Raw genomic sequence first — 72,089 nt, 5'->3', positions numbered from 1 at the left:
CAAACCCAACAACTGGAAATAGAACCCTTACTTATTATTCAGGATAATTACTTTTCTAGAATTTGTCAATTTTAAGGGGCTTATCTCTAAATTCTGGGATAGAGTAATTTCAGATTCCTATTCTAATACCTCTTTTCTCCTTTGTGGCTTATCTCTAGGATGTATTATCTTCTATTATATAGAAAGTCATGCTCTATTATACACAAATAGTCCTGATATGATCACATCTTGGAAATTCATCCATGAGCAGCATATCTGCTATTCAGAATTTTGGGTTAAATATCCCAAAGCTGATTATCCATGGTTACCCAGTTTGTTGGTCTCCTTTTCTGAATTAAGCTTCATCACTTTCTCTGTTCAAATACCTTCTTAATTTAAACACAAATTATTTACCGGGGAACTTATCTTTTGACAGAGCAAAACAGAACTTCCCATTATTTGTCATTGGATTCTATGTTTTTCTTATTCCTATCTATGTTTAATCATTCTCTAACAATATCAATGAGAACACCGATTTTAAAAATGTGAAATTTTTATTATAGCTATCTAGAAAATTCTGAGGCATAAAAATAAACATTAGATTCATTAGTTATAATTATAGTGCTTAGAAATGATTTCTATTATTGCATGTTAATATCTGCTTGAAGAGTTATTTCATCCACTGGACAGCAAAAAGATAAACTGGCCACTGACCCTAGGTCAGTTTCTATAATGCCACTTGGCTAAACTTACATATTTTTTTGTGTGTGTGTGGTACCAGGGATGGAACCCAAGGAAATTCTACCTCTCAGCAACACCCCCAGCTCTATTTTTTTATTCTTTCTATTTTTGAAACAGGGTTCACTCTGTTGCAAAGGTCCTCACTTAGTAGATGAGGCTCTCTGCAAACTGCGATCTTCTGATCTCAACCTCAGCTAAACATTTTTTAAAGGCATCAACCAGTATTGTCTGCTAATCAATGTCTGTATTTTTCCAATATGGACAAGAGGCTTTGAATTACCCTACATATATTCTATTGTTATAGTGACCACCAGAGAAGACCACTCAGACTTAGTTTAAGCTGAATAGAAGCCAGTGACTACACTGCAGGTTGTTTAGTCCTTAGTGAAGCCTTGAGCCATTACTCAGGGCTCTTTCTATGTGTAAAAACCACAAGCTCAGGAGTAAATAGTTGAGGTTCTCACAGATATGGACCATCCCCAACAGTTTCTCTCAGCCAGAAACAGCATTGTGCAGGAACTCAACAACCCATGTCTGTTTCCTTTTTTATCCACCTTTTGATTTGTTTTAAGGATAGAAAGTTCCTAACAGCCTGCCTCTGTTTTTCTGCAGGTGCAAACTACACAGGAGTTATAGAAGCCAAACAGGTAGATATGCATGACTGGCAAGATGCCTGGTAATGAACATTAGTTCTCAGGCTGACGAACATTAGTGCCTTGGAGTCACCTAGGGTAACATCATGGCCTAACTGAAACTAAGGCCTAGGCTCACTTTATCACACTATGACCCTCTTAGCATAACTAAAAAGTAAAAGAGAACTGGTTTGATTTCTAGCTTTATCCTTTACTGGTTGTGGAACCTTATAACTTTATTTAAATTATTTGTGGCTCTTATTTTTTAAATATGTGCAATAACAATACCTCACTTATTCTAAGAATTATTTTAGAGTATGTATGTAAATTCCGTAGCATAGTCCTTGTTTGATGAGAAATAGCAACATATTATGTGCCTTAATATTATACTTTTTAAATAGTTAACAAATACTAAGGCATTGATTTGATTTAACTTCATTGAAATGAGTGAGCAAAATGACTATGAGAGAAAAATACAAATATAATGAATGGCATATGAGTCTTTAAGAAACTCCAAATCAAAAGTGTTTTTATATTTTTCTAATACTTTTCTTTTATAATGCACTGTGGAAGCATTTGGTGTTTATTATTTTGATTCCACTTTCTCATCAGGGCAATGTTATTTTCTTTTTTTCAGAAGTGTATTCATATTGATGACATGTCCTCTATCCCATGAACATTCATCCAGCTAGCTGCTTTCAAAGGGTAAAGCCACATCTGCTGCCACACATGCCATTCAAGTTTTCAGGATGTAGCAGGTATAATTATACTACTTCTCCAACTGTAAACTAATTTAAGAGTTCTCACAGCTTCCAGAGTAAATGGTATTATAGGCACATACCAGTGCCTAGCTTCAGTCCTTTGCTGAAGGCTTCTTGTACTATTCTCTGTGCTCAGCTTGAATCCTCAAACCCAACCCAGGCATCCTGACAGAATGCAAAAGCAGATATAAAATAAGGAAACTGGTCCAGACATATCAGACCTGATCATTACAACTTCTGGCTTTTTATCTTGTACCCCTGTGCCCATGGCTGAAGAGGCTTGCTGTTTTTAGGACCTAGGAAGGAACAACTTCATATAAACGTAGTGAAGCTTCATGTTCCCCTAATCACTATTTTGTGGCAATATTATTTTTCAATGTCAACTCACTAGCTCCTCCTTCCCATCTCCCTTCCAATTCATGGCCACTTGGCACCATCACAAAAATCACTTCTTAGAGGAATTATTTAATTTTATTCAGTTTAATCATATGATAACAATCTGTGCACCTCTGCCTTGGCCGGAAGTCTTATCCTCGATGTTGTCACTGGGAAGCTAAACAGGATGTGAATAGCTCAGAACAGGCCTTCAATTCCAATGGTAACACCACCCAGGTCTCCTGGACTCTTAGTGGTAAGTGAACCTGATGGGTTAGTACTAGTTATTCAGGACAGCCTCTTCCCTGAAGCCAAGGCAGAGCAAAATATTCAATAATACATTTCTTATGTCCCCGACTACCAGTCTGAAAACAGAAAGAAGTTAAAACACTTTGTTCAATCATTTATTAAAATGAAAGTAGCACCCTGGGGCTACAGGAACAGGGGGAGCCATTGCCAGGTTCAATTTATATTTAGCTGTTGTGAATTGTACATGAAAAAGACCCTAGTGAGCAGTCCTACCCTGCTGATATTTTCACTAGGTGATTTACCTTTTGCTCCACTCTTTCTGGAAAACCCTCCAGTTATTTTGTGAGATAAACAATAGGTGCCTTTGCTTCAGTGATTTTTTGCTTGAGCTTAATGACCTGCCTCTACTGGATAAAGTTTCCTATCCTTGGAAAAAGAAAATGTTTTTACTAACGCTACTTTGTGCAGCAACTGCTTCTCAATGCTCATTTTTGGGATAATTTTAAGCGCTTTGGGATAATTTTAAGCGCTTATATCTTAAACTTTTGCCTCTCAGTGGACCACAAGTATCCCAATTTAAAAGGTTTTGGTAGAAGCCAGGACAGCATAGTAGAAGAACTCAAGGAATGCATACAGTATAATTCTGTATTTTGACTGTAGCCCTACCATCCACTGGCTTCATAATCATGACCTAGTTAGACTTATGTGACTTAGGACTCAGGATCTCTGCTTGAGAATGAGCAGCATCATTATACTCATGCTTGGAATAGGGGGGATTAAGTGATATGATCTAAATAAGAGTTGTATAAAACTGATGCAAGATACATGCAAATATTTGCCATTTTCCAAATGATTAGTAACTAGTCATTATCATTTTACTATCAGTAGTATAGTTTGAGGATTCTGCCAAAATAAAAATTAGAAATCTCAGTTTTCTTTCTACACAGTCTTTTTTTCTTGTTATTAATAAAGGGAAAGTGATCAAATATTGGCTGGTTTGCATGGACATATACGTAGCATGTATTTAATTTTGTCACTCAAGTATAGAATGTGCCTAGAAAATTAGACAAGTTATGAGTATAGGGTTCAATGGATTTTCATGAGAAGATATATTGGCATAAATGCCACCCACAGCATGGACTATATAGTGATCAACAACTCAGAGGCCCTTTCTAATCACTGAGATCTCTCTTTAAGGTCATCCACTAGTCTTACATATTCTAGCTTCCTTTATTTCTTTGCTGAGTTTTAAACTGTGCATAATCTGGAGCCATTATATACATTATATTGTTTCTGGTATTTTTGCTCAAATTGTAAGATTCTCCTGCCCCTTCTGTGCAAATGTATTGCTGAGTAGTATTCCTTTATATCACTTATTCATTCTAATGCCCATAGACAGTTGAATACTTGCTAGGCTTTAGCTATCTAATATAATATTTTACAAACATTTCTGTGTCTGGTGTTTGGTTATGCATGTGCTCCTATTCAGTAGACTTCATGACTAGGATAAAATAGGATGCATATTCAATCTCAGAAGAAACTGACAAACTTTTTAAAGTGAAATTATCAGTGTGCAGTTTCATGAGTACTATGTTAATGTTTCATACAAGTATTCACATTGGCATTATTAGTTGTTTTTATTTTAGCTGGTTCAGTGGATGTGTAAGGTTAGTTTATTGATTGTTTTAATATATATTTTTTTGTTGACTAAGTTAAATGTACCCTATATATGTGTTAGTAAGAATTGAACCCGGGGGCATTCTACCTCTGAGATATACCCCTAGCCCTATTTTAATTTTTATTTCAAAATAGGGTCTTGTTAAGTCGTTGAGGGTCTTGCTAAGTAACTGAGACTGAGCTCAAATCTGCAATCTGCCTGTCTTAGCTTCTAAAATACTGAGATTACAGGCCTGTACCACAATCCTTGGCTAAAAGTGTCTTTTGACATATTCATTGACATTTGAGTATTTTGTTTATTGAACTTACTATTTGAATGTTTTGCATATTTTTGGTTGCATTATTCATTTCTTGGTTTTGTTCTTATTTATCTTTGCTATGGCCCTCTTTTGATTTATATATTGTGTATATTTTACTATGATGTGGCTGACCTACAATCTAAGTGGTATTTTTTATGTATGAAGGTTCTTAGTTTTAACATAATCCAAATGATCAATCTTTTTATTTATATAAGTATTCTTGTGACCTACTTATGATGCTATTCCTTACTTCAAGGCTATGAAGACATTCTCCTATCATCTTTTAGAGTTACTATTTTTACTTTTTCACATTACATCTATATTTCACTGGAATTGATTTTTGTGTCTGTTGCAAGGGAGTAAATGTAATGTTTCCCATATGGATATCCAATTAACCTGTAGTATATTTTATATATTGCACAAACAGGCCTTACCCACTGCTTCATGGTGCTAGTTTTTGCATGTCAATTGTCTCTCTCTGGATGTACGAGTTTTTTTGAAATATGTCTACTCTCATATCAATACTACACAGTTTTAGTGGGTTATCTTATTAGAAGTTTTACTATCAAAATAGATATGTGTTATCACACTATTCTGTTTTTTGTTTTGTTTGGTGGTACTGGGGTTCCTGGAAGCCCTTCTACCTCCGGGCTACATTCCCAGACCTATTTTTACATTTTTATTGGGAAACAGGGTCTCCTAAGCCAGCGTGCGCTTAGACCTGTGCGATCCTCCTGTCTCTGCCTCCCAAGCACGGGGATTACAAGCATGCACCAGCACGCCTGGCTTTACATTATTCTTTATAAAGCTTATCTCGGCTATCTTTACTCTTCTTCATTTTTAACAAATTTAACTTTAAAGTGTATACAAACTTTAAAGCACTTGAAAAAGTAAACAAATAGTATAATGGTCTCACGTGTATTCATTACTTTACTTATGCTCTTATACATTTAAGACCAGTTTTTCTGTCTTCATTTCCCCATCTACTCTCCAGCACCACAAGATTATTTATATACAAACTCTATACACAATACAGTTTCTTCTGCAAATGATTTCATATGTATCTCTAGAAGAAAATGGATCCTTTTTACAGATAATTACAATAACATCTTATACCTAAAATTTCTGGAGGTGTAGCTCAGAGATAGAGTGCCCCTGAGTAATCCCCAGTAGTGAAAAAAAATCATTTCTAAGCTGAGTCCAGTGACACACACTTATAATTCCAGTACTTAGGAGATCAAGGCAGGAGGATCACAGATTTGAGGCAAGTGTGCTATGATTTAATGAGACCCTGTTTCAAACATTAAAAACAGAATAGGGCTGGATGTATAGCACATATGTTCCACAATTTTATTCATAAGAATATGGAACAATGGTTAAGTTGAGAAAATTATCAATTACATAATACTATTGTCTAAGTGACATTTCCTATAACAGTTTTATCACGTATCTCACTGATATTTTGCCTGGTCCAAGATCCAATACAGGATGATACATTGAATTTGACCATCAGGCTTCATCGTCTCTTTTAAACTGAAATAGAACCTACATCACCTTTGTATCATGATCTTAGTACTTTTAAAGAGAATTGAACAGTCTCAAGAACTATGAAAAGTCTGATATTTTACCCCTAGTGGCAAACTAACAAGCTAACTTGCCACCATTTTGTGGATCTAGACCAAAGATTCCTGAGTCAGAGACAAATAACTTTTTTATTCACAGTATGCAAAGAAGCATGAATTTCACATTTGTTAGTTTTTCATATCCTGTGAGACAATACAAGGGAACAATAGTGAATGCTGAAGAACATTTAAAAATGACTCTCACCTGAAGACTGTGAAGACACCCTCCTGCCATATTTTAGAGTTTCTTTTTAGTTTCTCTTATAACATCTATATTTCACTGGAACTTCAGGCTTATGATACCCAGATCTTTATCAATGGACTACAAGTGAAATTACTGTTTATACGTGAGAAAAACATTAGTCTTGTTATATTAGATAGTAAACAAAACTTCACACTGAATTTTGAGTGCAATACTATTGCTATCTTCAAGGGTCTTTGCTACACAACAAACCTTGAAAGGATAGTCCAAAACAAAACAGAAGATTGTACTCTCCTTGAAAAATGTGTAGAACCAAAAAATACACATAAAGATTTGTCATCCAAAAATATTTATCCCATCTCAGCTGGGTGCAGTGTCCCTCACCTGTAATCCCAGTATTTGGGAGTTTGAGAAAGGAATAGGCAGATTGAAGGACAACCCATGGTAACATAGCAAGACCTGTTTTGAAATAAAACAAGAAAAAAGAAGTCTGTGGGGTATAGTTCAGAGACATATTCCTGGGTCTAATCCTTTATAGATATATAGGTGGGTGTAAATGCATTCATGTCGATTATTAGATTGCATATAATTAACCTGGAAATATTACTCTCTTGATTTTTGTAGCTCTTCTTATATGTTAGTTTGATATCAACAAATATATAGATCTACCTGGGATCTACACCTCAGCATTTCATCCCTTTTTATTTTTATTTATTTATTTATTTGTTATTTTTTATTTCTACTTTGTATTTTTATTTTTTTTTAAGTAGGTTTTTGAGAGTCTCACTATCTTTCTGAAGCTGTCCCTAAACCATCCTCCATTGTATCTCCCAAGTACTGGGATTACAGGCATGTGCCACCACAACCAGTTTATGTCATTCTTTTTTTTTGTTGTTGTTCTTTATTGTTTTTTTCTTTTAGCAATCCTTCCCATGTGAATACCACTTTTCCAGACCCTCTAATTAATCCAGACAATAGATACTGAGATTTATGAATTTTGTCTCATACAGATTTTAATGAAGTCCCTCAGAAACACATCTCTAAGCAGTAGAATGAGGCCAGTCTGCAGTATTGACCTCAACTATGTCACACAGGTTGTAGACTGGCCATGCCTGCTGAACAAATCCCATGAAGCATTAGCGTCTACCTTACAGTCAGGTGGCCTGTTCTTTAAGGTTTTTCATTGACTTTCCCTCTTAATCCAAGACATTCATCATGACACAGTAAGATGTATTAGCAATTATATTTACTATTCTTTGGCCTGCAAAGAGGAAGTCTCATCCATTCTATCATCCATAATAGCCCTGGCCAGTGAGTTGAAGCTGACCTGCATGCCATTCCGGAATGTGACGTTTCCACTGATGACTTCATTTAATGTCAAGAGAAAATTTTATAGCATCTTTTCTAATTGCCTGCTTCTCATTGTAGAAAAAAATTTCCTGAGGCATGCACATAAGTAAAAAGTCTATTTAAACCTAGATATAAACTTTTTCTAAAAATCAATTTGCTGACAGTTATTCCACAAGTTTTTGTAAATGAACACAATTTTGCACCAATTCAATATGAAAAGTATGCATTGGTGTAAATGCATTCCTATCAATAATTAAATTGTATATAATTGACCTAAAATATTACTGTCTTGATTATATATATATATATATATATTCAAATAAATTACTGAAATAAAAAATATCAAATATGCTTGCTTATTTCTAGCCTTTTCCTTTTGTAAGGCAAGCTAGATCTTCTTTAACATAATCCAAAATAAGCATAGGAAACCCCAAAGAGAGATGGAATGCAAAAGACATTTTATTACTGTGAATTTGTAACCTTAACTTTAAAAATGCAATGTAAAATCAGAAAAAAGATATGAGTGTTAGTCATAGGTATATAAAGGCAAAGTTCAAGGTAATTCGGTAGCACATCAAGTAATAGTTTTAGGAACTTTATCTATTTTAGAGGTGAAATGTTAAAAAGATAGAGATTCATAAGGAAAGTTGTTATCCAGGCAAAGTATATAGGAGACACAGATTTTAAAAAAATAACAAAAAGTATACTCAGTGCTTGTTTTAAGCCTCCTTTTACAACTGATAAAACACTTTTCTGCATTACCAAGCCAGTTCCTCATCTTATGAATAAATCCATGAACACTCAACCAACTCTGTAAAACCTTTACATAGTTTAATACTTTTTTAAAAAACTTATTACTTGCAAGTATGTTATACCTGAATGAAAAAAATCACCACTCTAAATTTTCCACCCTCTGTCAGAGAAGCAATTTTACTTTAAGACACACAATTACTCTTTTATCCCTTAATAAACAAACAGAAAAAAAATCCATTTTATGTTTATTCATGTATTTCTGTAACTACTTAAAAAGCACACAGCCCTATCTGGCACAAAATCTACAAGCTTTAACAAAATAAATTAGCTTCTGTTCCTCTATAGACACAGGGAAAGACAAGAAAAGTGTGTCAGTCACAACTCTTTGTCCTATGTAAGGACTGATTGGATAGAGGAAGATTCAGAAAAAATACTCAACTCATGAGCACACATTATATATTTCCATTCAAATTACATGTATTTGTTTTATTTTTATTATTATTATTATTATTATTATTATTATTATTATTATTATTAATTGGCACTAAGGAGTATACCCAGGGACATTCTACTTCTGAAATAAACCCTCATACCAATCTTTTTAAAAATTTGAAACAGTCTTACTAGGTTGCTGAGAGTCTTGCTAATTTGAGGAGGCTTTCCTTGAACCTGGATCCTCCTATCTCAGCCTCCCAAGTACTGGGATTACAGGAAGGTACCACTATACCAGGCTTGTTTTAAGATTTCTTCAAGTAGTAAATATAAACATGTGTACTGATATGATTCAATGTTTCTGTCCATTTTTTACAACATGTTGCCTAACAACTCAAAAAGGTATAAAATCTAGAGACTTATATATTAAAATTATGCTTGCAACCAAGTATTTCTGTCAGACAGGACAGGTATTTTTACTAAGAGTGAGGGGATTAAATCAGTTTAATGATATATAACATTATCAGACTTAACCCACTTTTGTAAACCATTATTTGTAATTTAATTATTTACACATATAATTGTTAAATTTGTTATTTTTAAACATGTATTGGAAACAATGTGAATTAATTGGAACAATAAAATATAATGCATTTATTGAGTACACATTAATTTTTAATTAGAAATTAACCCATATCCTGAAATAAATACTATTCATGGTGCTACTATTATAAAATACATGTGTTTTTAAATCAATATTGTTTAAATATTTACTTTGACTAAGAAATATTACCCAAGCCAGATGTGGTGGTGCATGCTTGTAATCCCAGCATTTGAGAGGCTGAGATAGGAGGATCTGTGTTCAGACAGCCTCAGCTACTTAGGCCCTTTGCAACTCAGTGAGAACCTGTTTCAAAATAAAAAGTAAAAAATAAAAAATAAAGCTGGGGTTGTAACTCAGAGGTAGAATTTTCCTGGGGTTCACATTCAATACTGAGAGGGAGAGAGAGAGAGAGAGAGAGAGAGAGAGAGAGAGAGAGAGAGAGAGAGAGAGAGAGAGAGAGAGAAATGTTATTCAGATATTCTTCTTGTTTTTGTATGCCAATTAAAATTGTATTTCTTGTTTTGCTTAAAATGCTGAATTTTATTCCTTTCCACCTCTGCTGTGTTCACTTGATTTCAACTTTTGTTTTATTACTTTTTACTTATGGTCAAAAGAGTCAACAGTATAATCCCCAAAATATGAAGCTAATGATTATTTTAAAATGAATTAAAATACAAACAAATATATGAGTCATTTACTAACTTACATGAAGAAACTAAATCATTCCCCTAAAAAATTAACTATGAAAAGTCATACCAAATTAATTGTACCAAATTTTAAGAGAAAAAGTCTTCAATGTTATTTGCCCCTTTTCAAAAGAACATAGTTTTCATTTATTTATATAATACTATAGTATTTTAATATACACACATATACATTGAAAATATACTATACATCCTAATAATAGACATAAAATAAAATTCACATATAATTTGGTATAGTTTGATATGTGGAAGCATCATAAAATCATTGTCACACTCAAAATAAACTTCACTACCCAAAGTGTGATGGTACCCCTTTATAGTCCAGCTTTCCTACCTCTTTTCCCATCTCTAGATAGCCACTGATTTTTTTTTACTAGAGATTAGCTTGCACTTCTAGACTTTACATAAATGAAATAATAAAATGCATCTTCTTCCTTATTTGATTCCTTTCTTCCAGCATATTTACATTGGTCTGTGTGTATCAATAGTTCATTCTTTTGTGATGCTGAGTAGTACTTTATTAATATATACCAGTATTTATTTAGCCAGTTTGTTGAGAGATATTTAGGATGTTTACAGGTTTTGGCTATCACAAAATATATATGTTACAAAAATACAGCTTTTTATTTTCTTAGATAAATTTCTAAGATTGAGTGGATGAGAATGAATGAAATTAACTTTGTAAGAAACACCAAAATTCATTTCCAAAATCTTCTGATCATTTTACATGCTTAAAGCAGTGAGTAAGACATTTGGTTTCTCTTCATTCTTTCCAATATTTGGCGAGGTCAGACGTTTTTGTGCACTTTTATTGATGCATTTTAGTCTCACGTCATAATGAAGTTCAGAGTGATGGATACCTACATGCATATTGTACATGGGAAGCTCTCCGTGGGCTTCCAGCCCACTCCTTCCCCTTCCCCATAAATAGCATTGAGATTAGCATTGGGTAGTCACACACACACACACACACACACACACACACACACACACACACACACGTGTTTCTTATATACATGTATTTCTTATATATGTTGAAGAAGCATATGTATGTATATATGTATTTCTTCTTTTGTGAAGTGTCAAAATAAAATTGCCCATTTCTTGATTGGGGTATTTGCTTTTGTAGTGTTAAGTCTTTAAGTACTTTTTATATTCTAGATGTTAGTCTCTGAAGATATGTTTGTTCAATTCTTTTTTTTATAACTTATGTAAAGTACTTTCTTCATTAATTCTCCTTCCCCTCCACCATCACCTTCCCCTAAACACCCTCCATTGTTCCACTGGGGTTTCTCCTTCATTATTTAAAGTCCCTCCTGTATTATGATTAGTCCACATAATGCTTCTGCACATGGTAGAAATTATACGCCCCTCCACTTTCTGTGACTGGCTAACACAATATTCTCCAGGTCCATCTATTTTCATGCAAATAGCATAATTTTGCTCTTCTTTATTGCTAAGTAGAATTATATTGTGTGTATATCCCATATTCATCTGTCGATCAGTACCTAGCTTGATTCCAGAATTTGGCTTATTGTGTATTGTGCTGTTATAAACATGGATATGCATGTATCACTATAATATTCTGATATCAATCTCTTTAGAAAGATGCTTTAGAGTGGTAATGCTGGAACATATGCTAAATCCATTTCTAGTTTTCTGAGGAATCTCCACACTGACCTCCATACCAGCTATACTGACTTACAATCCCATCAACAGTGATGAGTTTTTATTTTCCACATTCTCACCAGCATTTATCGCTGTTGATTTTGCTATTTTAATTTGGGTTAGATGAAATCTCAGTGTAGTTTAATTCATATCTCTCTGATTGCTAAGGATGTTGGACATTATTTTCATGTATTGATTGGCCAGTTTTAGTTCTTCTTTTGTGAAGTCTCAAAATAGTTAAATTGCTCATTTTTGATTGCAGTATTTGTTTTTTGTACTATTAAGTCTTTTAAGTACATTTTTATATTCTAGATATTAGTCTTTGAAAAAATGTTTGTTCAATTCTTTTTGTGTAATATTTAGGTCAAGTAAATTATATTGAGCTTTGAAAGTTTTGAAAATAAGTTCTGGATGCAAGATTTTATTTAAATATAAATATATTTAAATATATTTAAATATATTTAAATATATTTAAATATAAATATATTTAATATATATTTATACATATAAATATATTTTATATATATTTATATATAAATAAATATATAAATAATATATACATATAAATAAATATATAAATAATATATTATATATATGGCTATAATATTATATATATATAATATATATGTGTATATATATGTATGTATATATATGTGTATATATATACATATATATACATATACATATATATATGTGTATATATGTATATATATATATATATGGCTATCCAATTGCTTCTTTCTGTCCATGTTTTGTCTTTTAATTCTCTTACCAGACTTTTTTCAAAGACAGAAATTCTTAATTTTGACACATAAAATGTAACTCCATTTTTCTTTTAAGTCATATTTTTGGTATTGTATTCAAGAAATCTTTTCAAACATGAGAACCAAAATATCTCTCAATATTCCTCTTAGAAGTTCTGTGTATTTAAATTTTAGGTCTATGATAAACTTTAAACTGATTTTTGTACATACTATCACTTATGATCCAGTTTCTTTTGTTCTTTTTTTCCTTTTTCCGCATAAGGATATCTAATTGCTCAAATACAATTTTTTGAAAAGACTATTCTTTTCCCACTGAACTATCTTTGTTCTTTTTTTTTTCAAAAACTAGCTTACCGCTTGTGTGTGTCTGTTCTTAGACTCCATTTCATCATGTTTTGCTTTGTCTCTATTCTGATGGCAATACTACATGTCTATATTACTGAACCTTTTTAATAGGACACAAAGTTTGTATTTAAATAGGTTTCTAAATTTTAGCTATGCCACTTAACCTAGCTGTGAGATTTTGAACAACATTTATTAAAAACAAAAATAATATAAAAACCTCTTGGAGGCTTAGTTTTATTTTTAAATTGTTATATTTTTCTGTACTGATGTGAAGTTCGTGACATAATTTAGAAGTACAAAATACTGTGGGAAAGGCAGATGTTAACCTTCATGTTCTGCTTACAGTTCAGAAATGTTTCTGTTACCTCTTATCTTTGCAGCATATGTATTGATGGAAAAAAGAGAGAAAGAGGGAGCTAGAGAAACTATTTTAATTTGGTTGCTCCCAGAAATGCCCTATAATTTAAAAATCTAAGATAAACAATGTAAGGTAAGGCAAACACAACTAAAGCACCTAAGGTGACTATTAAAATACTAGTAGTCTGAAGCTTCCTAAAGTCAGGCACTCAAGTCTTACATTGAAAATAGAGTGCATGATATCAAACAACATAATCCCAATGAAATCAAAACAAACCTACCATCCAACAGGCCATTCAGGTATTAGGATCATTCACAGTGAAAATAATTGTTCCTCAAATACATTGTTCCATGGAGGCCGCTTCAAGTATTCTTTTCTTTCTTTTCCATCAAGTCATAGGCGTAGGTCCTTAGCTCAATTCCTGCTTGTTGTCCTGTTTTGTAGTAAAATTATCATGTGGGAACCACTGATTTAACTTTACAAATTTGTGGAGTTCCATAGGTCAGTCCTTTTCAGATCTGAGTGTGCAGATGAAACACCTGAACATTTTTATGTCATTTTTAATTAATTCTTTTATTAGTGTGTTGCAATTACGCATCATAGTGTGGCTCAATGTGATAAAAACACATGCACAGTGGCCGGGCGTGGTGGTCCACACTTATAATCCCCCGCGCTTGGGAGGCTGAGACAGGAGGATCGCGCAGGTTCAAAGGCAGCCTCTGCCACTTAGTGAGACTCTCAGCAACTTAATGAGACCCTGTTTCCAAATAAAGTATAAAATAGGTCTGGGAGTATAGCCCAGAGGTAGAAAAACCCCTGGATTCCACCCTCAGCACCACGAAAAAAAAAAAAACACCAAAAAACAAAAAAAACAAACACACACATGCACCTGTGGACACAGCTTTTTTTCCACAAATATTAGTAAAATTGGATGTAATAAATGACTTCACTTCTTGGCACAGTATTATTTGAACTGTTGCTGTCCTCATCTTTCATATGCTTCTCCATATCTTCTTTCCCCATCTCCTTCCAGTATGCTATAGATCTCTTTCCACATTAAGGCTGCTTATGGTTTCTAATTTCTCTGTAGCTTCTGGATAGGGGAGAAAAATATACCCGTTGCCTTTCTGAGACCAGATGCGCTTACTTAGCACAATATTTTCTAGTTCCATTCATTTTGCTCAAATGATATAATTTTGTTCTTTGTGGCTGAGAAAATTTTGTTGTGTGTATATGCCATCTTATTCTTACCCATTCATTTGTTGACAGACACCTGAGTTTGTTCCATAATTTGGCTATTGTGAATTGTGCTGGTATAAGTAGAGACATGCATGTATGATGATAGTATTCTGACCTTTTGAGATATACTGAGGAGTGGTTTAGTTCAGTCATACAGTGGTTCCATTCCTAGACTTAGTCTTCTGAAGAGGCTCCAAATTAATCTCCATAGTGGTTGTACTAATTTACAATTCTTCCAAAAATGTATAAAAGTTCTTGTTTTCCCACATCGTTGCCAACATTTGTTATTGTCTGTATTCTCTATGTTTGCTATTCTAACTGGTGTTACATGAAATCTCAGTGCAGTTTTGATTTGCATTTTCCTAATTGCTAGTGATGGTGAATATTTTTTCATATATTTATTGGGCATTTGCATGTCTTCTTTTGAGAGATGTCTACTCAGTTCAATTGTCTATATATGAATTGGGCTATTTGGTTTTAATGGTCTATTTTTAAGTTCTTTATATATTCTAGATATTAGTCTTTCATCAGAGTACTGTCAAAGATTCAAATCCATTCTGTAAGCTCTCTCTTGAGACTCTTGATTGTTCCCTTAGCTACACAGAAGCTTTTTAATTTAATGACATCTCATTTGTTGATTCTCAGTTTTACTTCCTGAACTTTGGGAGTTTTATTAATAATATCTCTACCTGATGGGCATGGTGGTGCACGCTTGTAATCCCCATGCTTGGGAGGCGGAGATGGGAGCATTGCGCAGGTTTGAAGCTGACTCGCTGGCTTAAGAAACCCTGTTTCCAAATAAAAATATAAAAAATAGGTCTGGGAGTGTAGCCCAGAGGTAGAAGGGTTTTCAGGAACCCCAGTACCACCAAATAATCATTATATGTCTACCAGAGCCTATATGCCTATATGTTGGAGAGTTGTATGTGTGTTTTCTTCTAGTATGTTTCTGCTCTAACTTGTAAATTTTTTATCCATCTTGAGTTGACATTTGTGTAGGGTGAGAGATATGAATATAATTCGTTCTTTTATATATCCATATGCTATGTTTTAAATTTTCTCAGCAGCATTTTTTTTGTAAATTCTGTCTTTTCTTCATTGTATGTTTTTGGATCCTTGTCAAAAATCAACTGGCTATTAGTGTAAGACTTTGATTCAATTTAAAAATATTTATCTACGTGCCTTTTTTGTCAATACTATAATATTTTTGTTACCATAGCTCTGTAGTACAATTTGAAATCAGTTATTATGGTGCCTTCAGCATGGTTCGTATTACAATTGTTTTGTCTATTCTAGGTCTTTTGTCCTTTGATGTAAATTTTAGAACTATTTTATTCTAGTTTTGTGAAGCACATTATTGACATTTTTATAGGAATATTAATGACTATATAGATCACTTTAGGTAATATAAGCATTCTGATGAGGTTTATTCTGCCTATCCAAGAACATGGGAGATCTTTTTATCTTCTAAGTTATTCAAATTATTTTTTCAGTGTTAAATAATTTTCAATTTAGATGTCTATATTTCTTTGGTTATATATATATTTTAAATATTTTCCAGGCTATTGTGGAATAAGTAATTTTTCTGGTTTTCTTTTTAAGTGGATTCATGGTCGATTATTGAAAAGCTACTAATTTTTGCAAGATGATTTTGTATCCAAAAACTTTTCTGAATTTCTTTAGCAGTTATAGAAGGCTTCTGATTGAGTTTTTCTTGACTTTCTAAGTGTAGAAATCATCAGCAAATAGAAATACTTTTACTTCTTTTCCTATTTATGTCTCCTGGATTTTCTTCTTTTATTGCTCCAGCTGGAATTTTAGGTACTGTACTGAATAGGAATAGTGATAGTGGATATCCTTATCTTGCTCCTCATTTTGGAAGAAATACTTTTAATTTTTCAACATTCTTTATGATGTTGATGTAAGGTTCATCCTATGTTGCCTTTATGATGTTGTAGTAATTTTTGTCTTTAATTTACCATTGTTTTAGCATAAGTAGTTGTTGGATTTTGTCCAAAGTTTTCTCTGCATGTATTTCACTGATCATATGGTTTTTGTTGCTCTTTGTTTGTCTGAACATATTGTTGAAATAAAGAGTCTGGGTCATCTGTTTTGGATCCAGACTTCAGTGTCTACATTTCTAACAAGCTTTTAGGAAGTGCTGGTACTGATGGCCATACACTGTACTTTGAATACTAAAGTTTTTATTGGTTTATATACCTAAGCTTTCAAATCCATTTAGGAAGTTTTGGGGAATATTTAGATTTGCGGTAACATGTCCAAACCTATTTAAACCCTTCAATAAAATAGAGTCTGGAAATTTTAACCTTTAAAAACTTTCCCATATGGAATTCACAGGGCCTATGAATATAAAATAAACAAACATGCCAAAAAAAAAAACTTAGGCATATTCTCTGCCTAATTATAAAGGGCATTGTAATGGAATACTGAAGATCATCAATTCACAAGATTAAGAACTTCAAAAAGAACCAAGGTGTAAGTCTCCGAACTTCTAGAGCAAATAAATTTCTTCCTCTAAGTTTTGCACAACAGGTGTTTGAGTCACAGTAGTTAAAATGCTGATTAAACCACCTAACTTGTATAATTTCTTAAAAGCATCAATCATCTAGAAATTTAACAGTATTTATCACTATGTATAACTCAACTAAATGGCCCTGTTCTCAATTTTTTTTATTCTCAGTTTCTGCCTAAACATATAATGTTTTATTTAAATATTTTCATTAGGGAAAAAGAAAAGAGGGCTGCTGAAAGTCTTAATGATTAAAAAGGCATATGGATACCAACTTTAATTTCTAGAGATGCATATTTTTCAGTGTGAGTCTGTCTCTTAAGCCCTTCACCAAATTATTGCTATATCTGAAAAGTTTCTTTGGAACTGTGTTATAACCCACCATATTTCATTTAGGAATTTACTCTGAATCTTTCTGAAAGAATTTTGTGTATGTGTTTTGTAGTGCAGTCATTTCTCATAATTATGTCCTTTATTATTCTCTATATATTCTCTATATAGCAGATGTGACTATATCTGTCTGTATGTATCAGTCAAACATAGGAACATCTCAGATATAAGTTTTAGCCCCAGATATATGTGTTCTTAATTTGACTATACTCTGTTGATTTATTTTGTGTTTCTTGAGGCCATGTACACTACCTAATTTATCTATAAATTAAACACAGACTCTTAGAATTTCAGCCCAAAGAACTTAAAAATATACACACAGTGGGGGTCTTGGGATGAAGAAGAAATCTTTTATTTTTTTCAGAACTTTCTTCCCATGGTAATCCTTTCCCCAAGGCTCTCCGCTCAAGTTTGATATTAACCATAAAATTGCATGTTTCCTCTGAGAAAATTGGCCCTCAAGGATCTTTCTTATTGTCCATTGTTTTACTTGGCCTTAACCTTTAAACTATGGCTCCATGTGTAATTTTCCCCAGTCTACAGCCTCATATTTTTCTCACTAATTATCTTAAATTCTGCAGAAGGTATTCTATATTTCATGAGACCCAAATACTTATAAATCCTAATTATTTTAAACCTTTTAATCTGAAATTGTCTGAAATATTAATTTGAAATTATATTTGAGCCACATCGTAGTCTTGTGCTTTATAGCCCAGTTTTTATTCCTCTATATCACTTTCTAATTCATCTGGATTTCTGGCATCTCATTTCCTCTGATTCTAAAAAAGAATCAATGACTTTATGATTAAAGTTAAAATAGCTTTAGAGATCCTAGATAATATTCTACATATATACATTTTATCTCAGAGTAAGATCTGATATTTTCTCCAATGCTGTTACTTCTTTCTAGGTCTTTGTGATTTCTTCTTATATACTTGCATTATTTTCCCTTCCTGCCTATGTTTCCCATTTTCATTGCCTGAAAAGTATATTCATAGCCCAGAACAAAGAGACAAGCTTATTCTCTACCTGGCATAAGAGGTCACAGCTTTTATTGAGCTGAAAATAAATAATCCCTGAGCAAGACCAGGGCATAGGAATGGATTCAGAAATGAATGACTGTCATATATTTTTTAAATTAGATGATATTTCCACAGATTGTTCTGTAGCTTGTGATTCTAACAACTCAGTACTAACTCTAAAATATCTATATGAGGTCTGTATAGCAGAAAAGAAGTTTTTGCCTGTAGGTCTGTGAATAAACTTAACCTCCCAGAAAATAATTCCTAAGCACCTCCCTGGCATACAGAAAGAAAAAGAAAATTAAAACTTACCGTATCCTTGTTCACTCAAAGCAAGACAAAAAGAGCAACTAATTCACAGCTGCTAAAAATAAAAATAACAAAGTAATAAAAACAATATGATCTTATCAGGAAACAGTCATCCATAATATGAATTTTTCTCCTCCTCTTCTAACTAAAAATGTCACCTAAATATTGTCCAGGTAATCTGAGAAGTATTGAAATGGATTTTTTTCCATAAGAAGTATAAGAAAGGGTAGAAGATGAGGGGTGGAGAATGGCAAATTACTTGCTTTTCTATTCACACTAAAGTTATTTTTAATAAAATGGTTTAGGTTTTATAACATAATATCCTTTCACTTTTTTAAATTTAAAACTTACCTTTACTCTTAAAGGGCAGCCTAAGAAATCTGGGAAATATTTTAATTCCCAGGCTGCACTGCCTTTTACTTTAATTTTGAAGAATGAAGAGATCTCACCTAGAAAATATCTGGAGACTTTTGGAAGATTCTTCAAGCAGAACAGTGTTTAATGGATTACTCCTTTTATACACTAGTTACACGTTAGTGGCATAAGAAAATATTACCTTTGAGTGGTCACCGGAGCTGACTGCTCACCCACAGAACTTTCCATTAGGGCTCTGCCATTTCACAATGTTCCTAGCTCACAGCATTCTTTCTTACTGCAAAGGGCAGGTTTTGAATATTTAGTTCCAGGCTAAAAGAAAGGGCAAAGAATAAAGAATCTATAAGGAGAAAGCAGTGTACAAATAAGAAATTCCAGACATACCTGAGCCATTTAGTTCCCTCACCGTCAGCCCCTATGTTCTATCAACCCTTTCCACATTTTTCAACTTTCTGTTCTTTGCACCACTCTTCCTAAAGCTGGTGAATCCATTCAACTTACATGGCTTTGTGATTCATCCTGAAGCGTCCTTACTTTGATCATAGACTCCTGTCTTTGAATGCTTGACCTGGCTTCCATTTACTTCCAGGCTGATTTCTAAACCCTATTGATTTCATAGCAAAACAAACAGACAAGCAAAGAAACGAATCGTCTCTCTCTTGATCTTGAATACCTAACTCTTCAGTAGGACCAAATGTTGCCAAAACTAAATATGAATTTCTGCTGTGGGCTGCCAGTGAGCTTGGTCCATCCTGGAATTATTTTTTCATTATTTTACTCTAAATGTGTCTCAGTTTGGGAAATAGATTAAGTGGTTGTTGTATGTGTTATTCATATATGATGCTGCATTCTTCATATCCTGTTTTCTAGAAATAGCTTCTTTTTCATCTAAACATCCACTGCCCATTCAATCTGTGGTTTGTCACATTATTCTATTTCTTTTCATTTTTTTAACTTTTATCCTTTTTTTTCTAATAATTATGTAATAGGCAGACAAAAAATGCTATACTGGTTATGAATTGAATGTTTTTCCCAAAATTCATATGTTAAGGCCTCTTCTTCCTCATGATGGCTATATTTGGTTATAGGTTCCATTAGGAAGTTATTATGTTTAATGAAGTTATGAGGATAGGAATCTGATCTGATACACTAGTGGTTTTTATTTTTAATTTTTTTCTTTTCTTTATTTGCAGGTCTGGGGATGGAGCATTCGACCTCCGAGCTACACTCCCTGCCCTAATTTTTATTCTTTATTTTTAAGCAGGGTCTCACTGAGTAGCAAAGAGCCTCAGTGAACTGTGATCCTCCTGTCTCAGCCTCCCGAATGCTGGGATTACAAACATGCGCCACCCCGCCTGGCTCACTAGTGATTGTTATTAAAAAAAAAAAAAAAAAGGTCTGAGAGTTCATTTTCTCTGCCATGTGAAGATACAGTAAGAAGGTGGTTGTCTGTGAGCCAAGAAGGGGTACATCATCAGAACCTGACCATACTAATATTGACTTGTAGCCTGCAGAATTGTACAAAATACATTTCTGTTGTTTTAGCTACTTAGTTTATGGAACTATGTTACAGCAGCCTTAGTAAATTCACAATTTGTTTTTTATAAATATATTTGTATAATTAAAATATAAGGACAGTTAGCTTGCACATAGTAGGTTCAACACACACACACCTACACATACACAAACACACACTGATCACATCACAAAATGTTCAGTTCATTTTAAGGAAAATTGTATTTTAATAATCTGCTTCAACCATGGTGTTTGACTACTTTATCTGCTGTCCCAAAAAAGTGCTATCTACCTTTCAAGACAGTTAAAGCTGAAATCTGTACATTTATATAGAAGTATAATTTAAGAGACTCACTTACTCTTAAGATAATTCATGTAAATAATGTGTATTTTTCAGGAAAACTCACATGTATCAGAATAGCATTCATATTTTTTCTCCAAAACATTATTATTTTTCTCTTAAAGTTTTGGTCTTTGGGGAGTAGCACTAAAAGACAAAGCCTGTCCTCTTCACTAAACTCCTAGTACTTGTTATTTGAGCCAGGTATATGTCAGGGCAACTACTTCAGGGAGGTTCAAGGTGGGTCACATATTTGTTGTCCCTGAAAGGCATATGATTTTCTTACTGTTCAAATATGATTCCTTCTGAACTCTCTGCCCCTCTGTGACCAACAAAAGCTGCCTTAGACATCAATTAACTTTTCTGGAATAGCTTGAAAATGCTAACAACTTGTTGAAAATAAAAGAATAAAGTCTTAAAGATGGCCAGATGTCTAAGGAACCAAACATTTATTTCCCTGTCATCCATCAGGTTCTGTCCTCAAATGGGTTTCTTCCATTCATGTATTTTGTTTTTATAACAAGAAGATCTAGGATATCAGTTATTGTTTATTTATGTTGCTACTTCAAATTTTAACACCTTGTACAATATAGTGCCTGGCCTGTTAATACAAAATAAAAGATATGAGTTGAATATTGTTGGACTATGAATCATCTACAACATTATCTATGAATTAATAATTAACAGTAGGTTAATGTATCCTGAATTTACTCTTGAAGCTATAGATTGCATTTACTATACATTCTTTGATGATTTGACAGGCGTGAGGGTGGCATCATACAGAATCCAGGTGAGTCTTATGAGTGAATTTCTTCCTGTGCTAGAGACATACAGTTCTATTTTTCTCAAAAAGTGCAGGTTTTCCCATGCAATTTTGTAGGCATTAATCAGAATTATACTAAAATGGTAGAGCTTTCAAATGCCTTTCTATCATTAACTCCTAATACGTTATTTAATTGGCAAAGTGAGGAAAAGATAGGTTCAGTAGAGTAAGAAACCCAACCCCACTTATTGTATCCAAATGTGGAATATCTGTGTTTAGGGTCATTGCAGCAGACTATAATAACCTTTCTTTCAATATTCTCTGTGCATTTTTATATGGTTTCCCACTGTCAGCCTATTAGGCCTGATTCAAAATGTCAAAATTCTCTCTCTGTTTCTATTCCGGGCCTATGAAAAATTGTTTCTTAAAAAAAAAAAAAAAAAAAACTTCTTGTAGTTCCAAAAAATCAGTCTTAGCTTCTAAAAATCTGAGTGTGATTTTAAATGAAAATCTAAAACCATCCACTTATTGATACAATTTCTTTTTCTTCACAAATTAGAAAGTTGAGGCTATTGTTTGGATGAAAGTATATTGTTTAAATTTATTCATCACATGCTATGTTTAATTCGGAATTAATCACCTGGTTATTACAATCATATTGTCATAAAATATTTTAGTGATTTTTAGTACAATTTGTTGATTTGGTTTAAAGTTTATAATTCTCCATGAAGCCTTACAATAATCTCATATGTATAAGAAAAGTTAGTGATCCTTTAAATTATTGTGCTCAGTGAAATAGAGGAAGCCTCTGTAAATAAATAAATGATCAGAGCAAAGAGAACACAAATGTGTGACTCCTGCTTTTAGAACCAGAGCCACACAGAGGAATGAGTTTCTTGGATTTTTCGCAGAACCTCTTAATCAACAGGGTCAGGCACTTCTAAGGTCCCTGAGAGAATCCTTTCCCAAATGAATGAAGACTGGGAGTTGCTAACAGACTGTGCAAATTAGTCCATCTTTACTTTTTAAAGACTTTATTGTTTAGCATAGGTTTTAAATAAAGTTGAGGGAAAGATGTAGAGAGTTTTAATATACCCACTAATTTTTCCAGACAGCATCTCTCATCATTTACATCCCTCCAGAATGGCACATGTGTTACAATCCATGTGCCTATCTTGACACATCATTATTACCCAGAATCCATAGTTTACATTCGCTTTGTAGTGGTCACCTGAATTCTGAAGGGTGCAGATGAATGGATAATATCATGCCATTGTAGTTTAATACAGAATAGTTTCACTGCCCTTGAAGTCCTCTACTAACCTTGAAATCCTCCCACTAACCCTGGAAGCCACTGATCTCCTTGCTGTTTCTACAGCTTTGCCTTTTCCAGAACATCACATAATTGGGATGATACATGATGTAGACTTTACAATTGGCTTATTTTGCTTTGTAATATACATTTTTAAGTTTCCTCCCTGTCTTTTCATGGCTTTACAGGTCATTTCTTTTAAATTCTCAATCATATTATATTTTCTAGATGTACCACAGTACATTTATTTGCCTACTAAAGGACATCTTAGTTACTTCCAGATTTTAGCAATTGCAAATAAAACTGGATACACATCTATGTACAAGTTTTTGTGAGGACCTACCATTTTAGTGCCTTTGAGTAGATAGAAAGGGCTGTAATGGCTGGAACTTGTGGTAAAATTGTGTTTATTTTGTAAGAAAATGCCAGACTTCCAAAGTGACTGTAACACTTTGTTTCTCATCACCATCATGAGTGAGGGCTCCCGTTGTACCACATCCCCATAGCATTTGGTATTGTTGAACTCAATACCTCTGACCTACACCTCAGCCTTATTTCATTTTCTTGAAACAGGGTCTAATTAAGTTGCGAAGGGCCTAAGTTGCTGAGGCTTGTGGCAAACCTGCAGTCCTCCTATCTCAGCCTCCCAAATACTAGGATTACAGCTGTGTTCCACCACACCCAGCTTCATATGTTGTTTTAACGTGCATTTTTCTGATGACACATGATGTTAAATATAATTTTATATGTCCTTCTATCACCTATATAGGATATTTGTTGAGGTGAGTTAGATGACCTTTGGCATTTATTATTCCAAATGTTTTTCTTTTGGTTGAGTTTTATGGGTTCTTGTAAATTTCTGATTACAGTCCTTTATCAGAACTGATTGTTGAAAATATTTTATACCATTTTGACTTGTTCTTTTATTCTCTTGACAGTTTCTTTTAGAGAAAATAAATAATTAATTTTTATTTATTTATTTTTTTAGTGGTACTGGGGTTCCTGGAAACCCTTCTACCTCCGGGCTACACTCCCAGATTGAATTATACATATTTTGAAACAGGGTCTCTTAAGCCAGTGAGAGGCTAGCTTCGAACCTGTACAATCCTCCTGTCTCTGCCTCCCAAGTGCGGGGATTGCGAGCATCCACCACCACTCCCGGTTGAAGTCCTGTTTTGACGGTGTCTTTTAGAGAAAATAAATAATTTTAATGAGGCCCTGTTACAAGTTTATCAATTCTTTCTTTCATAGATTGTTCCTTTAATCTTGTATCCCATTTTAATTTTTCCGAGATGAAAAAATTCCAGGTATTACATTCAAGATATACTTTGAAGTGCTTGGATCTTTCTAGATCAGTTACAATATGGTGTCAAGATAGATTATTCATGAAAATGTCTTAAAGGAAATTTGTAAAACATTGATTACATTATATTTTCAATTTATGACAAGTAATTTGTCTCCATGATCAAATTTACATTTTGTGACTGTTTTGTCAAGATATTAAGACCAATCCATTTCTCATCCTCAGTAGCAAGAGAAGAACTTCTCTAATGTGAACAATTTAATTTAATCTGTTCATTCAAACCATGCTTAGCATTGAAATAACACCCCCTGAGATTCTTTTCTCTCTATTCTGTAGGGAGATTTTCATTTTCCTAGTCAGTGGTGGGCCCGATATAGTTTTCTCCAGGCAGTATTTTTTTAAACAGTGTATTTTCTCCTAGGCTAATTAAGAAGATGTGATTGTAGCAAAATAGGCAACATAGATTTCAGATTAATTACTAAGAAACTTCTAGAAGAATATTGAAACGAGTTAAAATGTCAGAGACATTCACTTCAAAGTTTCTTATTGATATGATACTGTCGAAGATATCATAAAAAAGCCTCCACATCCAAAATTATTTAAAATGAAGTATATGCTAGAACTGTTAAGTTTTCTCTTCAACTTTGTAGTGTAACATCTCAGGATAGAAGAGATAAGATTTACAAGAAATCTGAAATCTACCTGAAAATAACACCATCAGAAGTAAATGAAAAGATAACAAGAGTAAACAAAATCACATCTCCTGAACTTGAAGTTAGAAGAAGGAATTTATGGAATCACCATTTAAAGCCATTTTCAAGTGCACTTTCAGCATTTCTGCTTGTGATGGGTGAAACGTGTATTCTAAAATTAGGTGAAATATTCTGGAACATTCTGCTACTGATGTTTTACTAAACTAGATTTTATTTTCTTTGTCAAAAAAGCAGGTAGATCTTTTTCTCCTCATCAGGAGTGAATAAGACACATTTTATATATTCTACATGTTAATTGTGTTTATGCCAATGTTAAAATTTGTTTTTGCAATGTTGTCTTAGTCCTGAAACTTCTGAAGAGATAACAAACCATCTCCAAGGAAACATGGCATTGTCAAGGCCCTTACAACCTTAAAATATAAGTAGAAAAGAGTTAGAGAATCTCTAGGAATTAAACTGGGATGTGCATAGTTAAGTCTACAGCAACTGGTATCAAGTGATGCTCAGACAGAAAGGTTGTGCTCTGATGTCCCAAAGTACTTCTTTGAAGTGAGAGGCTCTCATTCAAATCCATCTCTTGCTACTTTTGACGTTTCTGAGACTCTTCATGTTATCCAATACCTTGAGCCTCATAAAAATACTTACAAAATAGCAAATCTTCTAAGACTATGGCTTATAGCAAAGTAAATACATACATGAAAATCCTAGTAGAGCACTTGGCATATACTACGCACTCAATCAATGTTTTTTGTTTTTTTTTTGGGGGGGGGTTTGGCAGTACTGGGGATAGAACTCAGGGGTATCCTACCTTCGAGCCACACCTCCAGTCCTATTTTTTTTATTCTTTATTTTGGAACAGGGTCTCACTGAGTTGCAAAGGGCCTCACTATGTAGCTGAGGCTGTCCGAGAACCATGATCCTCCTATCTCAGCCTCCCAGATGCTAGGATTACAAGCTTGCGCCACCACGCCCAGCTCAATCAATGTTCTTATTAACTGCCATATAAATATTTTCACATAACCAATCAGATATTCATTTAAGTTTCTCATAAGTTTATTAGACATCTGCCCAATATTATGATTTTATAATTATTTTAGGGAGGCAGATATCTTCACGCTGCAAATACCACAGTGCTGTGGAGGAGAGATTAGAAATAGGTTTCTTTGTTTGTAATAGATACGTCTCCTTTTCATCTAAATTCTTACTCCATCCAGGATGATAACTCAACCACTCTGGTGTTTTCTCTTGATTTAGGGGAAAAGGAAAAAAAAACACAAGCTTTGTGGGTGACTTCTCCTCCTAATTTCTCACTGGAGATGCATTGCATTTGAGATTGATTGACAGGGACACAGAGCCTTCTCTTACCAAGGATCGAACCTGATCATTGGCTGGAGTTACCCTCTGATAATATCTGCATAAAAGTATATTTTTGTCTTCTGGTTTCTGGTTCTACAGTCTTGATCCTATTCACTGGTTAAAACCACTCTGATTCTTCTAGCTCTTGGTGTCCTGTCTACAACATTCTGGTCACCTTCCACATGAGTGAGACCATGGCTTGTATGATCTGAAGGCACTTCCTTGGAATATCAAAGATTCTATCTCCATTCAACTTTCAATGTCATCATGGGCTAGAGAACTCTGGGAAGGAAGCATGCTGAGTCTTAGGGCAGTCAGAAAGAAATGGTGTGGTCTCCTCCCAATTCCCACATCTCTCTGGGGCTTTATCCTAGAGATAGAGATTGACTGTAGTTTCACCAATATCTAATACTTTTGACTCCCCTGTACTATTTTTCCCTCTTTCTTCTGTTTATAAAAATGTTTATCTGGCTTAGGTGGTGGTAATATAATAACATTTTTGATTCATTAAGTGATACTTAGAGTATATATATACAGTCTAAACAAGTACACAATTTTCATGTTAATGATGGTTCTGCTTGAACCAAATTCATCGGGAGCAAGCCAGGATATTAAATTAATTGGATAAACTAATGAAGAATTATGGAAGGGTAAAAAAGAACTTGAGCGTGATTCATATATACATAGGCTAATATTTTGAGATATTAGTGCTTTTTATTTCTTTCACTAAAAAATAAATAAGATATACTTTTAATTATGGCAGGCTTATTTCACTCATCAGTATTTGAAATGATTCCAAATAATTTACCCTCTTAGGTAAAGCCAGGTATCATTCTAATATTTTTCTCTAATGGTAGAAATAAAATTGGGGAAAAGTTGCCTACATAGAAAAATCAATTTCTATGGGAATGGTTTGGCAAACAATAGCTAAAAATAAGATAAATATTTTGCCATACATGCAAGAAATTAGGACCAAATAGCATGAGTTTAGATTAAAAAAATTAATTGTAAAGCTTGAACATATATATATATATATATATATATATATATATATATATATTTTTTTTTTTTTTTTTTTTTTTTTTTTTTTTTGGTGGTACTGAGGATGGAACCCTTCTACTGGGGATGGAACTCTTTTACCTCAGAGCTAAACTCCCAGACCTATTTTATACTTTTTTAAATTTGAAAACAGGGTCTCTTAAGCCAGCAAGGCTGGCTTCGAACCTGCATAATCCTCCCGTCTCCGCCTCCCAAGCGCAGGGATTACAAGTGTGCGCCACCACAACCGGCCTTAGGATTGATTATATTTTTTGATGTGTGATAGCCAAATAATTGTGCAAAGGAAATCATATCCTCTCTATTTATAAAATATATTTTATGTTTACAAAAGTGATTTAATAGTTATTTTAGTAAAAGCTAATGTTCATTGAATACTTATGTTGCATCAAGTTCTAAGTATTTAATATGTAATAATTTATTTAATCTTTATAACTTATTATTATTCAAATTTTGGTTGCCAGATTTAGCAAATAAGAACAAAGGATGCAAAATTCAGACAAGGATTGAGTAAATTTGATTATAAGTGTGCATGTAACAAATACTAAAGAGAATGTATTAAAATTACTTGTTACTTATCCATATTAAAAGACATAAACTGAGGATTTTGACTTTATTTAGTAACCTCTCCTCATTCCACAGGTGAGAAATCCAAGAAACAAAGAAAAAATAAGTAAAATTCTGTTTGAGATAGGTGTATATCACTGTATGCATATCTAAAAACACAATTACCCCATATATACTCATGTCTTTGTCCATATTGTGTGGCTGTAACAAAATATCTAAATCTGAGTTCTTTATAAATAAAATAGGTGATTCAACTCACCATTCTGGATATTCCAGAGCATGGCATTATGTCCTAGAAAGAACCTGCCTTATTGCATCTTTTTCTTGTGAAGTGGAAAGAGAAGAAGCCATATGCAGAAAGACCACACATGAAGTAGTTTTGCTTTCTACAAATGCACTCTTGCATGAATAAATTCATTCTTGAGACCAGTAAGTAAGAGTACTCTCAGAGGGTGGTGCTTCTTTTTCCTAATCATCTCCGGGAATCTCCAACTCCTACAGGTACCCCACTTCTCAGCATCACCACACCACGGACCACACTTCCAGCACATCCAGCACATCTTATCCAAAACAAAGCACCTGCCTCATCAAATTAGATACCTTGGCCATTCTTACCAAACTTTATGCTCCTGTTATAATCAAGAAAGTGATTGATCTCAATTTATGTTTTCTAGGCATTTCAGAATGGCAGTACTCAAAACCAGGAGCTCCAACTTGGGCACAATGAGGCTTCCATTTTATAGAACGATTCCCATTGTGTTTGTCAACTCCATCCATCACCCGCCGAAAGCTTTAGCATGTCAAACTAATTTTCATCCACTTAGCTTCTTAATTTACCTTGTCATTGCAGCAACTTCTTTGATGTAGGACTGGACCATGTGTTCTATGAGACTCCACTTGCAATAGTCATGACTAAGTTCATGTTTCAATACTAATACTTAAATATAAATTTTACATGTTTGCCAAATGTGATTATTTTGTAGAAGGTATAGAATACTACACTTCCAAAACTGTCTATTTAACATATTTTATGTAAGAGTTATGAGTTTTATGGATCATAACCAAAAGCAACTTTTGAAATCAGAGATTTTTGCAACAAATATTTAATTAACAAATTTTATGGTGTATTTCAGTGAGGATATTTCCTGCACATATATTATTAACAATCTAAGTATATGTAATAATCTTTGCCAGTAATAATGTATTGTTATGTCAATATGCAATGTGTGTTTATACTGTGCCTACTACTAGGCTATGTTATTTTTTTATATAATATCACTGAGTGCTCACAATAACCTTCATGGATTGATTGCAATAACTCCATTGTTGTATATGAGAAAACTTGAAACTCAGCCAAATTTTTAATGAGCCAAGGATCTAAACCATTATATAGTATTGTGCTTCTTTGGAGATTCAGAATTCTACCAGTCCCTGGATTATGTATGTGTCAATAAATTAATCTTCTTGGACTTCCGGGAAGATGGCGACCGAGAAAAGCGGGGCTTAAGAGCCCCGCTAACAACAAATCTCCATTACCACAAAATCAGCGCCTTTCATAGCCAGAAAACACCATCACCAGTGAAACAAAAAATCACCAGGCTCCAGAGAGAAAGCTGACTGAAAACAGAGCCACAGAGGAGATACACCGGCCTCGCGCCTGAGGACGCTCTGCAGACGCGGCAGGAGCGCCATACTGCCCACGGCAGCGGCGAATTCACGGGACGGCTACAGCAAGCCGAGGTGAGCCGCTGCGGAACAGCTAGGCGGGATTTCTCCGCGCAGAGAGCATCTAAAGCTCCCAGTGGCCGAGCTCAGCACACGCTGCAGGGATTCAGAGTAGAAATCAAAATCAAGAAGAAAAACGCCAGCCCCATAGCCGAGGGCATAGCAGCGGTGCCATACTGCCACCGGCGGCAGCAGCAGCGAATTCAGCGAGGCCAGTACAGCTACATCTGCGTACTCAAGAACAGTGAGTCAAATTGCGGGCCACAGAGGAGAAATCCCAGTACTGTACTCCCTGGGACTTGACCCAGTGGGGGAGTGGCGGTGGCAGAGATATCACACCATAGGAGAACGTGCAACCTGGCACCCCCCACAGTCTAAAGCAGCCTCTATCGACTCTCTGGGTCGGAGACTCTGTGATAAAACCCAGTAAAGGAGTAGTGGGGTCTGAGATACTACTGACTCGAGATCCAGAACACCTTAAGGGAAGTCATAGTGACCCAAGGGAAGAACCCAGAGAAGGCACAAACATCCGAAATCATGGGAAAGAGGAATAATACTGGAGCAATGAACACCCACAACCCCACAACATCAGAACCCGATAAAACAGAAAATCAGAGATTTCTAGAAGATCAAATCAGGAAAATAACTGTAGAAATAATAGAGGTGCTTCGAAAAGAACTCAGAGAGAGCCAAAAAGAGATAAAGGATGCAATTAATGAAGTAAAGGCCTCAATTCAAAGCACAAACAACCGATTAGAACACATGGAGAACAGAATCTCGCTCTTAGAAGATGAGCAATCCAAAAATGAACTCATAGTTTCTAATCTAGAAAAAAATATCCGACATCAGGAATCTGATATTGAAGAAATATGGGCCCATTTTAAGAGAGCTAACCTAAGAATAATTGGAATAGCGGAGGGAAAAGAAAGTGAAACCAAAGGGATCAACAATCTCTTCAAAGAAGTAATAGCAGAAAATTTTCCAAACATAGAGCAAGAGGTTGATACAAAGGTCCAGGAAACTTATAGAACTCCCTTTAGACAGGATTGGAGAAGAGGATCCCCACGCCACATAATTGTCAAAATGACCAATGTGGAAGCTAAGCAGAGAATCTTAAAGGCAACAAAAACAAAGGGCCAAGTGACATTCAGAGGCAAACCAATTAGAATCACTCCAGACTTCCCAAACCAAGTTATGAGAGCCAGAAGGGCTTGGAGTAACATATTCCAAACTCTGAAAGAAAACAACTTCCAGCCAAAAATTTCCTACCCAGCAAAACTTTCTATCAAATTAGATGGAGAAATAAGAAGCTTCCATGACAAACAGAAACTGAAGGAATTTATGTCTTCAAAACCAGCACTAGAGAAAATACTCAAAGAGATTAACTACAAAGAAGAAATAGGTAACACACATCAGAACCAGAGAAACAAGAGTTTCCATCCAACAGACAATTAAGATTGGTTATCTGTGGAGATTCATTATTTATGTTAGTCTTTTACCTATCTCTAAATGGTATTGTTTGCCTTTATTGTTGTTAATTTTTAGAATTTCTAGTTGGAATATTAATATACCTTCAGATATAGCAATTGGAAATATTTTATCACATTCTATTAGTAACTGTTAACTCTGTTTACATTGTCTTTGGATATACAATTTTTTTTTTATTTTTTAGGGAGTCTGTATACTCCTCTGTTGCCTGTGCCATTGAAATCATAACCAAGAAATCACTGCCAATTTCAATGTTGTGAGGTTTTATGACCCAGATTTTCTCCTAAAAGTTTATAGTCTTAAGATTTATTTTTAGGTCTTTTATCTATTTTGAGTTAATATTTGTATATGGGATTAGGTAAGGGTCCAATTTTATTCTTTTCCATGTAATTATTATTTTTTAACAATATTTAGTTAAAAGATTATCATTTCCACCACCAAATGTTCGTGGAAACCTTGTCAAAATAACTTGACAATATAGGGAAGAATTTAGCTCTAGGCTTTTATTTAACTCCAATGGTTTATATATCTGCCTTTAGAATAGTACTACACTGTTTCAATTATTGTAGCTTTATATGGTTTGAAATCAGAAAATATATATCTTCTAGCTTTGTTCTTTTTCAAGATCATTTTGGGTACCTAGAGTCCATATTCCATATTAGGATAGATTTTTTTCTGAAAAATAAATATATAAATATATGATAGTTTCACCTAAAAAATAGAAAAAAATATTCTCTGGTAAGAAAGAAAGCAAAAAGAAATATTGAAATGTTATCTTTAAGTCATCAAAAGCTTGGTATCAGACAAATGAAACTGTTATGTGAGATTACCATTTTTAATTTTAGATAAATTGCTATAATACTAGATGTCAACTACTAAGCCAAGCATGGGAGGGAGGGATAGGGAGAGAATGGGGTGGGGATTGGGTGGGGGCTGACTGGGAAAAGTGTGCATGTATGTCTACAAAAGTTTGTATCCTACTATGATGTATGAATACAGTGCACCAATAAAAAAAAAAAGAAAAAAAAGAAATAAAAAAAAATAAATAAATTAAGTTTTATATTGAAAATAAATAAATAAATAAATAAATTAATCTTCTTGAAAATCTTTCTTTGAGGCTGTAAGGTGGAAACAGCCCACTGTGCATTTTTCAGGTCTCTGGGTTGGAGGCTATATTTTGCAGCACCTCTGGCCTTTTCAGGGCCATTGAAGTTACGGTGACAGAACCCCATGCAAGTCTATCAAGAATAATGCAGATCACCTGAAGATTATGCTTTTAACATAGGAATTAAATCAATCATTTCCAGCCCTGTTCTTAAAATCTCTCTGAATTCTCTACTAAAACTTTGTAGAAAACCTCTAACTTATTAGCCTCAAGGTCAGAGAGTTGATTTTTTTTCAAAGATTCCCAATTAGTTCAGTCTTCTACTCTATAAAACACTTTTTTTTGCTTATAAAACAACATTAGTTTTTATATAGCGAGAACCTGTTTTGCTTAACAGCCTGCCATGTGGGTAAAATTATTATTTTATAGATGGAAAAACTAATTCTTCAAGGGCAGAATTCAGGATTTCAAACATTCCAGTGCTATGCTATGTTGCTGCCCTACTGTGTATGAGATCTTATTTTTTGTAATAATTGTCTTGTTCTTTTTAAACCTATAACCTACTTAATAGAGGCTATCAGATATATCTTTTGATAGCAAGGGTAGAATTTATTTTTCTTTGGCTGCAATATAGAATCTTCAGAGCTATAACCATTTTTAGAATGTCCATAAAAACTTTATTATTAGCTAGTTTAATCAATAACATTGGGGGGGTGTTCATGAATAAGGAAAAAAATCCCCACACTGAGCTAGGAAAATATTTAATTAAAATAAACTTGTGATATAGAGTTGCAGGGGTCTGGAAATAGAATGTGCCCCGTAGCCCTCATGGAAATGGGGTAACAATGTTGGAAGTTAGGCTTGGTTGTAATCTCAGCAGTGGATAAATATATTGGAATGGATTTATCTGGGTGGTGACCGAGAGCTCTAGGGTGTGGCAGTAGAAATTAGATTCCTTGGGCTGCAGCATAATGAAAACTATTCATAGAGGAGTTAAATAATTTACCTAATACTGCACAGGCAGAATTTTACAAGGGCAGAATTCAGAGTTTCAGACATTATAGAAACTATAATACATTTCTAATCCTCCTCCCCTGGCTTATTCTCTCACTTCCTGCCTCCATGATCTGAGAAGCAAGGCCTTGTACTCTCTCTCCACTTCTCACCACCCCCATGCTATCGGTTCCATTGTCCCAGCCTCACCTCAACTAAAATCATGAGCAAATCTGTTTTTCTTCATCTACATTGTATGGTCATTTTCTTAGATTATAGACATGAAAATACTGATGAATACAGAAAATAGTACCAGAGGAGCGGAATCATGGCTATGTCTAAGTGTGCCATGTGGGTTGTGAGTCTTTGGAACTGTTCTGTAATAAAGGCCAGGATATAGCTCAAACGGCTAATGATAGAGACTGTGCTCAGGAAATTTTGGAAGCCAAGAGGCCTCCAGAGGAAAATGGAGTAGAGGACACATGTGCTACATTCCAGCAAATAATTTGTCAGCATTTTGCCCATATCCTAAAACTTTGTGTGCTGGTGAATTTAAAGATGATGGATTGGCTAATAAACTGGCAGAAGAAATCTCAAAACAGCAAAATACACAAACTGCATTATGAATATTGATGTCTGCGTTGAGCAAATTATATATCAAACTTGAAGAAAGTAAACCTGAGCCTTCAGAGATTTGCAGTTTGTCCAAAAAGACATGTGTGAAGCTGAGGCCCAGAAAGATGATGATGTTGTGGAAAAAAACATCAGTTAACTGGAAAAAAGAAACAGCAGCCATGATGAGGTAGGGTCAGCAATGGCCACGATGAAGATAGCAGATGGAGTTAGGGCGGTTAGCAGCCCAGACTGTTAAGGGTATAGCTGTGGTCTGGATGGAGGGGGCAGCAACTGTGATTGAAAAGGGTGCGGCTATCTTTCCTGCTGGTGGTCCATCTTGGCATTCACATGATGGTGGCTTTGCTGGGAAAAAAGGGGGGGAGGAATTCATGAAGACTTTGCAACAGATTTCTAAAAAAGGCCTGGGAATACAGGTAACATTTGGGAGAGTCAAAGTTCCTGCAAGCAGGCCCAAGTGAACAGTATTTGCAACTGTGAGGGTGAAGTCAGGGCTGAAGAAAAAAAACACACACACACAATTTAGAAAGGCCAGATACATTAAATGACCTCTAGGAAAGGTTGCAACCTGTGAGCCATGAAGCCAGACTGGAATAGTAAATAAATACACTGCCCATTGTAATCAACCAGGCCACAAAGGCAGGGAAGCCAAGGACCCTTGGAGATTGACCCTCACCACCATGCATTCCAGACACCAACAATGGGGCTGCAGGATTAAATGCTTGCCCTGCTAGACTTTTATATTGTTCTGGCCCCATTCCTTCTTTATATGGCCTTATTCCTCCCTTTGGAAATCCAAATGTTTATTCTTTGCCATTGTAGATTGAATACACTATAAGAGAAATTTGCTTTAAAATATATTTAGAATATACTTCTAAGGGAAATTTGGCTTTCATTTAAATCTTTATTGTTTTTTACAGTGGCTCACAAAGGTTCAACTTGAGGCTCAGAGGAGACTTTGAAATTTGGGGCTTTTGAAAGATGCTGGAACTGTTAAGACTTTGGAAACTCTTGGAGATGGATGAAATGCTTTTTGTATTTTCAGGTGACTGTGAGGTCTAGGGGGCCGGGGTCAGAGTGTAATGGTTTTAAATAGACTCCCCCACCTAAATTTTATGGAAAGAGGGTAATAATGTTGTAAGTGGGGTTTGGATGCAATCTCAATAGTGAATAAATCTATCGTAATAGATGTATCTGAGTGGTGGCCCAGGCCACTAAGCTGTGCCTGGAGAAGGTGGGTTCCTTGGGCTGTGGTCTTGGGGATTATAGATGGTCTATAATGATTTGAGGGGCAAAGCTTTGTGTCTTCCCTCCTTCCACTTGCCACCACTACCATGCTTTGAGATCATTAGTACCTGGACTCATATGAACTAAAATTGTGAGAAAATCTTTCTTTCTCTAACATGTATGATGAGATTTCAGATTATAGCTGGTAAAATGCTGACAAATACAATGGTAATTCTCAGTATTCCCAATGGCTGGAAGGCTTCTGAGAAGAGTTATAAAAATCTAGAATTTAATTGAATATAAAAACCTATCCATTGCTATTTCTTTGAAGTTGCCTTAAAATGTTTTTTTTTTTCAAAATGTTAATAATACAAAATACCATTTGTCATTGCTTTAGCTGAGATATTACAGAATACTTTGATACTTATGGATTTTAACATTAGTAACATTAGTGATTTTCCTGAAAGCTTTTTATCCACTTTGGTCACATGTTTACAAAATGAGCAGTAAAGTCTTTTATTTGTAACATGAAGCTCTTTTGAAAGCAATCATAAAGAATGTGTTTATATCTACAAAATCTTTATTTTCTATCCTCCTTCAACAGAGATTGGAATGTGCTTAAATAATCAGTATTATATTCAATGTGTATCACTTTTGAAGTACAGCTAGTAAAAATTTGCATTTTAAAATTAGTGAATTGGTTATATATAAAGTGGTCAGAAGTATTACTGGTGTCTTTTTCTCATTTAGTAAAATTCTAGTAATTTAAATACTATGCATAAAATAGATAATTTGTATTTAAGAATTTATTTGAGTTTAAATCTTTGACTATATAATTGTGGATGATTTTCCTCTGGGCAATGAAGAAAAGGAATCTTTGATCTATAATTATTGTATCTAGAAGAGACTTTAAAACACTTGTAATTTAACCAAATCAATTTTAAAAAGCTGTTAAAAATCTGTTTGCACTCATCTCATAAAAATCTAAAATCATGCTTATGTCTTTTCCCTATCCTTACTTCTTGCAGTAACACAATTTAAATTATGTCATATAAAAATAATTACCAGTTAAGTCAATGTTGATATAATATCTCAAATTGAACATTTGCTTGTTAATGCTTTTAGGATTTAACTGTAAAAAAAAAAAAAGAATGGACCCAGGATACTGTGGTCACTCTTATAAATAAGAGGGGATCTTTTAAGGGAAATAATTTAGTTGTGCACATATTACATGCCTTAAAATATTGGAAGACCTTCAAAATTATACTGCAGAAGAATAAGTTGAAGAGGAAGACAAGAGCAGTTGCACACATTGTCCATAATTGTTCCATTCCAATGTAGACATTGTGACAACATAGCATGGCAGAAAGTAGTTCTCTCAAGACAACTAAAAGTATGTATAATAAAGAATTCAATATCACATTTTCAATGATTTGTAGAAAATCTAGACAAAGTATTAGCAAGAAAATAGAGCACATTAACAAAAGCATAAAAGAAGTTAAAGTGACACTTATATACCAGTATTGGGAATGGCCTAGGAAGATTTGAGAAAGCTCTGATTATTAATATATATATTTCAAAATTTGGGTGAAGGACTTGGTTTCAGTCAGGAAGCAGGCAGCTATTAAAATGTAAAACACCTTAACTGAAAATAATTAGCAAGTGGAAGAGAAGGGGAGTTAGGACTTCCTCATTCTAAAGACAGGTTTACGTAATGATTGGCATCTAGTTAGGATGGGAGGAGGGGATTAACCTTCTTGAAAGGAGAAACCTGGGCATAGATCAGGAGTTTAGTGGAAAATTAAGGAGATGGGCTTTACCTATGTCAGAGTTATATATGGAAAAAGCAAGATGGAGGATGTCCTGTCTATAAAAAGGTTGTTCCGGGTTTTCTATTTTGGTGAATTCATTTGAACCCCCCCCATGCCACTCCTTAATGACATGGGACTGTAACTGTCTTCTGTATTTCTATCTTTTTAATAAACTCCTTTAAAGCTTCACCGGGGGTCCGGGCTATTACACATTTATCTTTAAGTCAGGAAAAGGACCAGTGATTTTTGTTTGAGGAGAATTGTTTCCAGGGGTCTAAGAAAGGCCCCCAGGGACAGTTCCCCCAAACAGTAACCCTCATCCACAAACTGTAACATCTTTAACCATACCATCTTTTTTTTTCTTTTTTAGTGTTTTTTTAAAATATATTTTTATTGGTAAATTGTAGTCAAACATCTCAATGTAATACAAGATTTGTGAGGATATACAAGCACACATCACCAAATTAGCCTTTATCCAATCCCCATCCCATTCCCCCCTCCCTCGATCCCATGCTTGATTTAGTGATTGACTTTGATATATTTGTTTATGTACATCATGTGCTTTAAAGAGATTCCATCCTCCCCACTCCTGTCCCCTCTGATAGATCACCTTAATTGCTCCTCCATAGGGCCCTTTCTTCAACTAGATTCCTCCTATTACCCATTTCTTCCTAATTTTTGCATATTGGGGGAAGCATCTGATTTTTTTGTTTTCTGTGATATTTCCCTGTGGATGCCACATAGCAGGCTCAGGTCCCACTCTCAAAGGCCCTGGCACCAGCCTCACCTCATGACAGCCTCCGATCCCGGCCTGACTGGCCCTAGCACTGGCCTCACCACCTGACAGGCTCTGATATGGGCCTCAGAGGCCCCAGCACCTGCTTTACCTTATGGCAGTTCCCTATCCCAGCCTCACAGGCTCCGGTACCTGCCTTCCCACACCGCAGGCTCCAATCTCATTCCTCAGAGGCCCCAACACCAGCCTTGCTTCATGGCAGGCTCCAATTCCATTCTCGCTGGCCCTGGCACTGGCTTCACTGCATGGCAGGCTCTGATCCCGGTCTCTCTGGCCCCAGCACCGGCCTTGCCTCATGGCAGTCTCTGATCCTGGTCTCTCTGGCCCCAGCACCAGCCTTGCTTCATGGCAGTCTCCTATCCTGGCCTTGGAGGCCCCAGCACCAGCTTTGCCTTGGCAAGCTCCTGTCCTGGTCTTGCTGGCCCCGTCACTGGCCTCACCACATGGCAGGCTCTAATCCCAGCCTCACTAGCCCCAGCACTGGCCTCACCACATGGCAGGCTCTGATCCCAGCCTCAGAGACCCTAGCACTGCCCTTGCCTCACAGCAGGCTTCTAACCTGGCCTTGCTGGCCCCGGCACCAGCCTCACCACAAGGCAGGCTCCAGTCCCAGCCTCGGAGGCCCAATCACTGGCCTTGCCTTACAGCAGGCTCCTATTCTGGCCTTGCTGGCCCCGGCACTGGCCTCACTGCATGGCAGGCTCCGATACCAGCCTCAGAGGCCCAAGTACCAGCTTTTTCTTATGGCAGGCTCCAATTCCAGCCTGGCAGGCTCCAGCACTGGCTTTGCTACAAGGCAGGCTCCAATCCCAGCCTTGCTGGCCCTGACACCGGCCTTGACTCCCGGCAGTCTCCTATCATGGCCTCAGAGGCCCCAGCACCAGCCTCACTGTGCTGCGGGCTTTGTTCTCTGTCACTGTGAGCAGGTAGTCTACAGGTGTTCTCTTTTTTCTTTCATTTTATTTATTTATTTATTTATTTATTTATTTATTTATTTTTGATATGAGAAAGTAGGACATGTCTTTTGCAAAAGCTGGGAGCTCAAATACCTGGTGGCAATGAATTTTGTCTCCCCACTGAAAGCAGAGGTCCACCGCCTTACTACAGAGAGCAGGTTCTGCTGCTTGCTGTGCACCCTGGCCTCCCCCACTGTGCATTGGAGCATGGTAGCCATGTGAGCTGATGTCTCCCAGAACATGCAGCATGGCGGCCCAACCTGGCTATGCAGGGCTTCCTCTTATATGCCCCAAACACTTTTACCAATTAGCATGTTGTCCAGAATTCCCGAGCATGTGGGGCAGGAGCAGTCTGCCTTTGGGGAGATTTCCTCAAAATATCAAGGTGGATTAGAATGGATCTGTCTGTCCCTCCAAACACTGTTCACCGCCGCTGCCACCGCTGCTGCCACAACCATCTCTGTTCTCACCTGAACACCTTACCCACACAGCATTTTTTCCAGAATTCCCACACATGTGCAGGAGTAGCAGTCTACCTTTGGAGAGATTTCTTCAAAAGTTTAAGGTAGACTGGATTGGATTTCTGCCTCTCCCAAATGCTGGCCACTGCTGCCGTTCCCACTGTCATCTTGGTTCTCTTCTGAGCATCTTTTTCATATGGCATGTTGTCTCAAATTCCAGAGAATGCATGGTGGTAGCATTCTAACTTTGGGGAGATTTCTTCAAAAGATTCAGGTGGATTGAATCAGATGTCTGCCTCTCCTGAATACTGGCCGCCGCTGCCACTACCATCTCAGTTCTTTTCCAAACACTTTTCCAACACAGCATGTTGTCTGGAATTCCTGAGCATATGCAGCGGTAGCAGGCTACCTTTGAGGAGATTTCTTCCAAAGTTCAAGGTAGATTGGATCAGATCTCTGCCTCTCCCAACTACTGGCCGCTGCCACCTTCTGGGTTCTTCTCCCAAACAACTTTCCCACACAGCATATTTTCCAGAATTCCTGAACATGTGCAGTGGTATCAGTCTATCTTTGGAGCAATTTCTTCAAAAGTTCAAGGTGGATTGGATCAGATCTCTGCCTCTCCCAAATACTGGCTGCCGCTGCGACCCCTGCCACCATTGCCATCCTCCTGGTTCTCCCCTGAGAACCTTCCTTACATGGCATGATGTCCAGAATTCCTAAGCATGTATGGCAGGAGCAGTGCCTCTTCACTGAGATTTTTTTCCAAAAGTTCAAGGTGGATTGGATAGGATATTTCTGCATTTCCTAAATACTGGCTGCTGCTACCGCCATCTTGACCCCTTCCAATATTTTTAATACCAACAACATAGACCTAGAAAAATCAATTATGAATTTTATGTGGAGAAAGAAAAATTCCAGAATAGACAAAAAATCCTCAGCAATAAGAACTGGGCAGGAGGAATCACAATCCCGGACTTCAAATTATATTGTAGAGCAATAGTAGTAAAAACAGAACGGTATTGCCCTAACAACAGGCATACTGACCAATGGAACAGAATAGAAGATACAGAACCTGTTCCACACACTTATAGTCAATTGATTTTTGACAAAGGGGTCAAATTTATATGCTGGAGAAGAGACAGCCTTTTCAACAAATGGTGCTGGGAGAACTGGCTATCAATTTGTAGAAAGATGGAACTAAATCCTTACCTCTCACCATGCACAGGAATCAACTCGAGATGGATCAAAGACTTGGAAATTAAATTAGAGATCTAGAAGATGGCGGCGGCCATGGTCATAGTGGCAACTGCAGCCATAGCAACAATAGCTGGCAGCAGCCAAATATGACAAGTATTCCTCTGAGAAACCCTGGACATCAGATGTTGTTTTAATATCTGATCAGGACAATATATAGAGATATTTATAGCCATGACTTCCTAACTAAAATTTACCAAGATGGTGGAGACAGTGGCAGCAACAGCGGCCAGTATTTGGGAGAGGTAGATAAAACCAATCCAACATGCCTTGAACTGTTGGAGAAATCTCCCCTCCAAAAGACTGCTCCTGCCCCACATGCTCAGGAATTCTGAACAACATACTATGTAAGAAAAATGCTCCAGAGGAGGGCCAAGAATATGAAGGTGGCAACAACTGCCAGTTTTGGGGAGAGGCAGGTTAATCTACCCTGAACTTTTGAGGAAATCTCCCCGAAGTATACTGCACCTGCCCCACATGCTCAGGAACTCTGGACAACATATTATGTAAGAAAATGTTTGGGGTGAGTCGGATGGAGCCCCATATAGTCAGCTCGGCTGGTGCCATGCATCCCAGGAGCCAAGGGCTAGCCTGGCTGCCATGCTCCTCTGCACAGTGCTGGGGCTGGGTGCACTTGGAGCAGCAGAACCCGCTCTCTGTGGTGAAGCTGTGGGCCTCCACTCTTGGTGGGGAGATAAAACCACTGCTTCTAAGTGTTAGGTTGAAAATAGAGTTAGGGAGTTTAGTAGGAAGGCAATAATACCAACTGGGTCAGAGACCTCTGCTTTATTTGGACCCGGCCACTAGAGAGAGTCAGCCAGCTGTGGGGGAAGAGACTGATGGGCCACGTGTCTGGAGACTGATTGGACGGCTGAGTCACGTGCTGGATCAAAGGCACCAATGTTTTATAGGCATGCTTATTCTCTTGCAACATCTGTAGTTTCGTGATGTTTGGAGTCTCAAGGCACCTGGAGTCTCGGGATATCTCAGCTTCTGGCTTCTGGGGTTCTGCCTCCAGTTCCTACTGCAAGATCACGTGGGGGAGGAACCCAACTTATCATTCCAGCCTTTTGATGATAATGGGCGGAGACCAAGTCTTAAGCTACTTCCTGCTGTCAAAGAGGAATTGTAGGGGGTGGCCTTTGGCCAGGAGAGGTCGGGTCCTCTAGAAGTGGGCAGGTGGGAGTATGGCTACAGCGTGAATTGCGGGTTACCCTGGAGAGGTTGATGATGTGAGTTGGAGGAGACTTTAACAACCAAGGAGCTATTAAAAGACAAGGCAAATCGTGAGAGCGGGTCCCAGGTTGTGCAGGAGCCCTTTTAGAGATGAGGTAGATTGTCACTAGATTTATTAATATGATAGCAGCATTTTCCATGAGGAAGAAATGGACCATCCTTTTAGCAGTTTGTTCTTTTCTTTTTTTTAATTTATTTTTATTGGTGCATTGTAATCATATATCACATTGGATTACAAGACTTGAGAGGATATACAAGCACACACCATCCAATTAGCCCTCATCCAGCCCCCATCCTATTTCCTCCCCCTCCCTTGATCCCATGCTTGTTTGGTGATTAACTTGAATACATTTGTTTATGTACCTTCTGCGTTTTAAAGAGGCTCCATCCTCCCCTATTCCATACCCTTTGATTGGTTACCTTAATTGCTTCACTATAGGGCCCTTTCTATAGCTCGACCTCTTCCTGTTGCCCCTTTCCTCCTAGTTATTGCTGATTAGGGGAAGCATCTGTTTTGTATTGTCTGTGATATTTCTCTGCGCATGCTGCATTGCAAGTACTGATCCCACTCTTGATGGCCCAATAGTGGCCTGGCTACCCTGTGGACTGATCCAGACATCGCTGGCTCAAGCAGCAGTCTTGCCTCAAGGGAGCCCCCAATTCTGGTCTCGCTGGCCCTGACACTGGCTTAACCCCTCAGCTGGCTCCAATCCCGGCCTCAGTGGCTCCAGCACCGGTCTAGCCTCAAGGCTGGCTCTATTTCTGGCCTTGGAGGCCCCGGCACTGGCCTTGCCTCATGGCAGGCTCCGATTCCAGCCTCACTGGCCTCGGCATCAGCCTAATACCTCGCAGGCTCCGATCCCAGCGTCGGAGGCCCTGGCACCGGCCTTGCCTCGCAGCAGGCTCCGATGTGGGCCGCTGGCCCCAGCATTGGCCTAACGCCTCGATGCCAGCCTTAAAGGCCCCAGCACCAGCCTTGCCTCACGGCAGGCTCCAATCCCAGCTTTGCTGTGTCCATCGCTGGCCTCACCCCTTGGCAGGTTCCAATCCAAGCACCCTCTTCACCAAACCATTTGTCCCACGCTCTCGAGGGTGCGTTGTGGTAGCATTCTGGCTCTGGGGTTATTACTTCAAAGGTTACAGGTGAAATGCATCAGATCTCTGCCTCTCCTGAGTACTGGCCACTGCCATTGCCATTACCTCCACCATTTCAAATCTTTCCCAAGATCTTTTTCCACTCTGAATGTTGTTCAGTGTTCCTAAGCATGCGCAATGGTAGCATTTGACATTTGTTGTAATTTCTCCAAAAAAATAAGCTTGGTAGGATCCGATTTCTGCTTCTCCTGAATCCAAGTCTCCATCACCATCACGGAGACCACTTTCAACACTGCCTTTCTCTTTGGTCCCCACTAAACTCACTCCTTACAAGTGATGTCCAAGATTCTTAACAATGTAGAGAAGAAGCAGTCCTCCTTCACGGAGAAATTTTCCAAAAGTTCCAGTTCATTTGGATATGTTTTGTCTGCATCACAAGTATCCTGGCATTCGCCACGGCCTTCTTGACCCATCTCCGATCATTTTTTTTTTCTTTTTCTCTTCCTTTTTTTTTTTTTTTAAAGAGAAGACAGTATGTGTGGTTTGAGGAGGTTGTGGGATCAGGCACTCAGTAGCACTGTGACCCAGCCCGGTTTCCCCATGGGTACAGCGTGCTACGCAATACTCCGCCTGGGGCCCAGAGTTGCACTGGGCCCCAGCTCATCCAGGGGTCTGGCGTGCCCTGCCTGATCCCCACCCAGGGCCCAGAGCCTTGCGACCAGGCCCCGGTTTCTCCAGGAGTCTGGTGTGCTCTGCGCAATCCCGCCTGGGGCCCAGAGTCCTGTGACCCGGGCCCCGGCTCTTCCAGGGTCCAACATACCCCACCTGACCCCCGCCCGGGGCCCAGGGTCTCACAACCGGGCCTGGTTTCTCCAGGGGTCTGGTGTGCTCCGCGCGGTCTGGCCCGGGGCCCGATGTCCTGTGACCTGGGCTCCAACACTTCCGGGGTCCGGCGTGCCCTGCCTAACCCCCGCCCGAGACCCAGGGATTTACGACCGGGCCTGGTTTCTCCAGGGGTCTGGCATGCTCCGTGCAGTCCGGCCCGTGGCACAGAGTCCTGCAACCCAGGTCCCGGCTGTTCCGGGGTCCCCAGTTTCTTCATTAGACTAGAATCATTAATAGCAGCATTTTCCTGAGAGAGACACACACCACTCTTTTTAGCAGTGAGTGAGTTTGGGTCTGTCTGGTCAAATAAAAATATGCTATTGAGTCAGGATTATAAGTAACAGATTTCAGACATTTAATACTCATGGAAGTTTGGCATCTGAAGAGGGAGAGCACCATAGTGTGTAAACAAGTGGACCTGCTAAAATAAAAACATCAAAGAGAATGATGTAGAGACAAACGAAGCTTAGTAGGCCCCAACACTGTGCCAGAGAATTTGTCATGAGGATGCTGTAGAAGAGACCTTTTTTGATTTTGCCTAAGTTTCAGGCAGAGTAAACTTGTCCTGTAAAAGAGGGTGTGTAGTGCATGGGCAGAAGAGCTTGCTGTCAATCCCCTGTACCGAGATCGAAAAAGGAAAAACTAGAACCTAAAAGGATGGGAGTACTGAGCAGGCAACCAAAAAGGCTTACCCTCTACCTGTAGAGTTACCCTGGGCTGACAAGGAGGATGGAGGTTGAGGGGTCCAGGAGCCATCAGTCTTCAGCCAGGCTGGGTAGGGCCAGCGACGGGGCCTGGTCTGGAAAGGTGATTTCCCTGTGTTGAGGCACTGGGGACTCAACACTTTTCCTAGGGCACTGTTCCAGTGGCCCCCCTGGCCACACACCAGGCATGGTCTGATTGGTGGGCGTGACCTTGCTGCACTTGAAACAGGCTCCTGGAGGTAGTCATTGTTGCTGTCCTCCACCACTAGGTGGCACTCCAGAGGGCTGAGCCTCCACTGCTGGCCCCAGGGCAGCTACCAGAAAGGTTGAGGTGTCCAGGAGTGGTCAGTCTTCAGCCAGGCTGGGTAGGGCCAATGATGGGGCCTGGTCTGGAAAGGTGGTTGTGCCCTTGCTGCACTTGAGGCAGGCTCCTGTCCTCCACCCCTATGTGGCACTCCAGAGGGCTGAGTTATCATCACCACCAGCAGGGCAGTATCAGGGATCTGCCTTTTGGAAAAGTTGGAGTAGACACTCCATCTCCGCCTGAACCTCTCTGGAATTAAAAACGTTTAATGCCATTTTAACCAAATCTCAGATGGGGATTTGAGGACCATCCTCAGCCTTCCTTAATTTTTTTGAAAATCCTCCTGAGTTGGTTCCTTAAGGGAGGAAGGCAGGAGGAACAGAGCAGGTTAGATTGGGAGGCTGTCCTGGGATAAGATGGTGACTGGGGCACTGAGGAAAGAACCTGTAAATCAGTGTCTGCAGAAAGCGGTGCTTACAAGGCAGCCAGGTCAGACACTGGCACCCACGTGTCACCACAAAATGGGAACTGTGCCTGTGACTCAGCAAAACTGCAGGCTGGCGTAGGCCAAGATGGCGACTGCACAACGTCACCAGTCACGACTGTGTAATGTCACAAGATGGCAACCAAGATGGCAGCTGGAACATCACCAAGTAGTGATTATACACCATCACAAAATGGTGGCTGATGGGAAAATGACAACTGATGAGAGCACTTGGAGGGACCAGAATGCAGGAAAATGACAAGCAGGAAAAGAACCTGGACATAAAGACTTAGGACCCATTTACCAGACCGCTTACAAAAATTATTAACTTTCTTGGGCCACCGCAACCCATTACCCAACTTGTATCAAGGCCAGACAGGCAGTCAGGGCATAAGTCGTCTGTTAGTTTAAAGATTCAACTTCCCATTATTGGTTCATGGATGAAAACGAAGAACAGGTAATAGGCATCCCCATTTTCCTGATCAATAGTTTGAAAATGGGTGTTAAGATTTTGGGAAAGACATCTCAATCCCTTCTCAAAAACCAGAGGATGACCTTGTCATCCGAAGGGTGGTCCCAGTGGGCCGGGGGACAGTGGGTTATCAAGCGCTTAGATTTCGGGGTCCTAGTGGACCGGAAGATCCAAGTCCGAAACCTGCTAACCAAGGGAAGGAGAGGGAGCTTACTAGAGTGAAGTGTTTCCAGCCAGCGCCAGCTGCAGCAGAAGCACTGAGAAGCTGCTGGGGGCACGGTGGAGCTGGGGCGCACACAGCCTGTGCCTGGTGTGGGCAGCACTGGTGGCTGGCATGGGCAGGATCAAATGATGCCGAAGAGGCTGTATGGCTTGCCAGGCTTGCGGCATGGAAACAAAATGGCTCCCAGGTGTGCAGCAGACGCTGAGGCTGGACCATGGGGAGCACCACCAGGAGCCTGGATGTGGTCGGGCCAAATGGAACAGAATCAGCTAGAGGAGCTACGCCTGCAAGTCAAGCCTGGCACGGGTGACTGTGGCGGATGCCGAGACTGGGCCATGCACTAGAGGTTCCAGCGGCGACCAGTGCCGAGCTGGAATGGCGGTTGTGGGAGATCCAAGCAGTGGGCAGAGGTCCAGGCCTGTGTAGGCAGTCAAGGATGAGCAGGCACCAGCTAGGACGTGCAACCCCAACGAGCCTGCCTTGGGGTGCGTGGAAATGTCAGCCTGGCAGCCAGCAGGGCCTGCAGTGGCCGCACAGAGCCTGCAAGCAGCAGCGGTGGCGGGAGCCATGTCTGCAAGCAGAGTGCTGGCGCTGGACCTCGTGGTCATGCCGCTGGTGGGTTGGAAAGCCCAGAGATAAAATTAGAGTATAAAATAAGGGTGAAAAAACCCCAAAACTCTTCCTTGGTTTTGCCACCAGATGGAAGGTTGAAAATAGAGTTAGGGAGGCCCTTGGCCCTGGGTGGATGTCGCGTGGGGCACGCCTGCCCCCTCCCCCTAAAGGAATGGAGGCTCGGGCCACAAGGCCCTGGGCCTCAGGCAGGGGTTGCGCGGGGCACACAGAATGCCTGGAAGGAGCAGAGGCCCCAACTGCAAGGCCCTGGGCCCCAGGCTGCAAGGCCCGGGTACTGGGCAGGGTTTGCCAGGGGCACACCGGCCCCCGGGAGGGACCGGGGCCTGGGCTACAAGGCCCTGGGCCACAGGCAGGGTGTGGTGCATGGGGCACGCTGGCCCCCAGAAGGTCTGGAGGCCCAGGCCGGAAGGTCCAGTGCCCTGGGCGGGGGGCCCGGTCTACCCCCAGGAAGGCATGGTGCCAGGCAGGAGGCCAAGTCCGTGTTCCAGGAGTCCCAGTACCAAACAGGAGGGCCAGCCGTGGGGACAGAGGAACCCAGCACTGCTGTGCTGCACCAGGCCATGTTGCACTTAGAACAGCAGATTCTGCTCTGTGGGATGAGGCTGTTGGACCCCACTCTTGGAAGGGAGAAAAGAAAAAAATTCATTGCTACCAGTGCCTGATCCCACAACCTCCTCAAACCACACATACTGTCTTCTCTTATTAAAAAAAAAAAAAAAAGGAAAAGAAAAATATTGGAGAGGGGTTAAGATGGCTGCATTGACAGCCAGGATACTGGAGATGCAGAGAAAACATATCCAACTGAACTGGAACTTTTGGAAAAATTCCCCATGAAGGAGGACTGCTTCTTTACATCCTTAAGAATCCTAGACATCACCTGTAAGGAGAGAATTTAGCAGAGACCTAGGAGGAAGGCAGTGTTGGTAGTGGTTGCTGTGATGGTGGTGTAGGCTAGTATTTGGGAGAGGCAGAAATCTGATTCTACCAATCTTATCTTCTGGAGAAATTACCCCAAAGGTCACATGCTACCGTCGCACATTCTTAGGAACACTGGACAACATGCAGTGTGGGAAAAGAGCTTGGGAAAGATTTGAAATGGTGGAGACAGTGGTAATGGCAGTGGCCAGTACTCAGGGGAGGCAGAGATCTGATGCAATACACCTGGAACTTTTGCAGAAATAACCTCAGAGGCAGAATGCTACAAACACGCACCCTTGGGAACATGGGACAACTTGCTGGGTGAAGAGGGTGCTTGGATCAGAGCCTGCCGAGGGGTGAGGCCAGTGACAGGGACAGCAAAGTCGGGATTGGAGTCTGCTGTGAAGCACGGCCAGTGCTGGGGCCTCTGAGGTGGGGATCAGACCCTGCCAAGGGGTGAGGCCAGTGCCCACTCCAGCGAGGCCAGGATCAGAATCTGCTGTGAAGCAAAGCCACTACTGAGGCCTCCGAAGCCAGGATTGGAGCCTGCTTAAGGGTTAGGCAGGTCCCAGGGCCAGTGAGGCCCGGATTGGAGCCTGCCATGAGGCAAGGCCGGGATCAGAGCCTGCCGAGGGGTTAAGCTGGTTCTGGGGCCAGTGAGGCCGGGATCAGAGCCTGCCATGAGGCAAGGCCAGTGCTGAGGCCTCCAAGGCTGGATTGGAGCCTGCCCAGGGGTTAGGCTGGTGCCGGGGTCTGCAAGTCCAAGATCAGAGCCAGCCATGAGGCAAGGCTAGTGCTGGGGCCTCGGAGGCCAGGATCAGAGTCTGACGAGGGGAAAGTCCAGTGCCGGGGCCAGCAAGGCCAGGATCTGAGCCTGCCATGAGGCAAGGCCGGTGCTGGGTCCTCCGAGGCAGGGATTGGAGCCTGCCGAGGGGTAAGGCTGGTGCCAGAGCCAGCTAGGTCAGGATCGGAGCCAGCCGAGGGGTTAGTTCAGTGAGGGGGCTAGTGAGTCCAGGATTGGGGCCTCCCATGAGTCAAGGCCGGTGCTGGAGCCAGTGAGGTCCGGATCAGAGTCCTCTGGGTGACCAGGCCACTACTGGTGGTGTCAAGAGTGAGATCAGAACTTGCAATGCGGCATGCACAGAGAAATATCACAGAAAATAAAAAACAGATGCTTCCCCTAATTAGCAAAAACTAGGAGAAAAGAGGTTACAGGAGGAAGTCGAGTTGTAGAAAGGGCCCTATAGAGAAGCAATTAAGGTGATCAATCAGAGGGGATGGGATGGGGGAGGATGGAACCTCTTTAAAACTCAGGTGGTACGTAAACAAATGTATCAAAGATAATCACCAATCAAGCATGGGATCGAGGGAGGGGGAGGAAGTGGGATGGGGATTGGACGAGGGCTAATTGGATGATGTGTGCTTGTATATCCTCTCAAGTCTTGTATTCCAATGTGATGTATGATTACAATGCACCAATTAAAACAATAAATAAATAAATAAATAAATAAACAAACTTAAAAAAATAGAGAGTTTAGGAGAGAGGGAAAAACACCAGCCGGGTTATCAGTGACCGCTGCTTTATTCGGACCCACCCCATCTGTAGAGTCAGTGAACTGTAGGAAAAGGGACCAATAGGCCATGCATCTGGAGAGTTGTGCATGGTCCTGATTGGCCAGCTGAGTCACCTGGTGGATCGGAGGTAATGATGTTTAATAGACATGCCAATTCTCTTGCAACATCTATAGTCTCACAATATTTGGAGTCTCAAGGCACCTGAAGTCTCACGATATCTTTGCTTCTGGCTTCCAGGGTTCCATCTTCTGTTCCCACTGTGAGATCATGTGGGGGAGGGACCCATCTTATCACTAAGTACTTGGGCTCCCAACTCCTGCAAAAGACATATACTATTTTATTAACAAATATTGAGGGAGGGGCCAAGATGGCGGTGGCCGTAGTCGCCACTGTTAGGTAGGCACAGTAAAGAGGAAAGAGAAACCAGGGAGTGTGGTGCCAGTTTTATTGTGGTCTTCTCCAGGATGGGGGCTGGACTGCTCCTGGAGACCTGCGAGACCCTCTGAGGCTGGAGAGGAAATGCTTTTCTTTTTAAGGTTTATATCTTGGGGGTGGGACTACGTGTGGGAATGCTGCCCCTCTTGCAATATTGCCTGCCTTGCAATATCACCTAGCAGAGTCTCCTCCTTCTTCTCTAGGGTTCTGCCCCTGTGGGAAGTGGGGACCTGATTTGTCATCCTGGCCTTTTGGTGATAATGAGCAGAGATTCGAATCTTAAACCACTTCCTGCTGTGAATGGGCATTGTAAGGGGCCCCTTGGCCAGGAGAGGTTGGGTCCTCCAGAAATGGGCAGGTGGGAGTATAGCTGCAGAGTGAGTCAGACAGAGGTTACCCTGGACAGCTTGGTGATGTGTGCTCGAGGAGACTTTAGCAGATGAAGAGTTATGGCAGTATAGCATCCGAAGAGGGAGAACACCGTATTATGTGAATAAGTGGATCTGCTAAAATAAAAACATCAAAGAGAATTATGCAGAGATTAAAAAAAAAGATTAGTAGGCCCCAACACTGTGCAAGAGAATTTGTCATGGGACTTTTGTAATGGAGCCCTTTTTAGCTGGGTAAGATGATGCCAGTTGGGGTACCCCAGCAGTTTGGCTGCGGTAGGTGTGGTGAAGATCACAGTGAAGGGCCCAGTCTATCATGGTTGGAGATGTTTTGGTTGAAGCAAATTGAGGAGGACTTGATCCCCTGGCCTAAGGGCCTTGACTGCTGGGTGTGGAGCTGCTTCTTCAGTCCCAGGTTGGGGAAGATACCAGTCAGTATGTTCCCTAAGAAGGTGCCCGAGAAAAGACAAGTAAGAAAGATAGGAAGACAAAGGAGGGAGGTCCGAAGGGAGAGCATGATATAGCAGGAAAGGGCGACTGTATAGCAATTCAAAGGGGGCTCATAAAGGTGGGGCTTCAAGGGGTGGCCCTTACATGGGCCAGAGCTAGTGGCAGGAGTTCAGGCTATAATACTAGCAGCTCTTGGATCCGGCCAGCTGAGGTGGGCAGCTGCAAGTCTCGTAAGTCCTTGACCCAGTCATAAGTTAGTTCTCGGGTGTTTGGGGTGAGATACCGCACCTCAGGCACTGCTAACTGAGCTTTATGTGGGGTCACCCTGTAACCCCTGCTTACAAGGAAATTAAGGAGAAGGGCAGTGTGCCATTTGTATACTTCCAGGGAGGGATTATAAAATAAAAGTTCATCCATGTATTGTAACAGAGAACTAGACTCCAAGGGCCACTGGAGGAGGTCCTGTGCTAGAGCCTGTCCAAAGTGGTGTGGGCTATCTCAAAAACCCTGGGGGAGGATGGTCCAGGTTAGTTGTTGAGCAATCTGGGTATCGGGGTCCTCCCAAGTGAAGGCAAAAAGGGATATGACTCAGGATGTAGAAAAATTGTATAAAACACATTGTTTAAGTTGAGACTAAAAAGTGGGTGGTATTGGGGGGAATCTGAGGTAAGAGGGTATAGGGATTAGGGAAAACTGGGTGGATTAGGACTACTGCATCATTAATTAAATTGAGATTCTAGATTAGAGGATAAGTCCTATTAGGCTTTTTAACTGGGAGAATGTGTAATGGCAGTTAAATAGTTAAGTAAAATTGCTGAAGAAAATGACTAAAAGGCCTGACCTAAGAGCTATTTTCGATCCCCTTACCCAAGGACTAAAAACAAGATGTCCATGGTGGTCTAGATCCTGCCAAGTTAAATCATATGCTTATACAATATGTTGGATTTCCTTAATAAAGCCAGAGGGATTGGCAGAAAAAGAACCCAGTCTTTTGAAGTTGAACAAGATCAGGAAGGGAAAAGGGAACATGGACATGGATCATGCCTTCTGCACCAGCCACCTCATGAAGCGGGGCCAAGCGAGAAGGAGGGGGTCTCTGGAATGGGTACAGTGACCTACAGGGGTAGGCGAGGGGGAGGTAAGGTTTGGTACCCTAAGGGAGAAAGGCGGGGGAGAAAGGAGTAGGATAGAGTGGAAGGCTGCCCCAGAATAAGATGACAATCATGATAGTAAGGAGAGGTCTTATGTGTCAGGGTAATCTGGAAATGGGGCTTGAAATGGCCAGGTCAGACTCCAGCATCCACTTGTCATCACAGAATGGCAACCTTGAGTTAGCAGCATAGCAGGCCTGTTACCCATAAAGGCCACCAGGTGGTGCCTGTGAGTTGCCACGTGGCAACCAAGACAGCAGCTGTGGCTGGTGGGAATCCCCAGCCAGCATGACTAGAGCAGTAGAGTAAGGAGGGGTGGAAACGGAAAGCTGAGAACTCATAAACAGAAAAGCCTGTACGTACAGAACCTCTGAGCATTTACCTGCCCGTTTGCAAAAGTTACTGAGATTGGTCAACATTTTAAAATCTAATGTACCCATCTCAGGCTACCGAGAACCATTACTGTTATGGATTGAGAGAATGTGGTTGTGGGGAAACCATTCCCCGGGAAACCCTGAGAGGGTTCCGGATACACTTTCCCCCAACCCATAACAAAATCCAAAATGACAAAAAACAGAAAATTACTGCGGGTTCTTGTCTTAAGCTAAGAATAAATATGCATAACTTGGACAGTTGCTGAAGATTTAAAGAAGTTTATTAAAAAGATAGAAATACAGAAAATAGAAATACAGCCCCATGCCAAAATGGCATGAGGGGATGACTTGAAATGAATACACAAAAGGGATTACACGTGGACTCAGCCTTTTATACCCATGACCTCCATCTTGTTTGTGTGACTCTGACGTAGTGAACGTCCCTGTAAGGTACCTCCCCTTAACCCTCCAAGGTATCTCCCCTAGCAAAGTGTGGTGGGTGTCTCCTTTCATGAAGGTCGACCCCTCCTACCATCTTAGCTAGCTTATCCAATCATGTAGATCTGTCTTTAGGCAAAGGTCTAGTTCCCCTCAACTAAGATTGGTCTTTAGATAGAGACAGGCCTAGTTCTCCTCTCCTATTGACTGGTTAATTGCTTTTAGCTAGGTTAATTTACATTGGAATAGTCGCCTGCTTTTAGGAAGAAACCAAGTCCTTGCACAGATTTGTGCTTCACCCAATGTTTGAAATATAATAATAATCAGAGCGTTCTCATCTTCCTAGGCCATTCCCAATACTGGTACAATTACCCAACTCATAAGTGGGCCAGACTTTTGTGGCAGAAAAATATGAGCCGCTCAGGGCACAGTTCCCTGGATAAACATAGGGAGATTTAACCTATGTTCTGGAGATTAACCAGAACATGGCGTAGTGCAGATTGGGAGTTTATTTTCAATAGCTGATTTTACCCCATGACTGGTCAGCGGGTAAGAATGCAAACCGGAATTTGGCGTCCCAAGATTCTGCTTAACTTCCAGAAACAACGTGGTTGTGTTAGAGAAGGGCATCTCCGTTCCCTTTACACAACCGTCGGGCAGCCTGGCTACCCCCAGAGAACTTGGGAACCAACTATTTGGGTTTATTTAACAGCCGTGAGCCCAAGTTCAAAAGAGGCTAAAAGCTGTCAAGGAAGGGGAAGCTTACCACAGTTTACTTTTATCAGGCAGTGCTGACTGTAATGGAAGCACTGAGAGGCTACAGAGCCGGGGGCACGCTGTGGAGCTGTTGGGTGGAATTTGGGCTAGATGAGGTTTAAGATGGCTGCTGGGACTTAGCTGGGTGGTAAGATGGCCGCTGGCTCTCAGCGAGAGCGTGCGGCTGAGGAAAATAGCCGCTGGCTTTCAGAGCAAATATACGGTGGTGGAAGCTGGCTGCCAGCTCTCAGACAAAGTGTGCTGCTGGGGAAGATGGCTGCCAGCTCTCAGGGAGAGTGCCGGGCCGGGAAGATGGGCTCTGGCTCTCAGGGAGAGCTGGGTTGGGGAAGATGGCCACCGGTTCTCAGGGAGAATGCGTGCAGCTAGCAAAGATGGCCATCGGCTCTCAGGCAGAGTGCGGGGCCGGGAAAGATGGCCACCAGCTCTCAGGGAGAGTGCTGGGCCAGGGAAGATGGCCGCTGGCTCTCATGGAGAACACCAGGCCAGGAAAGATGGCCGTTGGTGTAGAACCAGAGCAGCGCTATGAGAGGCTTCATCCATACAGCAAACATGCTAGGCATAAGTTTCAGTTTCCCAGGAATACAACAGTTAAGTGTCAGTTTGGTCACCTGGGTCAGGATGAAAAACACCCAACCAACCTCAGGAGGCACGAACCAAATGGGAGGCACCAAGTATCTTGTCCAGTTGCTTGTGATAACAGCAGCAAAGATTCCTTTTGGTTTAAAGATAACTCCTTTGTACATCACAGCCCGAGTGACTGAAATGTAAATCACAGCCCTCCCGAATGACTGAAATGTATAAAACTGCCTTGGAACAAAGACTCGGGGTCCTTGTCAAGACTCCACTGCATTGGAGGGACTTGGACCCTAGCTCGAGCTAGTTCCCCAATGACTCCCCCTTCTTGACTTTGCATTATTGTGTGTGGTGGTGGTCTCTCTCACCCTGGGATCCCTGACTTTAGGTAGAACACCGGCTCTCAGGGAGAGTGCCGGGATGGGGAAGATGGCCGCTGGCTCTCAGAGACAGCACAGGGCTGGTGAAGATGGCTGCCGGCTATCAGGCAGAAATTGGGGCTGGACAAGGGTGGCTTAAGGTCTTCCGTTTGGGTGGGCAGTGGCAGCAGTCCTGGAACGGTGACAGTCTCAGGGTGGTGGCGGTCCTGGGCAGCAGAGGTCTTGGGGCTGCAGCAGCTTTGGGGTGGCGGGTGGGGTGGGCGTGGTTCCAGAGGATCCCAGCGCCCTGAAGGATCCAGGCAGAAGTTTCCGCCAAGGCTGCACAGAGCATGCTGCAGCAGTGCCGGCAGCAGGGAAATTTAAAAAAAAAAAAAAAGAAGAAGAAGAAAAAAAATTCAAAAATTGAGTTAAATTAAAAAAAAAAATCTCTCGGGGTCAGCACCATATTTTAGGTAAGCGCAGTAAAGAGGCAAGAGGGACTAGGGAGCATGGTGCCAGTTTTATTGTGGTCTTCTTGGGGATAGGGGCTGGACTGCTCCTGGAGACCTGCAAGCCCCTCCGAGGCTGGAGAGTAAATGCCTCTCTTTTTAAGGTTTGCCTCTTGGGGGTGGGGCTACACATGGGAACACTGCCCCTCTTGTGATATCTCCTGCCCCATGATATTGCCTAGCAGAGTCTCCTCCTCCTTCTGTAGGGTTCTGCCCCTGTGGGAACTGGGGACCCGACTTGTCAGCCACTGCAACCATGACAATAGTTGGCAGTGTCCAAATAGAACATATGTTCCTCTGAGAAATCCCAGACATAAGATTTTAGTTTAATATCTGATTGGGACAACATATACATTTATAGCCATGACTTTCTACCTAAAATATAAGAGAGAAGAGACAGACCAAGATGGTAGAGATGGCAGCGGTGGCGGCCAGTATTTGAGAGATTTAGATAAATCCAATCCAATCCACCTTGAACTGTTGGAGAAATCTCCCCTAAAACAGACTGCTCCTCCCCCACATGCTCAGGAATTCTGGACAACATACTATGTAAGAAAAATCCTTGGGAGGAGGGTTAAGATGGTGGTGGCAGCAATGGCCAGTATCAGAGAGAGGCAGGTCGATTCATTCTAATGTACCCTGAACATTTTAAGAAATCTGCCCAAAAGTAGACTGCACCTGCTGCACATCTCAGAAACTCTGGACAACAGACTATGTAAGAAAAATGTTCAGGGTGCATCAGATGGAGTCCCACATAATCAGGTCATCTGGTGCCACGTGTCGCGGGAGAAAAGGGCGCTCCTGGTCACAGCACTCCTCTGGGCAGTGCTGGAGCTAGGTGCCCTTGTAGCAGCAGAACCCGTTCTCCATGGTGAAGCTGTGGGCCTTCACTCTTGGAGGGGAGATAAAACACATTGCTACTAAGTATTTGGGCCCCCAACTCCTGCAAAAGACATGTACTATTCTTTTATTAAAAAATATTGAAAAGGGAGGAATATGGTGGCAGCTTCAGTTTTAGCTGCAGTGGAAACCACAGCCACAGCGGTGATGATTAGCAGCAGCCGAATAGAATATGCATCTCCCTGAGAAACCCTGGACAACAGATTTTGATTTACTAGCTGAATGGAACAACACACAGAAACATTTCCAGTTATGAATTTCTATCTGAAATATAGGAGAGAGAGTGGAAAATGGCGGAATTAGAGGCAAGACCACAGTGCGGCTCCTGCCACTGCAAGAAAAGTGATTTTTGGAGGGATATCCCAGAAGAGATCAGAAAGCAGACTGCTCCTGCCACCCATGCACAGGAATACTTAACAACAACATACTCTAGGAGAGACCAAGAAGGTGGTGGCAGTGGCCAGTATTCAGGAGAGGCAGACAGATCCAACCAAATCCACCTTGAATTTTTGAAGAAATCTCTCCAAAAGTAGACTTTTCTTGCCCCATACGCTCAGGAACTCTGAACAACATACTATGTAAGAAAAAGTTTTGTGGAGATGGACCAAAATGGCAGTAGCAGCGGCAGCCAGTATTTGGAAGAGGCAGACGATCCAAACCAATCCACCTTGAATTTTTGAAAATATCTCCCCAAAAGTAGACTGCTCTTGCCACACATGTGCAGGAATTCTAGACAAAACACTATGTAAGAAAAATGTCCAGGGCAAGTTGAAGGGAGGCCCCCCCATACTGCTGGGCCGATTCGCTGTGCTGGGTGTCCCAGGAGACCTTAGTTCATGGCCGCTGCACTCCTCTACACTGTGCTGAAGGTCAGGGTGTGCTGGGAACTTCGGATTTCGGTCTTCATGGTGAGGCTGTGAGCCTCCACTTTCAGTGAGGAGAGAAAATCCATTGCTGGTAGGGAATTGGGCTCTCAGCTTCTGCAAATGACAAGTGCTGTTTTATCCTACTAAAATATATGTGGAGGGAAAATGGGAACCTCTGTAAATGTCATGCCCACAGTGACAGGAACCAGAGCCTGCCAGGCAGCGAGGCGTGGTCTGGTCTGGAGCCAGTGAGGCAGGGCCTGGAGCCTGACTTGGGGAGAGGCTGGGTCTGGAGCCAGAGGGCTGGGCCTGGAGCCTTCTGAGTAACAAAGCCGGGTCTGGAGCCAACGAGCTGTGCCTGGAGCCTGCCGGCAGGTCAGGAGCCAGAGGGCTGGGCCTGGAGGCTGCCACAGGGTGAGGCTGGGTCTGGAGCAAGCAAGGCCAGGCCTGGAACTTATTGTGAAGCAGGCCTGGAACTGGGGCCTGCTTTACAGCAAAGGGCCAGTGGGTTTCTTTAACTGTGTGACCAGGAAGCTGCCCTTACCTCACCTACTCACTCCGCAGGTTTCCAGACCCAAGTGACCTCTATTTAAAAAAAAAATTGGTTGTGAGTGGATCATCCTGTCAAAGTTACTCACATTCTGGCTTTCAGGTTTTCAGTAAGTGGGAATAAGTGTGGAGAAATAGATGGTCTAATACATTGTTGGTGGGATAGCAATTTGGTGCAACCACTTTGGAGAACAGTATAGAAGATTCTCAAAAGAAGGAAAATGAATTTACCATATGATTCAGCAATACCACCAATGAGTATCTACCAAAAAGAATGAAAACCAAAATACCAAACTAATGCATGAACAATCATGTTCATAGCTGCACAGTTCATCATTGCTAAACTGTGGAACCAGCCAAGATGTCCTTCAACAAATGAGGAGATTTCAAAACTATGGGATATGTACACAATGGAATTTTGCCCAGCCATAAGTGAAGAAAAAAATTATGGAATTTATAGTGAAATGTCAGAAAAATAAGAAATCAGATGCTTTTCTTAATGTGTAAGATATTAGGGAGAAGTGGGTAACAGGAGGAACTCTAGATTAAGAAGTGACCTTACAGAGGAACAATGAAGGTGACATATCTGAGGGAATAAGAGGGTGGATAAGGAAACTCTTTAAAGCACCATGTGATCCAGCTGTACCTCTCATGGGTATCTTTTCAAAGGGGTTGAAATCAGAGAACTACAGTAACATGCATACCCATGTTCATAGCAGCACAATTCGTAATAGTTAAAATATGGAACCAACCTATTTCTCCATCAACAGATGAATGAATTGCAAAATTATGGGGAAAATACACAATGGAATTCTACTCAGCTATAAAGAAGAATAAAATCATATGATTCACAAGAACTTGAAAAGATCTGGAGAAAAATATGTTAAGTGAGATCAGCCAAGCATGGAAAGAGAAGGGGCATATGTTTTCTCTGATATGCCAAAACTAGGTACTATTAGGAATATCAAAAGGGCTCCAGATAATGGAGGGGAAACCTCAGCAAAGCTATAATGGAAGGGTAGGAGAGGAAGAAGGCTGAGGTTGATTAATGAAGGAGCTACATTTGAATATGTGTAAAAGTATGAATGTAGCATGGTTAACCTGGACACTCATCGTTGGGAGGGGAGGAAGGGAAAGTGGGGGGAGAGGGCAATAAGCACATTCTGAATATATGCCATTTTTAATATGATCCACATAAAAATAAAAAATTTAAAATGCATTCAAAAACAAGGAAAATAAAAAATATACTATCCAGTACAAACTCCCATTTCACAGTGCAGTAAAATTAAAAATTGTTAATTGAAGAAAATTGAAAATTTTTGAATATTTAGAAATAAAGCTACATGAACAACAACTAATAGGTCAAAATTATGGAAGGGAAACTACAAAATACGGATAATCAACAAATTAGAAATTTGTAGTTATAAATGCCTTTGTTAAAAGAATAAAAAAACCAAATCAATTTCTTAGCCATCTACCTCAAGAAATTATAGCATTAAACAAACAAACAAAAAAAAACGTAATTGAGCAGAAAGTTACATCAGCTCTATTTAGAGGCTAGATGGAGTCAGAGTAATGGGGATTGAGAATCACTATTAAGAGACACAGGGTTTCTTTAGGGAGTGACAGACAGTTCTGAAATTAAATAGTGGGGATGGTTGTATTACTTTGAGAATATATTAAAACTACTGATAAATTAAAAATAACAGCAATGTACTACATGTATTCAGTAGAAAAGTGTGATACAATCACTCTTCCTGATCAAGGGAAAAATCACTAGCAAAAGGGATTACCTCATAAAACTAGTACTGTCCTGATAAAAATATGACATAGTCTTTTCCTAGAAGTATTAAAATCAAATTACCAAGAAATAACATTCTATAAACAGAACTTTCTTAAATTCTCTAAACTTTCAATTCTATGATACATGCCAGAGATGGCCTTTTTTTTGTGTGTGTAAGACACTTGAAGCCATAATATAAAAATGAAAAAAAAATATTTTAACCTCAAATATATGCCTATATCTATGTGATTCAGAATAGAGGGAAACATAAAACATTTGCTAAGATTAGTTTATCTCACTTGATAACTTTTACCTCTTTCTCCTGCTACTCACCACTTACTGCCTTTCTCTTTCTGAACTATTTTGGATTGTTGCCAAGTTTATAGCAGTGACTTAATTAATATGCTTCTCAGCCGGGTGTGGTGGCGCACGCTTGTAATCCCCACACTTGGGAGGCAGAGACAGGAGGATCGCGCAGGTTCGAAGCCAGCTGCAGGCCCTGGCTTAGGAGACCCTGTTTCCAAATAAAAATGTAAAAATATGTCTGGGAGTGTATCCCGGAGGTAGAAGGCTTCCAGGAACCCTAGTACCACCAAAAAAAAAAAAAAAATATATATATATATATGCTTCTCTATAGCTTTTGGAAACAAGTACCTGATATTCCTTTGGGAAACCGAGTCATGTCAGTACATGTGGCCTTGGAAAAGTTGCCAATCAGAGCGTCTTGGTCTCTTATAACTGAGGGTCAATAAATAAGTAAAGTTCAGCCATTACACTCATTTCTCGAATTATCAGGCTGGATCTGGGGGACACAGGAACAGATCAGTGATGCTCACTCACCTTTTTTCCAATTCCTTAAGGGAATTGTGTGCCCATTTGTTCATATTACAGGAATCCTAGAACAGGTCCTACATTTTTTGCTCTTCTAATTCTGTATATCCTTTGATCTTTGAGTATAATCTTAACCTTTCAATGAGATACTTTGGGCTGAACTTACTGTATTTCTTTTGCTTGAATCATATTATCCCTCCTCAATTTAGGATTTGAGACATTGCTCTTGCCATCAGGATTTATCACTAAACACCAAAAGATACTGTCAAGTTATTCTACTGTCCAGAAAGTACATCTGCAATTCATATTGTGATTTCAGATTTGCCTCTTGTGTGATCATCTGCTCCGGTATGTACACTTAAAAGGGAGGCCAGAAGAGAAATCAGGCATTCTTTTAATGTTGTCTATTCCCTGAGAGTATGTTTTCATTTGTTTGTTGGTCTGGAAAATAAAAACTATTTATCTATGTGAAATACTTATATTTAAAGATAAAGATAGGAATATGTATGTGTGAGCATGCATGTGTATCTGCCTTGGTTTTGATCCGTTGTCCAATCACAAAATAATAATCATTAATTTACGAAGCATGTTTGTTTTAGTTGATTTATTCACCCGAACCCATGATATAATTTTGTACACAATTATCTTTTGCTTCCATTCCAATAATTCAGAATAATTTTCCAGAAACTTGCTACAATCTGATTTACTTGTAAAACCAAATTAGTATTACTCTTTTTAATTCAAAAAGTTTGTTATTCAGTACAATGTTTTGATAGTGTTATAAATAGCACTTATAAAGGATGATTTCCTAACTAATAATGGGAAAACCTACTTCTATTTTATGCTAAACAATTAAAAATTTGCCATTAAATAGGTTTTCCAAGAAAATAATACTGACATAGTGAGAACAACAACAAAAAACATAATAAAAACAAAATATAGTGGAAAAGGAAATAAGATTGTGGATAAATGACTATATTCCAACCTAGCCAAAGATGTTTATTGCAACAGAACACAGAATTAAGTTATGACTTTAATTATGGTAACCAAGAGAAAAGTGAAATATGGCATATTACTTACTTCTAGTTACCACAATTAAGGAAGAATAAGCTCAACATGTAAGCTTTTTTCCCTGCCTGTGAATTCCTTAAAATTATTTTCATATTAATTCTGTACATGGTACAATTGGTAACACTGTTGACAGTATCTTCAGGAATTTTTTATTACTTAGGAGTCATTCAGGTGCAAGTAATGAAAGACCCTAATAGAAGAAAAAAAAAAAAAAATGACTCACCACATACTTGCAAGAGGCTGGGCCGACTGATTGAACTCAAGTCTTTAGATGCATTTCTTGATTTCTATGTTGTTCTCCATTTTACATGCTTGTGAGATGGATTCTGGGAGTTTCTACGTTCCAATCCAGAAGCAAAGAGTGCCAGGAAAATCTCTACTGGTTTCATGAAGCATGGTTAATACACATGCAGGTCATTTATCCAATCATAGCTGAGAACCAGCGATCTCTCTACAGTGGATCAACTTTTAGCCAAAATGTGAATTTTATTTATTTTTGGCAGTACTGGGGATGAAACCCATGGGAATTTTACCTCCGAGCTTCAACCCCAGCCCTAGTTTTCTATTCTTTATTTTGAAACAGAGTCTCACTGAGTTGCAAGATGCCTCACTAAGTTGCTGAGGCTGGCTGCAAACCATGATCCTCCTGTCTCAGCCTCCCAAATGCTGGGATTAGAAGACTGTGCCACCACACCTGGTTGAAATTTGAATTTTACTTGCATTTTTGGCCATAGTAAGCTCTGTGATTGTATGAAAAATGGGGCATTTTCAGATAGAAAAAAAATGTCTTAAGCCACTGAACCTAGTTTGAAGAATGAATCACATATTCCCTATCTTCTTTTTTTCAGTTGACATGTCAAATCATAAAAAAAATTAAAACTAGGTTAAACAGCAAGAAATTATAAATTATATCTACCAACACTTGAATCTTGCTATGGAACAATAGTTGTACAATTAAAATGGGTTTAGTCAAATTGAATCTCCATCAAGAATAATTGCTTATCAAGGTAATACAAAATTATTATTAAAAGCTAGTTCCATCAATAGGATACAGGCAGATCAGTTCTGACCTCAATATATATGTAAATGTGCAAGTTAACTCTTAAAATGTGGCCATCGGTTCTGACAAAACTCAATGCTATCTTTAAAAAATATAAATACATTGAATAAAATATTGTTCTTAGGTTCTATGCAGCTATACAATGTGAAAAATGCTTTATTTTAATAAATAATCTTCATGTTTTATTTCACTGAAAGATTTCCTTGGCTTATTTTTATTGGCAGATGTTTTCTTTCATATTTTTTAAAATCAATAGATGGCCTGTGATGTCTTGAAGAGACACACAAAAGAAATACCAGCTCTTTAGGCTATTGATATTTTCACTTTGCCTTATAAACAAATAGAATGCAGGGTCCTCATTTAAACTTCTGACCCTTAGCCAATGCCTTGAAAAATCTCAACAGTGCAATAAATGATTTTGAAATCAACAGAAGCCAGAGTGAATGCATTACTGCTATTTCATATCTAATGATTGAAACACCGATTTCATATATTTGTTGGTACCTGACACTTCTTATATACCCATAAAAATCAATAAATCATTTGTGATGCTTCTAATAAGCACTAAACTAATAACGTTTTACCTTATCAAAGAAAATAGGCCCTGTCACAAAATATTCTCTTAATAATGAATGTTTGTTGAATAAATTCATTCCAAAGTCACCTTGAATTCAGAACAATTATTTGGCTTATCAAATTCCCAGATATAAACAAATCAGGCATAAAATATAGGTAAAAGATTCAGTAAATTATCTATGGCTAAAGTTCATGGAATGCCAAAGCAAGTCAACCAATGGAAACATACAGGGCCATGAATTGAAGGTCCAGATGAAGCTGAATTATAATTTAATTAAACTTAATATAATTCCTTCTTCACTGAGATGTGAGAGATTCTTCACTAGGTTTTAGGATCCAGTGCAAATATACTCTATTTTGTGAAAAAGCTGTATCCTATACAAATTCCCCAAACCTATCGATACGATGAATTTCAGGAGGACAAATTATCGAATTTATCTTAATATAGTATGTTTGTTATATATTTTGTATACTATATATACTTTATATAATGTAGACAGAACACACATTTTGTCTTATATTTTATATACTTTTTATAAAAATAGACATGACTCTTAGTTTTGAAATACTATTTTATGATGTTTCACCTAGACTAATGATCTCCAAACCTAATACATCATTAGAAAATGTACTAGGAAATACTGGGAAAGCTTTATACAAATTCAGATTCTGATTTTTCCTCAGATACACTTATTTAGTATGTCTGAGTAAGTTCCAATAGTTTCTCATGATAAGCCAGATTGGGGACTAATGATGAGGGTTAATATTAGCCAAGAATATTTGCTGAAAATTGGTGTCAGTGACTGGAATTATACCTGAATTAGTTATAAATTAACTGATTGTCATAACTTTTCTCTTGGAAAAACTGCCTTTGGGGTGTTTTTATTTGATGTCTGTTATTTTTCTCATCAGGTAAAGGTTTATATTTTCTCATTTTAACTTTAAGAGTGTCTTCTATAGTCATAAATGAAATGTCTTTTCAGTAGAGCTTCCATCCTGGCAAAGACCTTCTACTTAATGTATCCAGGAAATCCAGGGCATATTACTGGGGGAAACAAACGAAACAAAACTTCATTTAGAATTACTGATGACGCTGTTCATTCCAGAGTAAAATATAACTTATATGCTACTTATTTCTGCACAGATAATAAGTTGACTTTTTTTTCAAAGTATATGAATTATTAGCAAGCCGGGCACTAGATGATTGTTAAGATATTGCAGATGATCTGACTCATCTTGTTTCAAATGCCAAACACCATTATAAGCAGATGTACTGGGGCTATTTTCTAGTGTTTGGCTCATTTGTATAATGGCAAAGAGAGCCTCCCCTGATGACCTTTGTAATCCAGTTTCAACTCAATGAATTTCCATTTAACTGTATCACACTCACAACCCTGGAAAAATACTCAACAATTACTCATATTAGGGCACCAATGCCTGAGACACTTAGTAATACATGCACAGAGGTAAACATCCTATCTCTTACATTTCAGGTTAATGTTAACTTGCTATTAAAATGAAAGAAATATTCTCAGATGTCCAACAGATCAAATCTTTATCACTACTTTGCCCCAAGAATCAATAAATTATTTTATTCCCTTATTCCTGTACTTTTCATGTGATGTCCAAATATCAGCTCTCATTTCGGAAGAAAAAAAAATTCAACTCTGGGTTCGATTGAATCATTTGAACCTTTGTTGGCAGTAAGGACAGAGCTAATCAAATCTCAGGCTCATTTCTTTCTGTAAAGTAATAAGACATTTGGATGAGATCACCATTAAAGTCCTTCTATTTCTAAAGATATTTAATTTTATGACTGCAGATTGATAGTAGTCATCAGATTCATAGGTTATAAGTGAGGTATTTAAATAAAAATAAAAGTATTCTTGAGGCCTTTGAGTATAGTGTAGGTTTAAAGTGTATATTTAGTATCTATGAGGCCCTGGGTTACATTCTTATCACCAAAATAACATTAATTATAATAATAATTTTATAAAGTAGTCAGAAAGCAAAATATAAATGGCTATTTCATCTGTAACATGATTATTACTTTCACCATCTTTCTTTACCTTGTTAATGTTTTATTGGTGCATTGTAGTCATACATCTTAATGGAGTACAAGATGGTAGAGGCATACATGCACACATCAGCCAATTAGCCCTTACCCATTTCCCGCCCCATGCCTTACCCCTCCCTCCTCATGTTTGGCTTAGTGATTGACTTTGATACATTTGTTAATGTACATCATAAACAGTAGTGAATTTCCCTTTCTTCCCTCTCATTCCCTCAGTTAGGTTGCCTTATTTGTTTATTTATAGTATCTCCTTCTTCATCAGAGTTCCTCCTATGACCTATTTTCTCCCTAGCTATTACATATTAGGAAGAGCCTCCAATTTCTTATTTCTTGTGACTGACCAATCTCACTTAGCATAATGTTCTCCAGTTCCATCCATTTCCCTATAAATGACATAATTGTGTTTTTATGTCATATTCTTTTCTCTTATTTTTATTTTATTTGGATATTTTATCATCTCTAAAGAAATAGGACCTATTCATAATTTTAGCACTGAGTTATATCTAACATTATGCATTTTAAATATATGTACTTTCTTGATACGTAACTGCTACTTATATTCTTCATGAATCATATCACATAATTATATTTTTCTGAAATAAATAAAATTCATTTTATTTTGTTTTCATTTGTATCGAGGGCTTACACTGAAAGGACTTCATCATGAATTCAAGGTTATTTGTCAATACCAACATGAAATAGAGTCCTTCAAGAACATGATTATTTTCTCTCACTTTTTTCCCTTTTTAAAAATGTTTTCTCACCTAGTTTCTATAACCTGAAGTTAAGAAAAGGTGGAGGAACTACCATATTATGAATTGTGTCTGGAAGATTTTTCATTTAAAAAGCCCTAAATAAAAAAAAGGTAATGAATAAGTAAGGACAATTTCGATGATTACAATTTGAACTTTAAATTTTTAGAAAAAGTGTAGGCAAAATACAGCTGTAATAGAAAAATATAATTTTAGGGAATTATTCATTTTAGAAATATATATAATTAAGGAAAAGGTTCTTTGAATTTTCTAGAAATAGTTTGAAAAAGTTTGTATTCAAAACATAATATTCAACATTATTCTCACATATAACAAAATGATTGAAATGGAATATTTCTGTTTTACCTGTGTCATTGACATATGAAAATGATTTTATAGATATTTTAGAAATGAAAACAATTTGTTTTCATATTGGTCTCTCATATTAACATTTTATATCACTTTCACATATTTTTCATTTTTATTAAGAATTTAAATTATGTAATTCTCAGAAAAGAATATGCCTATATGTTGGTTCTATATATAGGACCAACATTATACAAAATAAGGTATCAGAAAAAAAGGTTTGCAGTTCTATTAAAAAGATAGTCTTTTATTTTATTTATTTTTTAGTTATACTGGGGATTGAACCCAGGGGCACTCTGCTCTGAGCTATAAACCCCAGCCCTATTTATTTTTTAAATTTTGAAACAGATTCTCAGTAAGTTGTGAAGAGTCTTGCTAAGTTGTTGAGGCTGGCCGCCAACCTGAAATCCACCTCAGTCTCAGTCTCCCTAGCACTAGAATTACAGGCATTTGCCACCATATGTGCCTAAAAAGAGAGTATTTTATGTAATGTACTAATTCAAATCAGCAATCTAATTTACTTCAGTGTTATATATCTTAAAGTTTTATTGCAGTGGCAATACTTGCATAATAACTGGATCCTGTAATGTTTGATAGAGCAAAAATTTGAATTCTTTCAAATAGTGTATTCTACACTCTTGACTTCCCTTCTTGTTCGTTAACTTCTGCACTGAATATCATTTTCCAGAATGATGGTATCCATGAATATGTACATTGTTAGTGATATTAGAATAATTTTCTTTCTTTCTTCTTTTCCTGGATGGACAAGTCCTTCTTGAACAGCCTATATATGGGATTAGAATAATACTTTACACAATTTTTTTTCCTGCAATAAAGATAGGTCATCCTAAGCTGGGAAGACACTAGTTGGTCTTTTTCCATTCATCTCAGGGTGGCAGCAATTTAAACTTGGAAGTAGATTTTACCTCATAATGCTCCAGACCACTGGGTACATCTACGTGATCCAATAATGTGGTGGGTTTCACATTGCACTGCTCAACTTCAGCCTTATAAAAAAAGGTCTCTGGGTGATAGCAATCTGCCAAAGCTGTGACCGAATGGTACTCTTCTGGAACTCTGCACAGAGGTGTCAGCCAGCATAAAATGGCACATTTACCTACTCTTTGAGCCAAGCTCTGAAATCATATTTTAGCTCTTAAAGTGACTACCATTTAGTTATTTGATTCCATAAAATATTTTTTTGTCTACTCAGATAGAACCAATTTACTTTAAAAACAAACTGAAACAAACCTCTTGTTTTCCCATATAAGAATTATTATAGTGCAGAAAATAGTGGTATAAAGCTACAAAGAAAATTCTAAATTGCATCTTTTGTAGTTTTCATTCTTTCTTCCAGTTTATAGATTATCTTTCCTATACCTTAGGGAGATGAGAAGGAACCTCAAGAAATCCTCCTGCCTCTCCCACATTACCCCAGTCCAGGTGGCAGTCCAGATACTGAGAGTACCTGCAACCAATCCCATGAAGCTTATCTGGCCACCTCTTAACTACTATAATCTCAGTTACAGAGACAGATACCACAGACTGAGCAGCCCACAAGTTGAGTGGCAAAGCATTGCATGGCAGCTTGGGTGAAGGATCAAGGGTAGGTAGGGTACACATTATGACAGGCATCATTGTCAGGATAGATTATGTTTCATAAGTGTAAAGCTGGGTGTTATACTTTATAAAACTGGGCTGGGTATAGGTGAGAAAACGAACTCAGCAATTTTCATTAAGTTGAGTTTTGAATTCATCTTATGAAAAAAACTTGGTTAGTACTATTGATATTCTATACTAGGTCATTAATTGCTGAGGGATGGGAGGCTGTCTTTCATAATTTAGATGTTTAGCATCATCCTGGATTCTGCCTGCTAGGTACCAGTAGTATACCTATTTCTTTTGACAACCAAAAATTCCTCCAGATATTTTTAAGGGTCTTTAGGGGTTTGGAGGGTAATTGTCCTCATTTGAGAAGGATCAATTTAAAAAAAAGATATTGTATGTTTGGTTCTGCTTTGGCATTATATCCAACAAATTTTAAGATATTAAAAGAGCACAGATAAATGACACAGAATAACCCACTTAAAATTCTTTATTCAGCATTGTTAAGAATTAAGGAAGTCATTAAAGAAGTATACACAACAAATTCATGCACTGTTCTTGGGAATACATCTTAGAGAATCCACAAACAACCCATTCAGTAAAGTATAGGAATCTTCGGTATCCTTTAACACTTAGAGAACAATTCTTCCTAAAATTGCACAAGGGGTATTCTCTTATTAGCTCTGAGAAACCATTAACCACACAACGTTAATCTTTTATTGACACATTTATTTTGTAAATAACCATTCATCATTTCAAAGCATTAACTGCCTCATCATATTATCTTGCAAAAAAATCACAAGTTACAGGGCACTGTGTTATAAAATCATGGGCCTGTTATTCTATTACTCTATCCTTTTCTGCATAAAAATGTGTCACATATCCAAGATCATTTATGTAGATAAATAACTTTTAAAAAATGTTTATTGTCTCATGATCAGGTTGATTTCCTTTCATTTCAATGGTGATATTTATGGTGAGTTGTTTTTTAGATATGAAGCATTCTGAAATGAATGAGAATGAGCATCATTTTCATCCAGCTAGAAATGACATTTTTAAAAGCAATTTATTCTGTGTACTCTGTGGCTCAGGAGCTGAGTAGAGGCAGCTGCTTTCCTTTGAGTACCAGTATTCTGTCAGTCGGTGCTGTTCACTGGAGACCTTGGCTTCCTTCTCTCCCTTCTTTCCTTTTCTTTTTTCTTTTTTGTTAAAATTTTCTTTTTCTTCTTTTTCTTTTTCTCTTTTTAGCTTAAAGCAAGTATCACAGCTTCTAAGAAAGCCTCAAGTGATTCACATACCCATCCACACCCAGCATATTCTATTATCTTTAGAAGATAAAGTCATACATATTTTTGGCCTCAGAAAGGATCTATAAAATACTATTTCTTCCCTTTCTCCAATTTCCAAATTCCTAAGTCTTCAGAATTATTTGAGGTAATTGCTGGAAAAATTAGATCAGATAGCATATTCTCTCTTTTTATCATCTCTCTAGGAAAAGAAAATTTTCCAGTTTTAAGAAATTGTTCATTTTGTTCTCTATAGGATTATTATTTAACTTATTTTTCTAATATGACTAATTAATTACCTAAGTAGGGATTTTTTTTGTAGCAAGTGAGATTACTTTAACCCAAACTGATTTAGAATGAGAGAATCTATTAATTTATTGTCTCACATTAAAGAATGGAAACAAGGGCTTGGATGCAAGGTATTGAGCAAAGTTTGAAAATTTTTAGATTTTAGTACAGAAGGAAAATTTTACTTCCCTCACAATCCATCTCTGATCCATCTCTAAGTTTTCTCTATTTTATTTCCTGTTGTTTTCATTTGTGGGCTCATTTTTGTGGTAGGTTAGCTGCTGGAAACTCTGAGCCCAATTTTCCCAACTAGGAACTAGATGAAAATGACAATTAGTCAGAGGGCAGATCCAGCAAGACCACACACAGGCGTCTCTGAGTGAACCAGTGTAGCTGAGTAGAGAGCAGTGCTCTGGCTTCTAGGGCAGAGTCAGGGCTTCACACTACATCTTTTGTTAGGCTCAGTGAGAACACACGTTCCAAGTGAGGAAAGATTTGGTCCTTTCCTGCAAATGTGAATGGACCCTTGTGGACATAAGCAATATATATGCACTAAATTTCCTTTCTACACTTATATTAAAATGTGGAATAAACAAACTAAAAAAAAATTCAGATATCATAAACAGAGGCATCCTTGTCCTTGGGTTGTTAAACTGGATAAATGATCAGGTACATAACTAAGATGTAAGTTAGTAAGAGCTATCAGACACCATTATATAGACATTGAAGGGAAGCTTTATCTGGATGCTAAAGGGAGATCTTTAAAGGAGCAAGCTTCTGGCATTGATACTTCTGGGATATGGACATGCAAAGTAGTGAAAATAGCGTGAAAAAATAAAAGGTATTTTATGTGGGAAAAGCACCTATATTGGACTGCATCCAGAGTCAACCCACCAAAGTCTTAGGCCGAATCGTGCCTTGTAAATAAAGTTTTGCTGGCACACACAGCGTATGTCTACTTATTCTATGGCTGTTATTACAAACTTGAGTAGTTATAGCTAACTGCTTAGAAAAGTCTGTCTGGATTTTTACAGTTTATGTTGTTCCCTAAACTATATAATAAATTATAAAAATAGTATGTGATTGGCCTCAAAGAGTCACATGTGCATAATAATAGAACTTTTCACCAATAAATGCAAAGTAAAGTTTAAGAAAATGGAGAACCACAGTGAGACATTGAGAAGCAATTGATGTGATTAGATATAAAACTTAATACTTATTTAACCTAACACCAATATGCTAATTTATTATTGCCAATTTGCCCTGAAAATAAAATAGTGTATCATGCACATGGACAATAATCATCAGGAAGCTAGTGACCCATGCATATTCCTAGCCCCACCTCAGAGATGCTGCTTCAGAGTGAGACCATTTGCAGATTGCTTGTTCTTAATGATGATATGTACTGGGGGTTCCTGGAAACCATTCTACCTCCAGGCTACACTACCAGACCTATTTTATATTTTTATTTGGATACAGGGTCTCTTAAGCCAGCAAAGCTGGCTTCGAACCTGCAGGATCCTCCTGTGTCTCCGCCTCCCAAGTGCGGGAATTACAAGCATGCACCACCACACCCAGCTAATGATTATATTTTTTAATAGAATTTTTAGGACATGGATGCCCAGTCTTAAGATTACTACAGTACTTTATGTGAAGGATCACAGCATCTCAGTAGATAGTGTGGAGGTGTGTTGCCAACATTTGAAGAACCAGGGCTAGAGTTCAAATGGAGATAATCGCCTCTTACACACTCCCTTCTCTCTCTCTCTCTCTCTCTCTCTCTCTCTCTCTCTCTCTCTCTCTCTCTCTCTCTCTCTCTCTCTCTCTCTCTCTCTCTCTCTCTCTCTCTCTCTCTCTCTCTCTCTCTCTCTCTCTCTCTCTCCTCTCTCTTTCTCTCTCTTTCTCTCTCTCCCTTTCTGAATGGGGAGTAAGAGTTCATCTGAACAGAGAGGGTCTTCAAGAACTAAGGAGCTGAAATGTGTAACTTGGTGTTGACTGAGAAAAATATTCTTGACTCTGCTCTCCCTCTTCTAATGATTTTAATTCTATGTTTCTTTTAAATAAACACTGTCTAAAAGCAGTATTTTTAGACAAACCTTCCATATTTAACATATAAAATTATTTCATGTGTTTTAATTCACTAAAATTTCCTTTATTAATATTCACATGGCTCCATATGTGGCTCCTGGGAATTGTTTAAATCTGCTTCCTCGTCATTTGACTAGGTACCAGTAGGTAAATTTTTAATTTTTATTGCTTTGTATTGAGGATAGAGCCCAAGGCAGGGGCTTCTACTTCTGGGCTCTACTCCTAGCCTTATTTTATTTTTTATTTGTAAACAGGGGCTCACTAAGTTGCTGAGAGACTCGCAAAGTTGTTGAGGTTGGCTTCGAACCTGTGATCCTCCTGTCCAGAGATCCTTGACAGTCTCTTTGCTCTCAAAATAGCTGTCTGCACCTTTCTATCTAAAACCTGGATGTAGGCATTTCTCAAAGAAGTGCTGAATCCTTTTAACAAAATATGACTCTAAAATGAATAAGAGAAATGTTTCTTGTTATCAGTGCATATTTTTAAAAAAGAAAATAAATTTATATCAATTACATACAAGACAATTCTAACTTAACGTGATTTTTACTTATTATCACCAGTCTTTCTTTCATATCCAAAATCACAGTGGTCAAACACACCAATATAATTATTTTCTTCATTTCCCAGTATACATATTATAGGCTAGAATGGCACTTTTAGCTTTATCAACAGATTATTACATGACAATTAAAATAATGTGATCTTTTTTATTTTGTTTGGTAACTTTTTTCTTCGAGGGTAAATACCATTATGGATGGTTTGTCAAAATATTGATTTTAAAATGACTTGGGATGGTTCTGTTTTATGTGCTTATGACAACTACATTTGCATATAGTTAAATGCTTTTATTTTTATTTTTCCTTCAATGTTTAAGTTGCTTTCTGTTATTTTTATAAATGTAAAATATTCATGTATTTATTTGTGTGTGTGTGTGGCACTGTGGGTAAAACCCAGGGGCTTTTCTACCTCTAGGCTATAATCCCAGACTTATTTTTATACTTTTATTTGGAAACAGGGTCTCACTAAGTTGCTGAGAGCCTCTCTAAGTAGCTGAGGCTGGCTTCGAACCTGTGCGATCCTCCTGTCTCAGCCTCCCAAGCACTGGGATTACAAGCATGCAACATCACACCCAGCTATAAAATATTAACATATTTCTAAAACCAAATTTGTAAAAAAAATTATTCAGAAGAGTCTAGCTTTTATTTCAGTATGCTTCAAACTTATTCATAACCCATACCATTGGTATCCACTTG

The sequence above is a fragment of the Muscardinus avellanarius genome (genome assembly GCF_963383645.1).
Source record: "Muscardinus avellanarius genome assembly, chromosome: 12".
Classification (NCBI taxonomy): Eukaryota; Metazoa; Chordata; class Mammalia; order Rodentia; family Gliridae; genus Muscardinus; species Muscardinus avellanarius.
This window is presented reverse-complemented; position numbering follows the sequence as displayed.